A 72,089-nucleotide genomic window follows, 5' to 3' on the forward strand; every position below is an offset into this window, starting at 1 on the left:
TGTACGTGTGTTGCACTTTGATCAGTGTCCTGCTCCTCCCCTTCCTCCCCCTGCACATAGTGTGAAAAGGAGTGGCGTTCTCCCAGACACAGATCAACTTCAGAAATTGGGATTGTGGTACTTTCTGAAAGTGTACAGCATTTTAACCTCGAGTGTGTAAGTCTAAGTATTGTAAAACATGTTTTTATATTTTAAAATCTCTTAAAGGTAATTTTATTTTATTGAACATCAGAAACTATCTGCATATTCATAAAGAATGCTTGATTAAAAGATAGTATTTCCCAGAGCGCCTGAAATTTTAGTCTAGTCACACTCATTTGGAATCAGCCTATTAGATACCTCTCTGACACTAACGGTAACAATTACCATATTCATAATTACTAAGGAATTCTAAGGAAAGTGTATGTATGCACATACACATTGTATACATATTCAGAATGTATGTGTATATAAATTACATACCATAAATATATCTGTTTGTTACCTGTCATTTTTTTCCCTATAAAAAATAATTTTACTCATGCCTAGTATTAACTCCCAGGCAAAGCATGTATTTAAGGATTAGGCTAATGTTTAAAGGTTTTTGAGAAGGCTACAACCCTGAAATATTATCTGATTAGAAAATAAAATTGGTGGTTCTGCAGTTAGCCTTTGGCTTTATTTCAGTATTGGTTAGTGTTCTACTGCTTGCTGAGTTTGAAAACTTACCTGAAAGTACATCCCTTATTGATCAGTAAATTTATTTGTATGTTATTGTTACAGCTGGTAAATGAGAAATTTAATTTTCTCTCTTTAATTCAGTTTGGCTTTCTAACATGTTGCTGTTCTGTCCTTGAAGCAAGTGCTGTTTGCCCATTTTCCTTACTCCAGTGCCTGTCACATAAAAGGGCTTAGTACATGTTTCCTGAAGTAATGACTTACCAGATGCATGGTCAGTGTCCCTAAATCTTGCTTCTCAGTGTAGTTTGGAGCCTGAGAAAGAATGAGCTTTGGAAAAGTAAATTTAAAAGTCAGAAATCATTAAAAAGCACAAAAATATCCCAAAGTAAGGTTTTCATATGATTCTACCACAGGGCTTATTAATCTTATCTCATCTTTAGACTTTGTTTCTAGGTGCCCAACAGAAGCCACCACAACTTTAATGGTTGCTAACTCCCACTTTTTCATTATACTCTTGCTAAGTTGAGGAGTCCCCTCCTCTTAGGAACAGAAACGACTGTGCTATATATTGGAATTTCCAAAAGCCACTGAACACCAATGACATACCACAGATGGGTGTCCATGAGAGTGGAATTAGCACTACTCCCCTCAGTGTGGCTGCTGTGTCATCACTAGTGTACTGCAATCCCTGCCAAGGCAGGACAGGGGGACGATGAGTGCCAACTGGATTCCAGTCCAGACTGAATGATAAGGCTCTACCACAGGGAATGGATCATGTCTGTTTAAGGCCACAATGGACAGTGTCCTTTTCTGTCATTGCAGCTACATCATCCAAACTCCCCAGATCACTAAGGAAACTCAGAAGAACATGAGCAGAACATCACAACAATGGGTGTGCACAACTCTGATAAAACATGTACATTTAAGGCTCTCTATTCTCTCTAATAGGTTAATTCAGGTGGTATGATGACAAAACTGCCATCTACAGTTTGGGACAGGTAAGGATGAAAGAGGATGGTGGAATGGGATCTTTTCAAATTTATCCAGTGGGGTAAATGGAGGATCTTTTGTTTTGTAGTAGTTACATAAAGTAACTCTAGAAGATTATTTTCAGAGAAAAACAAAGCAAAACAAAAGCCACTACTAGGCATGCCTATTATGCCTAAAATGTCATTGTCTATTTATATACTTGCAAAGGCTATTATCTGCTGAATTTAAACAGCACAAACATTACAAAAACTAGATAATAGTCTATCTACTGGAAATATTTGGAACAGTTTCTTACAATCATAATATTAGAGCACAAACATATTCCCCTCTCTTTTTCTTTTTCTCTTTTGAATTTTCAGTAGAAGGGATGACAATAATAGGTATAACTTTTATTGGATTATACTTTAATTTAGATCACCGAATTATATATACCTATAGCACCCAAAATGCTACTAAAGTCAAGTCTCTACATTTAAATAATAAATAAATAATCCGGTTTTACTCACATCCATCTTCCATGATGGTCCAACTAGACACTCCCCCATTGTGACTGTTGATGGAAAATTCTTCCATGTTTGGAGAAGCCAGTTACTGATTAGTTTTAGCTCTAAGAGCTCTTTCCTCCTTCTCATCAAGCCTAGGCAAAGTTCCACAACAATAATTTTTCCTGTTTGTCTCCACTCAGAAGTTCTTAATCTCTTCAGAGAACAGGGAAAATGCAGGAGACCCCTTTGTACATCGCTTGAAATAAATAAAAAAATTATCCAAAACTCATGTCAGTACAGGAGTGACTGTTTTAAAGAGAAAGAAACAAATTGTGATGATTGGAAATGACAAGAACTTGGATTTTTTTCTCATTTTTCAGCATGAAATTCTGAGCTTACAACCTGCAAAATCTTATTATAAAAGTAAGATAACTGCCATATAAAAATTGAAAATCATGCAAATATTTATGTATGATCCCACTAGTTCACTCCATATTTTTTGGGGTGTATAAAAAACATTTATTATTTTAAAAATCACATCCAATTGAAAAAAAGAAACACAGAGTCATAAAATAAAAGAAGAGGAACACAGGCTCTGCACTTCACTGAAACATTTTGAAAAATAAAATGAGCAACCATTGCTTTACAGCAAAAATATTATGTCATCAACAGGGTAGGAAAATAAGCAATTGCCTTTTAAAAGGCCATAGACGTACTAGCACAGTGGTTGTGAGAATAGATGTTTGAGCCTAACTGTTTGGTTTCAAAAGCTGACTTTTCCACAGAGTTCTTCATGTAATATTGGTCAGGTTGCTTCATTTTCCTTATCTGTTAAATGGTGATACTCATGGTACCTACTTTATCTTGTTATTATGGCACTTTGAGGAGTTAATAATGAGAAGTACATAGAATAATGGTGTTTGATAAGATTAAGGTATTGTTACTATTCTTCAATTTCTAATATTTCAAAAGAAATACTGACTTGCACTGAAGAATAATTGACTTCATTCTTCAAAGTTTCATTAAATAATAATAAATAGTTGATTCCTTTTGCAGTTGAGAAACCAAATTCAGTCAATCTCTTAGAATATTACCATGAATTGTTTCTGAATTAAAACTCATCCCAAACAAATGAGGAGATACTTTTCTGTGATTTATGCTATAGTTTGGAAGAAGGATACTGTTGTACCAGGAGTTGAAAACTGCACTCAGAAAGTCTATTCATGCTGACTGCAAATACTACCAGTGGGAGGAAAATCGAGTGTGTCCAATTTCATCACTGATAAGTCTAGAATGATAACAGATCTGCTTTGAGGGCAAGGTCTAGGAATGCTCTTCTTATATGCAGAATGTTTTTGTTTAATTTCATGCTCTACAGTTTGAGAGTCATTTCTTATAAAATTTATAATAACTGATGAGGCAGCCAGTGTCCTGCCCTAGAAATTTCTATCTTATTTTATAAGGTAAAACTAAAGTTTCCTTTCAAGTTAAATAAGGATTATAATCTTCTTTGTGCAAGGAAAAAAAAAAGAGTGTTCCTACTAGATCACCTTTGGTAAGATTTGTGATTGTTTATCCCACAAAATATTTAAGTTTTGAAATGATTTCCTTTCTCCTGCAGGAGAGTATAAACTTTTCCCCTGTGACTATTTGTTTCTCTTCAAAATATATTAGCCCATATTTATCACAGTCATGGTCTCTATGTCAACGAGAGAAGATGCCATGTATCTCCTAATTTAGCAACACTTTTTGTTCAGGTTTCCAGATAAAGCACAATACAAGTTTTAAATATAAAGGGAACAGGCTGTTTCCCACAAAGCACACTGGTGTTCATAGGATGAGAAACTGGCCCCCCGTAGTGTTTGATAAGAAAGGAGTTCCTAGCATAAAGATATTTTTAGCACATCTAATAAAACATCAGTTCCATCTGCATTTCCTTAACATGTTGTGCTAAATTCTCCCTCCAACATTCCAGGATTAGTTTATTATTCAAAGGGACAGGGAAAAGTCACTTTAGATTTTTCTGTCACCATAGGAGAAAATGAAAATCTGTTATTATTATATTAACATATGTTTCTTTTTATTTATCAATACACAACAGCATTTGGGTCTCTACTAAAAATTATCACACACTTTAAATGATAAACTGAGCCTCTTGAAATTTTTTAGTTATTTTCAGACTATAACATCAATATGTTTAAATCAAATATTAATTTCTGTCTCTGTTTCAAACATGACTCCTAATAGCTGAAAAAATAGAAGTTTGTGTTTACTGTTCTACATCTCTTTTCCTAAGTAATTAACTAACAAATTAGCTGTCAACTTCTTTATTCACTGAGATCTTAGTTAAAAGAGTATGTGTGTGTGTATGTGTATGTGTGTATGTACATATACACGTACACACATATACATACTATTATATACTATATATAATAGTATATATATATACACACACACATACATGCACAGAGAGAGAACGTTAAAACATAATGAAAAGTGGTATTTCAAAAGATCTGTTAAGCAAAATCTTGATCAAAATATAAGCTGGTTGCCAACATACAGAAAGGTTTATTATACTATAATTGGTTTTGAACATGGTTTGTAATATCTCTCCCTCTTCCATGCGTGTAATTTTGATTTATTACCAGGTTGATAATCACCTGGCCAGAATTAGATTTCTTATTCATATAAAGGTAAATATCAAATTTACATATCAGTAATGCAAATGGGAAAAATTATTTGGAGTAATTTCTTTTCATTGGAACTATTTGTATCACTGCTCAATAAATCTATTATTTGATTTTATTTCTAGGGCATTATTAAAGAGATTTGTCAGAAAAAATACGTTTATATATGTGTTTACATATGTATACACACTATATAATAAAATAGAAATTGGAGATATATATGCATGTGTATATGAGTGTATGTGTGTGATGGTATATAGGACTACATTACAGAATATTTTTCTAAAGTTAGGAATTTAAAGGGTGAATATCATACTAGGCCACATTTCTGAGTTGTAAAAAAAAATCACTGAATTTTACAGATTTGAGGTTTTAAGCTTAAAATTTTAGTTGCATTTTTAAAAACTCGAAAGCAGTTGACAAACTTGTTTCAAAAAGAAGAGTTAATATTGCAAAAGTGAAATTACTCATAAAGCTAAATCTAGACAAGACAGAAATAAAATTTTAAAAATTTAAAATCCAAGTTTATTTTAAAAGCACATATGTTTTGCATTAGAAGGTGTAGCCCTACCAATCATCTTTTCCTCTAAAATATTCAGAGTACATTTTTAGAACATTGTAGAAACACTTAAATGCCAGTGGTTCATTATTTTAAAAGTATTGCCTCTTTTAACAAATGCAAGACTAATGTTGAAATATAGCTTTTATTCTGTTTTTCAGGCTTCAAACATAAAGTCAATTTTATGGTTTATAAACTAATAGGAGACATAGTGACTTCTTTTATTGCTAGCAAGATTTTAAATGTTCTTTTTGGGAGGTATAGTGACTATTATTATTATTTTTTTTCTGCTTGAGAAATGTTACCTTCTGAGAAAAAAGCAAGGCACTTTTTCTACTGTTGTGATTCCTTAAAATAGTTTTTTTCCCTTTTGTTTTGTTTATAATACCCTTCCCAGTTCCCTTGGTCATCTGAGCATGGCTGATAACTTCACGTCTCTTTTTTTGATTCATGAATAGAGAATTCTAACTTTACGTTAAAATGAAGAACATATTTAGTTCTCAAGAATAAGCTCATCCTGGGAATATATTGACACCTTGGCAGATGTATTAAACCAGAAAAAGAACATAGGAGGGACGTGGCCCTCCTTGTGAACAACACTCTCATGGTTGAGTCCTTGCTGAGGGTTAGGAAAACATCCTGGTATGTACATTTGAAGCTTATTGGTTTCCTGAGCTAAGATTAGGGATTAGGACAAGAGGTGTGGCTGGAATATCTTCCTGAAGATTGTGATTCTGGGACTCAGAGGAGTCAAGACCAAGGTTCCCACAGCAGAGCCAGAAAAATAAATAAATAATAATTAGTCCTACACCTCTGACATTTGACTACCCCCTTGGGTATTGTATCTTGGTCCTAATATATTTTGTTTTCCTAGTTTAGGCTGGAACTGTGTAGAGCATTGAGCAAATATTTTGTTCTTACCAAATACATATGTTTTTTTGGACTGTACAAATACTAAATAATAATAACCATATTCTTTATTTTTTGAGATGGAATTTCGCTCTTGTTGCCCAGGCTGGAGTGCAATGGCACCATCTCGGCTCACTATAACCTCCACCTCCCAGGTTCAAGCAACTCTCCTGCCTAATCCTCCCAAGTAGCTGGGATTACAGGCATGCGCCACCATGCCTGACTAATTTTGTAGTTTTAGCAGAGACAGAGTTTCTCCGTGTTGGTCAGGCTGGTCTCAAACTCCCGACCTCAGGTGATCCGCCTGCCTTGGCCTCCCAAAGTGCTGGGATTACAGGCATGAGTCACCATGCCCGGCATGTAGCCCACCAAAGAGGTGTTGAGCCTCTCTCTTGTTAGATAACCTATCAGGCAATATTTTCTTATAAATTACTTCAATAACGATTACTGTTGAATCATTAACTTTGTACATTTTTTCCAGATGAGGATTTGTGCTGAAGCTTCATTTAACTAAACCATTTTGGGTAGCTTGTTATCACAAAAGAGTCAGGACAGGCTTAAAATCAGTCAGAAGTTTACCTATTCAATTCTATAAAACAAAACAGGTACCTATGACATGCTAGGCTGGATAGCAGCTGCTGGAAGGTTTAGAAATGTATTGCAGTCTCTTATTTATTTCTGTCTTGAATTCCAACTTATTTCAAACACAAAAATAGCCACACTGTTGAAGACAGTATGATGGAGACTTTGAAATCAGATAGATCTGTCCCAAGTCCATGACTACCAGTCATGCAACCTCAGACCATCATCCAGTCAGAGTCTGGACTCCTGTAAATGAGCGTGGTCACCACTCACTCACAGGCTGCAGGGTTGTGACACATGCCAACACACAGCAGGGGACACGGGCTAAACATCCGGAAAATGGAAAATGCTCTTATTCTCAAGGCCAGGCCAATGTCTACATTCCAAAATACTAGCATGTTAACCTACCTATACATTTCAAATTGCAAAAGAATTCATTGCTTCTTAAAAATATAGTTGACATTCTAAGCAGAGCTGAGTGTTGACTAAAATAAACTAGGCTAGTAGTTATCATAGAAATGTTGATAAGATTACCTGGTATTCATTATACTTAAGAGCAAGACTGGTCCTAGGTAGAAATGAGAAACTACTTCAGTCTGTTTTTCCCACCTTCCTACCTCCCATTCATCTTCCTTTCATCATTCACACACTTACTGCCCAGAAGCTTCTTTCGCTGCCTTGACATTGTTAGGTGGCCTATTTCAGTAAAAAACAGTCTCTCTGAAGTGTTGGCTGGTACTGTTTGAACCTCTGTTAGCTCACTAGATGCTCTGCATTTTAATAGGGGTCTCTTGAATGCACAGGAGTTTTATGGTTTTTTCTTTCTTTCTTTTTTTTTTTTTTTTTTTTTTTTTTTTGAGACAGAGTCTCACTCTGTCACCAAGGCTGGAGTGCAGTGGGGCAATCTCACCTCACTGCAACCTCTGCCTCCCGGGTTCAAGCGATTCTCCTTCTCAGGGTCCCAAGTCGCTGGGATTACAGGCGCCCACCACCATGCCTGGCTAATTTTGTGTTTTGGGTAGAGATGGGATTTCACCATGTTGGCCAGGCTGGTCTTGAACTCCTGAACTCAGGTGATCCACCTACCTTGGCCTCTCAAAGTGCTGGGATTACAGGCGTGAGCCAACATGCCCAGCCCATACAGGAGTTTTAAACCCAGGAGAATTGTGCTGTCTTGTGAGGCAGACTGTCTTCTCTGTAGCTACTCTCTCTCAGAAAGTTCATCGATTCTTACAACATTAACTTTCATTTTTATTGTTACTGTCCTTAAAAATATAGGTCAAAGATGTCTGTCTCTTTCTCCCAAGTTTTGGTCCTACAATTTCTTAATGGACATTTCAGTTCAACAGATATTTGTGAGGCATCTCTTATTACATGTGAGACTAGGATCAATACTTTAAATGTATTTAAAATAGACACCATGTTTATATACCTGCCAAGAAATCTTTTTGTTCTCTTCTCCATAATCAATCTGTACTATGATTTGTCACCAAGTCCTATCAATTCTTCTTTTAAAGAATTGCCATCACCTTATACTTGGAAGATACATTAACTAGTTATCTTAAAAACAAGGATTATAAATCATTCCACTATGAAGACACATGCACACATCTTTACTGCAGCACTATTCACAATAGCAAAGACATGGAACCAACCCACATGCCCATCAATAATAGATTGGATAAAGAAAATGTGGAACATATACACCATGGAATACTATGCAGCCGTAAAAAAGAATGAGTTCATGTCTTTTGCAGGGACATGGATGAGCTGGAAACCATCATTCTCAGCAAACTAACCCAGGAGCAGAAAACCAAACACCACATGTTCTCGCTCATAAGTGGGAGTTGAACAATGAGGACCCTTGGACGCAGTGAGGGGAACATCCTATAGTGGGGCATGTAGGGGGTTGGGGGCAAAGGGAGAGAGAGCATTAGGACAAATACCTAATGCATGAGCGGCTTAAAACCTAGATGACGGGTTGATAGGTGCAGCAAACCACCATGGCACATGTATCCCAGAACATAAAGTATAATAAATAAAAACAAACAAACAAAAAAACAAGAATCTTCCAGCTCCCATGTGATCCCTGCGGCAAGTGCGAACTGATCCGCTTCCCTTCACCTCCTTACTTCACGTCAGCAGCACTGGGCTCTGCCACTTTATAGCTCTGTGACTTTGAACAACGCATTAACTTTAACCTTGGTTTATTTATCCACGAAAGATAATGAAAAATACCTACCCTGCCTTCCTTACAGGATTATTGTAATGATTAGTCAAAATGGTGCATAGGAAATCATTTTATGTATTAAATATTTATATCACACTGTTAGGCATAGTATTCTTGTTTTCTACCTCATCTTGACGTGGTGAGACAGACTTGAGTTCAAATCTTGAATCCTCCACATATTAGTCACGTGAATATTAGGTTACTTAACCTCTCAGAACCGCTACATTCTCATTTGTGAAATGGAGATGTGCACCTCCATGGAGCTTGGTGTATGGATTAGTTGGAGAAAACATTGGTGAAGTACCAAGGACTGTGCCTAGTGCCAACTTGCATGCCATAATGCTAGTTTTTTCTTTGTGTTCTAGTTGGTTCAATGTTTTTTTCTTTACCAGTCTTTCTTAGTCTTACCTGTATGATTTTATCTCTATTTTTCTGGACCAACTTTGTGTTTTCTAGGCAGATTGATGGGTGTGTGCATTTTCTGTGGCTGCTATAACAAATTACCACAAACTTAATGGCTTAAACCAATGCAAATATATTTTCTTACAGTTCTGAAAGTCAGAAGTTCAAAATCAGTAACACTAAGGTGTCTGTTTCTTCTAGAGGCTCGGGGAAACCCATTTCCTTGCCTTTTCTAGCTTCTAGGGGCTGCCCGCATTCCTCAGATATTGGCCCCTTCCTCACCATACTCCAATCTTAAGCTTTTGTCATCACATCTACTACTCACTCTGATCTCCTATTTCCTTTTAAATGATCCTTGTGATTATATTATTAGGATCATCTGGATAACCCAGGATACTGTACCCATCTCATGATCCTTAAGCACATCTATCAAGTCTATTTTGCTATATAAGGTAAAATTCACAGGTTGTGGAATTAGGATATGGGCATCTTTTGGGGACTGTTATTCAGTATACCATAGTCAGTTACCTGAAATTCCCACAGACTTATTATGGTCATGGTTACATTTTACCCTTTACCTACTTACATTCTCCTTCCTCAAATTTTTCCTTTTTTTTTTTTTTTTTTTTTTTTTTGTCTAAATTCTACTCAATCTCTTTGAGACATACTATTAAGTTTGTAGATCTCCATCTGTTGAAGTTGGAATATAGATCAATGCTTAGTTATGTGTTTTTCCCTAATGTTTACTATATCTTACTAAACTTCAATTTCTCTCATTCAGGAACATATCTTTTTGTTTATTTTTAAGTCACACAACATACTTTCATTTATACATTCGTTCACCAAGGTGCTCTCAAGCATCTACTAAAAGCCAGGCCTTATATTCAGTGCAGGAGATACAAAGCTCAGTGAGCATAGCACAGTCCTCATCTTTTGAGAACTCATCAAGTGGTGGAAGTGTGGTAGAGACAGTAAAGCTCATATTCCCCCAAAGTTCCCAGCTTCCTTACCAGTGGGGAGGCTAATATGATATGATCTGGTCATGAAATGGGGGCAATATTAATATTGTGCCTTCTCTGGGATGAAGCAGTGAAACACTTACATGTAGCTCTTTGGTTGCTCTTTGCCACTGGGAGCAGCTACAAGATGGTGGAACTTCCAACAGCCTGAGGTTCTGAGAGACCATGTGCAACAAAGCCTCTGCAAATTCATGTGGGACATGGAAACATGAAAGAAGAAAAGTTTTGCTGTGGCAAGTCACATGAAATTTAGGAGTTATTTACTACCCCCTGGTCAATCCTACTCAATACCGAAAAAGAAATCTGGGATCCTGTATCATAGGCATAGCATGATAGCATATACTAATGTTTTGAAGTAGAAAACTGTTCCAAACGAGAACAGAGGAAGTACTTGAGTTGATTCTTAAAGGACAACAAGAAGGTTTGAGGTGGATGAGGTGTGAGAACAAGCATTTTTCCAAATAGCGAATAGCACATACAAAGACTTGGAAGCCTAGAGAGAATTCAGATGGCAGGGAAGGAGTACAATTTCTGTGTGGGAAGTGGGGAAACTGAGGCCAGAGCTAGAGGTGAGAGGGCATTGGATGCCATTCTAAGACATTTTATTTTCATTCTATAAGCTAGAGTTTCTTAAAAATTTTTTTTTAAATTTTGTTCATTTGTTTTTGTTTAAAATAGTAATACAAGTATATTATGTAAAATTAGAAAGACATTGGAAAGCAAATGAAGAAAATAAAATAATCACTAATATTATCACATTGAGAAATAACTGTTAATGCTCCTTTCATTTTTTCTTCTAAATATGTGCATGTACAGATTTGATTGTTTCTCTTTAAAATTGAGATTATGTTTTATGAGAATTATTTTGTTTGTTTAACCTTTCCGATTAAAAGTCTTCAAAAAGAATTATCAGTTTGGGATGATAAAATTTCAATGACCAAAAGATAAATCGTAATTCATTTAGCTATTTGGCATTTAGGAAATATGCATTGTTATGGAGATTATCTGTTTAAGCAGACTTTAAAATAAGCAGTTTAATTGTGGAATAATGTATATGGAAGAAATGTTATCTACTTGAAGTGTAAATTTGAGGGGTTTTGACAAATGTGCTTGTCATGTAACTACCACCATCATCCAGATTAGAGCATTTCTGTCGCCACAAAAAAGCGTCCTTGTATCCCTCTGCAGTCAATTCCTTTTAGACCTCTCCAGCCTCTGGAAAGCCCTGACATGCATTCAGTCAGTAGAGCACTTCTTGGCTTCAATTTCAGATAAATGAATTCATCCTGTAGTCTTTTATGTTTGGGCTTTTTCACTTAGTATAATATTTTGAAAATTCATCCTTGTTGTTTATCTATTAATTATTTGAAGAAAGATCAACTTGCCTCTAGTTTTTGGCTAATAAATATATTATGAACATTCAGGTACAAGTTTTTTTGTGGCCGTATCTTTACATTTTTCTTGTGTACCCAGGCAGGATGATTCCTCAGTGTTTTAAGTGTATCTTTAACTCCATAAGAAACGTCCAGACTGTTCCAACCAACAGTGTGTGAGACTTCCTCATGTTTTATATCCTCACCAAATCTTGTTATTCCTGATCTTTTTAATTTTAGCCATTCTAGTGGTTATGGAGTGGTATCTTACTGCGGCTTTAATGGGCATTTGTAAAATGACTAATGAAACTAGAACATCTTTTTATGTGCTTATCTGTCTTGTGTATGCCTTCTTTCAAATTTTGATGATTGTTTATTGTGTTGTTTCTTCTCATTGACATGTTAAAGGTTTGCATATATTTGATACAAATACTTTATTATGTATATGTTTATACATAATTATTTTATATATGTTCACAATTATTTTATACTTTTATAATATTAATTTATATCTATATTTTATATATGTGTTTACCTATATATATCTTACATATACAAAATGTTATTATATACATATTTTATATATTACTAAGGCCAAGAACCAGGAGTGCTGATGTCCTATATAATTATATATAAACATATATGTAATAAGGCAGTACAGAATACTTGTTATATATATAGAACAATATATTTATATAAACATATGTATATTGCTCTGTGCACGTGCAGATTTGATTGTTTTTCCTAAAAATTGGGGTTATGTTGTATGAGAATTACTTAACTGCTTAGGAAAACCATTAACAAGCATAAATTCTAACTACTTGTCACCTAAAGCATATAACTTACATCACCTATTTGAGAAGCAGCTCATTGTCAAGTAAAATATCATGAGTTAATATGATTTCTATTCGATGACTTGTATGTGATCCATTATTTGCTGTCTCTTCCCAATGCAAATTAATTTTCGTGGCATATCTTTCCCAATCTGCAATTGTGTGGGCCTCTTTTACCTTCCTGTATTACAAGTGCTCTGGGGAATGAATGCCATACTCATGACATGCTTAATATGACACCTATACATTTAATTTTGTGAGTGCCATGTAATACACACTTCTTAATTTGATTAAACTCTGTCAAGCCATTTTTTGTATACTGGAGTAATAGATAACTACAAAGACAAAAAACACTATTTTATTCACTTAAATCTTCTTTTCTTCCTGTTTCCAAACTCATTGATAATTATCTTCCCCTACTTTGCCTTACTATCCCTTTTTTTTTTGTTTTGTGACTTCTTGCATTAAAACTTATTAACTTCTTCAGTTTTAATCATGAAAATATATAAAATTATACATGTAATTAGTTTTTAGTTTTATTTTGCATTGTGGTGAAAGAAGACATCATATTTTCTTGTTTGTGATATTAAAGTAGCAGTTTCTCACTGCATCAACCAATGTGCAAAATAACCAGCTAGCATCATGATGACTGGATCAAATTCATACATAACGATATTAACCTTAAATGTAAACAGGCTAAATGCCCCAATTAAAAGACACAGACTGGCAAATTGGATAAAGAGTCAAGACCCAACAGTGTACTGTCTTCAAGAGACCCATATCACGTGCAAAGACACACAAAGGCTCAAAATAAAGGGATGGAGGAATATTTAACAAGCAAATGAAAAGAAAAGAAAAGGGATGGCAATCCTAGTCTTTGATAAAACAGACTTTAAACCAACAAAGATCAAAAAAGACAAAGTAGGAGATTACATAATGGTAAAAGGATCAATGCAACAAGAAGAGCTAACTATCCTAAATATATATGCAATCAATACAGGAGCACTCAGATTCATAAACAAGTTCTTAGAGACATACAAAGAGACTTCGACTCCCACACAGTAATAGTGGGAGACTTTAACACCCCACTGTCAATATTAGATCAAGGGGACAAAATTAACAAGGACATTCAGAATTTCAACTCAGCTCTGGACCAAGCAGACCTGATAGACATCTACAGAACTCTCCACCACAAATTAACAGAACATACATTCTTCTCAGCACCACATAGCACTTATTCTAAAATTGACCACATAATTTGAAGTAAAACACTTCCCAGCAAATGCAAAAGAATGGAAATCATAACAAACAGTCTCTCAGACCACAATGTAATAAGATTAGAACTCAGGATTAAGAAACTCATTCAAAACTGCACAGATACAAAACCAATGAGAACAAAGAGAAAATGTACCAGAATCTCTGGGACACAACTGAAGCAATGTTAATAGGGAAATTTATATCACTAGATGTTCACATCACAAAGTGGGAAAGATCTGAAATGAACACCCTAACACCACAATTAAAAGAAATTGAGAAGCAAGAGCAAACAAATTCAAAAGCTAGCAGAAGACAAGAAATAACTAAGACCAGAGCAGAACTGAAGGAGATAGAGACACGAAAAACCCTTCAAAAGTTCAATGAATTCAGGAGCTGGTTTTTTGAAAAGATTAACAAAATAGGTAGACTACTAACCAGACTAATAAAGAAGAAAAGAGAGAAGAATCAAAACGACACAATAAAAAATGATAAAGGGAGATTACCACTGATCCCACAGAAACACAAATTGCCATCAAAGAATAATATAAACACCTCTATACAAATCAACTGGAAAATCTAGAAGAAATGGATACATTCCTGGACACATACACCCTTCCAAGACTAAACAAGTAAGAAGTCAAATACCTGAATAGACCAATAACAAGGTCTGAAATTGAGGCAGTAATCAATAGCCCACCAACCAAAAAATGCCCAGGACCAGACAAATTCACAGCCAAACAACGAAGAACTGCTACCATTCCTTATGAAACTATTCCAAACAATAGGAAAAGAGAGACTCCTCCCTAACTCATTTTATGAGGCCAGCATCACCCTGATTCCAAAACCTGGCAGAGACACAACAGAAAAAGCAAATTTCAGCCCAGTATTCCTGATGAATATCAATGTGAACATCTGCAATAAACTACTGGCAAACTGAATCCAGCAGCACATCAAAAAGTTTATCCACCATGATTAAGTCAGATTCATCCCTGGAATGCAAGTCTGGTTCAACATACACAAATCAATAAATGTAATCCACCACATAAACAGAACCAATGACAAAAACTACATAATTATCTCAGTAGATGCAGAAAAAGTCAACACCCCTTCATGCTAAAAACTCTCAATAAACTAAGTATTGATGGAACATATCTCAAAATAATAAGAGCTATTTATGACAAACCCATAGCCAATATCACTAAATGGGCAAAAGCTGGAAGCATTCCCTTTGAAAACTGGCACAAGACAAGGATGCCCTTTCTCACCACTCCTATTCAACATTGTACTGGAAGTTCTGGCCAGGGCAATAAGGCAAGAGAAAGAAATAAAGAGTATTCAAATAGGAAGAGAGGAAGTCAAATTGTCTCTGTTTGCAGATGATATAATTGTATATTTAGAAAACCCCATTATCTAAGCCCCAAAATGCTTAAGCTGATAAGCAACTTCAGCAAAGTCTCAGGATACAAAATCAATGTGCAAAAATCACAAGCATTCCTATACACCAACAATAGACAAGCAGAGATCCAAATCATGAATGAACTCCCATTCACAATTGCTACAAAAAGAATAAAATACCTAGGAATATAACTTACATGGGATGTGAAGGACCTGTTTAAGGAGAACTACAAACCACTGCTCAAGGGAATAAGAGAGGACACTAAAAAAATGGCAAAACATTCCATGCTCATGGATAGAAAGAAGGAATATTGTGAAAATGGCCATACTGCCCAAATTAATTCATAGATTCAATGCTATTCACATCAAGCTACCATCGACTTTCTTCACAGAATTAGAAAAAGCTACTTTCAATTTCATATGGAACCAAAAAAAGAGCCCATATAGCCAATACAATCTTAAGCAAAAAGAATGAAGCTGAAGTCATCCTGCTACCTGACTTCAAACTATACTACAAGGCTACAGTAACCAAAACAGCATGGTACTGGTACCAAAACAGATATATAGACCAATGGAACAGACAGAGGCCTCAGAAATAACACCACACATCTACAACCATCTGATCTTTGACAAACCTGACAAAAACAAGCAATGGGGAAAGGATTCTCTATTTAATAAATGGTGCTGGGAAAACTGGCTAGCCATATGCAGAAAACAGAAACTGCCCCCCTTCCCTACACCTTGTACAAAAATTAACTCAAGATAGATTAAAGACTTAAACATAAAACCTACAACCATAACAATGCTAGGAGAAAACCTAGGCAATACCATTCAAGACACAGGCATGGGCAAAGACTTCATGACTAAAACACCAAAAGCAATGGCAACAAAAGCCAAAATTGACAAATGGGATCTAATTAAACTAAAGAGCTTCTACACAGCAAAATAAACTATCATCAGAGAGAACAGGCAACCTACAGAATGGGAGAAAAATTTTTGCAATCTACTCATCTGACAAAGGGCTAGTATGCAGACTCTACAAGGAACTTAAGCAAATTTACAAGAAAAAAACAACCCCATCAAAAAGTGGGTGAAATATATGAACAGACACTTCTCAAACAACATATTTATGTGGCCAACAAACATATGAAAAAAAGCTCATCATCACTGGTTATTAGAGAAATGCAAATCAAAACCACAAGGAGATACCATCTCACGCCAGTTAGAATGGTGATCATTATAAAGTCAGGAAACAACAGATGCTGGCAAGGATGTGGAGAAAGAGGAATACTTTTACATTGTTGTTGGGAGTGCAAATTAGTTCAACCATTGTGGAAGACAGTGTGGCAATTCCTCAAGGATCTAGAACCAGAAATACCATTTGACACAGCAATCCCATTACTGAGTATATACCCAAAGGATTATAAACCATTCTATTATAAAGACACATGCACACATATGTTTACTGCAGTACTATTTACAATAGCAAAGACTTGGAACCAACCCTAATGCCCATCAATGATAGACTGGATAAAGAAAATGTGGAACATATACACCATGGAATACTATGTAGCCATAAAAAGTAATGAGTTCATGTCCTTTGCAGGGACATGGATGAAGCTGGAAATCAACATTCTCAGCAAACTAACACAGCAACAGAAAACCAAAAGCTGCATGTTCTCACTCATAAATGGGAGTTGAACAATGAGAACACATAGACGTAGGGAGGGGAATATCACACACCAGGGCCTGTTAGGGGGTGGAGGACAAGGGGAGGGAGAGCATTAGGACAAATACCTGATACATGTGGGGTTTAAAATCTAGATGATGTGTTGATAGGTGCAGCAACCACCATGGCACATGTGTACCTATGTAACAAACCTGCACTTTCTCCACATGTATCCCAGAACTTAAAGTAATACAAAAAATTTTTTAAAGAAGCAGTTTCTTGATGGTTTTATTGTGAACTTAATAAATATAATGTTTGACAATATTCAAATGGCACAAAAAATGGTGAATTTCTAAATATTTGTAAGATCCAAATTTCCACATAGATATGTCTAGTAGTCAGAGTTCTCAAGAAAAACAGAATCATTAGAATACATATAAATATATGTAGAAGAGGTTACTTATTGTAAGAATTGAGTATTGTGGTTATGAAAGCTTGGAGGTCCCACAGACTGCTGTCTGCAAGCGGTAGAACCAGGAAAGCCAGGCATGTGATTCAGTCATATTCTGAAGGTCTGAGAATGGAGGGTGAGGAGAAGGGAGGCAATGGTTGTGTAAACCTGTACTAAGTCCAAGAACCAGGAGTGCTGCTGTCGTAGAGCAGCAAAAGATAAATGTCTCAGCTCAGACAGAGAGTAAATTTGCCCTTTCTCCACTTTTTGTTCTACTCAGCCCCTCAAAAGATTTGGTGATGTCTGCACATATTGGGGAGGGTCATTTGTTTTACTGAGTTCACCAATTCAAATGCAGCTTCCTGTCATCATTCACACACTGCCAAGAAGCTTCTTTTCTCTGCCTTGACATTGTTAGGTGGCCTATTTCAGTAAAAAGCAAAGTCTCTCTGAGATGTTGGCTGGTACTGTTTAAGCCCCTGTTAGCTCACTAGATGCTCTGCATTTTGATAGGGGTCTCTTGAACACACAGTTTTATGGGTTTGTTTTGTTTTGTTTTGTTTTTAGAGATGGGATCTGGCTCTGTCACCCAGGCTGGAGTGCAGTGGTGCAATCTTGGCTCACTGCAACCTCTGCCTCCTGGATTCAAGTGATTCTCCTGCCTCAGCCTCCCGAGTAGCTGGAATTACAGGCACCTGCCACCATGCCTGGCTAATTTTGTATTCTGGGTAGAGATGGGGTTTCACCATGGTGGCCAGGTTGGTCTTGAACTCCTGACCTCAGGTGACCCACCCACCTTGGCCTCCCAAAGTGCTGGGATTACAGGTGTGAACCACCATGCCTGGCCCACAAAGGAGTTTTAAACTCAGGAGAATTGTGCTATCTTGTGAGGCAGCCCGTTGTCTTCTCTGTAGCTACTCTCAGAAAGTTCATCGATTCTTAATACATTAACTTCCATTTTTATTGTTATTATCCTTAAAAATGTAGCTCAAAGCTATCTGTCTCTTTCTCCCAAGTTTTGGTCCTACAATTTCTTTTTTTTTTTTAAGACGGAGTCTCGCTCTGTCGCCCAGGCTGGAGTGCAGTGGCGCCATCTCAGCTCACTACAAGCTCCGCCTCCCAGGTTCACGCCATTCTCCTGCCTCAGCCTCCCGAGTAGCTGGGACTACAGGTGCCCGACACCACGCCCGGCTAATGTTTTTGTATTTTTTAGTAGAGACGGGGTTTCACCGTGTTAGCCAGGATGGTCTCGATCTCCTGACCTTGTGATCCGCCCATCTCGGCCTCCCAAAGTGCTGGGATTACAGGCTTGAGCCACCACGCCCGGCCGGTCCTACAATTTCTTAGTGGACATTTCAGTTCGACAGATATTTGTGAGGCATCTCTTATTACACGTGAGACTAGGATCAATACTTTAAATATATTTAAAATAGACACCATGTTTATGTACCTGCCAAGAAATCTTTTTGTTCTCTTCTCCGTAATTTGTACTACAATTTGTCACCAAATCTTATCAATTCTTCTTTTAAAGAATTACCATCACCTTACACTTAGAATATACATTAACTAGTTATCTTAAAAACAAGGATTATAAATCATTCTACTATAAAGACATGCACACACATCTTTACTGCAGCACTATTCACAATAGCAAAGACATGGAACCAACCCACATGCCCATCAATAATAGACTAGATAAAGAAAATGTGGAACATATACACCATGGAATACTATGCAGCCATAAAAAAGAATGAGTTCATGTCTTTTGCAGGGACATGGATGAAGCTGGAAACCATCATTCTCAGCAAACTAACCCAGGAGCAGAAAACCAAACACCACATGTTCTTGCTCATAAGTGGGAGGTGAACAATGAGAACATATGGATACAGGGAGGGGAACATCACACACCAGGGTCTGTAAACGGTTAGGGGGCAAGGGGAGAGAGAGCATTAGGACAAATACCTGATGCATGAGTGGCTTAAAATCTAGATGATGTGTTGATAGGTGCAGCAACCACCATGGCACATGTGTACCTATGTAGCAAACCTGCACCTTCTCCACCTGTATCCCGAACTTAAAGTAATATTAAAAAAATTTAAAAAGAAGCAGTTTCTTGGTAGTTTTATTGTGAACTTAATAAATATAATGTTTGACAATATTCAAATGGCACAAAAAAATGGTGAATTTCTAAATATTTGTAAGATCCAAATTTCCACATAGATATGTCTATTAGAGTTCTCAAGAAAAACAGAATCATTAGAATACATATAAATATATGTAGAAGGGATGGCTTATTGTAAAAATTGAGTATTGTGGTTATGAAAACTGGGAGGTCCCACAGACTGCTGTCTGCAAGCGGTAGAACCAGGAAAGCCAGGCATGTGATTCAGTCATATTCTGAAGGTCTGAGATCGGGGGTGAGGAGAAGGGAGGCAATGGTTGTGTAAACTTGTACTAAGTCCAAGAACCAGGAGTGCTGATGTCGTAGAGCAGCAGAAGATAAATGTCTTAGCTCAGACAGAGAGTAAATTTGCCCTTTCTCCACTTTTTGTTCTACTCAGGCCCTCAAAATATTTAGTGATGCCTGCCCATATTGTGATTACCCTCACAGATACAGCAGGAAATAATGTTTTGCCAGCTATCTGGGCATCTCTTAGCACAGTCAAGTTGATGCAGAAAACTAGCCATCACAGGATGTTTCTATTAACAGAATTGAATATTAAATTAGAACATAAAAACTAAAATAAATACCAATTTAAATTCTTATTTGGTTATTTAAGCACTCTATTCAATTTAAGTATTTTAATAACTTTAATTGAAACTTAAAATATGTAGAAAAAAGTATGTAAATAGTACACATTTTAAGAATGATCACAAATAGAACACAACAATGTAAACTTTTCCAGGTCAATAAATTGCCCCCTATGTCTTTTCTATCCACTTGACATGTTGGACACTAAGCATTGTATGCAACTGTTGTTCCTAAATCGTTGTTCAAAATGGGGATTCCCAACTCCCTTCCAGGAGTTACTAATCAGAATCTTGGTGGTAGGTTCCAGCATCTGGGAAATTCTGGAACATCTTATCAAGTGATAGAATTTGGGAACAGATGTTTTTCTTCTTGAATTTTAACTGTTTTGAGTTATCTTAATTATGCATTTTTTATACTGAAGTTACATTTCTTCAAAGGATTTATGGTACTGCTATTGCTCTCTCCTAGTTTGAGACTTATGTTTTGCTACCACTAGAATGCAAATTCATCACACTGTCTCCAAAGTTACCCTCCAAAAAGAGAGTTAAGTTCAATTAATTCCCTCCCCAAATATTGAATGCCAACTGGTGCCTTTAGATAAACCCTAAGTTCCTCAAGCTGGCACTCAAAGCATGTCATTATTTGGGCCCCTTCTGCTTTCATGTATTCCTCCTTTCACCCCTTATTTACCTGTCATTCCTCAAACGCAACCTCCTGAAACCCTCACTTACCACCACCAGGGCCCATCCTATTTCTGATCACCCTTTGCTCAACCACATAATAAAATTTGTCATTTCTCAACAGCAACTCCTTATCCCTTTGCTTATGTTAGTCATTCCACCTGGAATGCCCTTTCCCACTTTTCTTTGTTTATCTCAATTCCACCCATCCTTAAAAGCTTCCCATGCAATACCATCTTTTCCATTCTCCAGTAAGAAATATAATTTCATGTGTATTTGATTTTCTGCTGCCAGAGACTGTCCAGCTTTGAACATTACATCTGCCTTTTACCACAGCTGGGGCTACCTAATCATCCCTTGCAGCCTCAACTCCATCCAAGCTTCTAAGACCTATCTTAGCCTCGTTGAGAAAGAATTTCAGAGTCTGATCTATACTTGTGGAACTCAGGCACTGGTGTTGTAATCCAACATCAGTGTTTGACCCAGCACTGGAAACTAGGTTTTAGCCTTATTCTGGGAAAGTTCATTTCTGTTTATGGAAATTAGACTTCAGACTTGTTAGGAATTTACAGAGTCTTATTGTCTCTCTCTCCCTATAGGATGACCCCTGCTGTTGTCAGGCTCACTCCACCTAAAATGTCCTAGAGGCTCATGCCTAAATCCCACCGCATAGGCTGGGACTCTCATTTGTAAATACCTCGCTATGGCTGATGATTGGTTTCCTGGTACTGGCTTCTTGAAGATTGGATCCCTCAACTATAGCTAGCTGTTGCCAGTCCTGTACCTTCACCCTGGGTTGCTTCTCTGGCTTAAAGCAATGTCCCAGAGCCATATTGAGCATTGTGATATATTTTACAGCATCCCACATATTTTTATAACTTAAGGAAATGCAATTAATGTGACATTAAATGGAAATTATGTGAAAGCTTAAATTTTTTCTGAAGAGTTAAAGCAGTGAGCTGTCTGAAGGCATGTATTCATGCCACAGTTCGGTCAGCAGTTTTTAAAAAGAATACTGTCCTTATTTTACACATTTCTTTCCAAGAGAAAATGTTGAGTACATAAAGAGTTTACAAGAACAAAGCATTTAAAGTTTAATGACTTTTAAATAAATTTTTTATCCCAAAACATTACTAGTCATAAGCACACTTTCAGATTTATATTCTTTTTTTTAAAAAAAATCTGTATTTAACATAGATGAGGCAGGGTATTAGAAAGTTCTACAAATATATTAGGGTTCTGTATTTTTCCATAAGCAGAACCCTTGAAAGAGCATGTGTGGGGTTATGGATTTTGTTTTTTTTTTTTTAATCTGGTTATATTAAATAAATTAGAAAGGCAAATTAAAGATAATACTGTAATATATTGCTAAGTTACCAATTACATGACCATTATTAAGATACTATAACTGAAAAGAGATAATACATGTGATTTTCTCTCTCCCTTTTTTAGTGCCTCACAAGCAAAACTATTCACAATAAAATAAACTTAATATATGCCATGTAATAGTTGGAACCTCTCCTACTCCAGCCAATCCCCAATTATTGCATATACCAAGTACATCCTGTTTTCACACACCTCCCACTAGAGGCAAAAGGAATGTTTTATAGGTAGTAAGCAAAAAGGAGATTTTTCTTCCTCTCCTTTTCTCCCGTCTCCTATTGTTTTATAGTCTGAGTAACCCATGTGATGTAGTCAGTTCCATCTTCACCAGCACAGAGAACCAACGAAGCCCTCAGGGTGATCTGAGCAGCACCCCTTTCCTAGGAAAAGCTTTCTCATTGCCTGCCATGTACTAGATTTCCACCATAAGAGATGGGTTCCTTTAGATAGGGTTACATTTCCAAGAACGACCTATACTAATTACATTTTCAAAATTTTGTTGGTCAGAGTAGACCTTGAGGTCCCAAAATGTGTGTGAGAGAGAAACTTTACATAGGCAGAGAAACAGAACTGAAGCATTAAGGAAAAGATCTAGCTAATATGCCATTGAGAAGGGGTACAGACAGCCAGAAAGAACATACAGAGACTCAGTAGGACAAAAAAAAGTCTTCATTCTTTTCCTTTCCTGTTTTTTTTTTTTTCAGTCTGGCTGAGTGCGTTGCCCTTGGGACCATCCCATCCCTGCAGCACATTCACACTTTTCTTGGCCATGTAGTAGCAACTCAACTCAATTATCTTGCTTTACTCTTTGTCTTTAAACAAATGTCTAGAGAATACAAAGAAAGTCAATTTTATTAATTATGTTACATGGCTTGACATTTTAAATTGTATTTACATAAAAAGAAGTTGGAATTCATAGCTATTCGGGAAAAAAAAAAGTGTGGAGAGGAGGAGAGATCTTAACCAAGCTCACATCAAGATATAACTTGTTTTAAAATTTATAAAAATAGAAAATTACAGTGCATGGCACATATCTTCATATCATCATAATAGCTGATCCTTTTCAGAATATGCTTTCTAAACTTTCATTTGTTTTTAAACACTTTTAGTTTAAAGTATTATCTATTTAAAAATGTAAAAGTCATCCTTGGCTTGTGGGCCATACATAAACAGGCAATGAATCACATATGGCCTGTGGTCTGTTGTTCGCTGACCTTGGTCTTACATAAATGAATTAACTCGATGCCTGGAACATCATGAGTAGTGGCTTATATGACTACCATTATTCCTTAAGGAACTTATGCTCAGGGGAGCAAATCTTAAAAGCTAATTTAGAAGTTGGATAAATTGTGTGTGAAAAAATTATAAAAAGAATTTTTTAAAAATTAGCAATGAAATCTTCTTCCATTCCCCTATTCCCTAAATACTATAAAGAAAAAAATTTTTTTTGTATGAAGACTTTGATGAGGTCTGAGACAGAAACCCCCAACAGTCAGTCTTAAGAAACAATGGATGGCATGCCTTTTAAGGTGGAAAGGAACATCTTACTTTATTTAATTTTTTCACTTGAGGTTTGCAAGCTGCAAGTCAAAGACAAATTGCTCAGGATGATAGAACAAAGCTGAGAGTTGAAGCTAAATTGCTTAGGACAAGAAAAGAGATTACAGAGATTATCTGTTTACTGGACAGATCACTGCAGTTAAGGAGGACAGAAATTTGGTTTAAAATGGGCCTTGCAAAAGAGCAAATATAGTTTAAAGGAAATTAAAAATACATCACAGAGAAAAAATTTTCATTTTTCCACAAACTATATTATTTGTTCGTATTTAGTTAAGCTGGATCTCTTTTAGAACGAAGTTTAGGGAATGTGAGAAGGGTCTGTTTATGGACTTTGGCTAAGCCAAAACCAATCATGGAGGATGGACACCTGTCTGGAATTCATGCAGTTTAGTGAACTGATTGAGAACACAGTTTAAGAGTCAAACAGAGCTGGTTCTAATCTAAAGCTCGGGTTTTTCAAATTAGCAGTATAAGATGGGAAAACGACTTAACTTCTATCGGTGTTGATAGGTTTGTTTGTAAAATAAATAAAAAGTATTGTTTTGCTCTAGGAAGAAAGGAAATTGTACCTTTAAAGCACTTAGACAAAATATGGCAAGGAATACATGCCCTGGAAGGCCTAATTATAGTTGTATGTCTTAATGGAGCCCACTTAAGCCATATTACCTGTGGGAACTACAGATACTGGGCAAGCAGCTCCTCTGGAGGCAAAGGCTAAGGACATGTGGAGGCATCAGAGGTATGAAACCCAGTGTGGCATAAGCCATCAGTGACACACACTCAAGAGCAGACGACAGGAGGCCTGTAGCCCCAGGGTCTGGGGAATAGCTCCAAATAGCCCCATGGATGGAATACCAGGTAAGAGGTCCTGCGTTTAGACTTGCCCAACATTCTAGAAGTAACTGTGATGGCCCACAGCACTTGACTATTGATGTTTTGGGCCAGATACTTCTTTGAGGTAGCAGTTGTCCTACATACTAAAGAATATTTAGCAGCATCCCTGGCTTCTACCCAAACATGTTTTCTCATCAACATAGCCCAATGTCCCCTGGGAAGCAAAACATCCCTGGTTGAGAACCAGTAATATATGAGGACAGTTTTAATTCCCTCTGGTGATCTACAGAAGTAATGGCACAAGGTCAAGGGAGTAGACTTTGTGGAAAACAAAAGGTGCTTTAGTAGCCAGTGAGGAGACAAGCTGGTGAAACATGATTTATTTACATAAGGATGAAAACAACAATGGGTATGTACCCATGTTTAGGGCTCCTTACGGATGTGTGATTTCTGTTCTCAGACATAAAATAGAATAGAATATTTTGAAGTACACACTGGTAGGTGTCAGCTTCTGAATCTAAGAAGTCTAGAGGTCACGCAGAGCCATCTTTGGCTCGTAGCACCATTACACTTCATGTTCCTTTGCTTGAAACTTCCTCCCTGAGGGCCAGTACCCCTACAGCTACCTACAGCTCACTCACCTCATTCCTCTTTCCTTGACCAATTTTCCTGAATCTTTCCTTTCTCAGAACCTATTAGTTCTGGGTCTCCTTCCCTGAAGCTCTAGACTGACTGGATATCACTTCCCTGGGCCCCAGCCTGCTTAGTGGTCTATTGCTTCTTTTGGACTAACATTTCCTGAGGACAAAAGCAATATCTTATTATCTCATGTATTCCTAGGATCTAACATGGTGTCTGGCACGTAGTTGGCAATCACAGGGTATTTGTTGAATAAATCGGTAGTTGTTTTGCAGGAAATAAGCACATCTGGGGTAATCATATTTATATTTTGTTTAAATCTCTATATCTCAACTCAAAAACAAAAAGTCAAATTCCACATGTTCTCAGTTACGCATGGGAACTAAGTCATGTGTACCCATGGATACAGGGTGTATAAAAATGGACATTGGAGACTTGGAATTGTGTGTGTGTTGGGGGGTGAAGGATGAGAAAGGGGGGTGAAGGATGAGAAATTACAACACACACTCCTTGGATGATGGTTACACTAAAAGTCCAGACTTCATTACTGTGCAATATACTCATGAATCAAAACGGCATTTGTACCCTCTAAATGTATACCAAAAAACTCTCTATTTCAGGTGCTACTTAGGAATGAGCACCATTTTATGAATAAAGCACCATTGAAGTCTTTGCTATTCCTTGAAGCCAAAAAAGGTTATATTAGATTTAGAGGTAACCTGGTTAGTGCTAAAGTGCTTCATTCAAGTAATGAAACTAAAACCCACTGTATAATGTGAAAGCTGAGGAGGCCTTACTCCACTTTGAGTAGGAGATTTTTCTGTTCTGTAATTTTCAAAGGCTGTGTTTAGAAACTTTTTTCTCATTTTATTCCATGTTACTTATTGTTCTGCTCTGTGGATTTTTTCATTAGAGGTCTATTTGTGCCTGGTTTACCCTGAGGGAAAGGATGATACAGAACTCTCATCTGTCTCTGTTACTATGTATTATTACTTGGGCAACATCAAGGCAAATGCCATATAAATAAATAAAACACTCTTGAAGCTTCAGTTCTCACTGCTAGGCAGCAAAAAGAGCAAATGTTTAAGTTTTAAGAGATAGACTTAATAAAAAGCTGACATTTTCCCATAGTATGAGAGAAAAAGGATATTTTTCTCAAGCATTTATAATTTGGCGTTGAGGATTAATAAAATGTTATTGAGTCTGGTTTTGTCATCTGTAACAATGGTTATTTGGTTTTATCACAGCCTGGAAGTCTTAGTTCTAGGGCTTAGTGTATATACCCAGCTATTGCATAATAAAATTAATCTGTTGAAAGGAACAGAATATTTTATTAGGTGAGGGTGGCCAAAAGAGATTCATTTTTCATTGCTCTGAAGGCTCATTTCTGGTTAATCTCTTTTTGGTTTCCCCAGTCATATGGAGTGTCAGTAAAACCCAGTCAGAATTACTGTCTTCTGAACTCCATGCGAGAAAACTCCATTACTCCCAGACTCTGTTGGATCTTCCACCAGGTACTCTTCTTGGGGTAGGGTGTGGGAAGTTTCAATTGATGTATATCTTCTGTGCAGCAGATAGCTAACATGTAAATGTAGAGATTGTCAGCACAAAGAGGACAGTGCAATTATTTTAATACCAGTAGAGTAAATCTTCTCTATTTTTTTTCCCAAAAGTAAAAGAATGCTTCCAGTATTCCTTCTGTGAATACTTTGACTTCTTTCCCGGAAGGGTTGATAAATTGAGTGTTCTAGTAAAATAAACATCCTTGATAAGAGAGATTCACTACATTGTCCCTAATGTGATACACAGACTGTCATAGCACTTGCCACATATGGATTGCAAATTTTCACATAATTAAAGTCCTAGAGCTCTAAGGACCCTATTGCGGTCAGATACTATGTGATAGCTGTTTGCCAAAGATGGCCTCTAGTATCCATGCCTTCGCATTGTCCCTCTCATTTTGAAGCTGAGCTGATCTTGTGACTTGCTGTTGCAAGAGAAGGTGGTAGGAGTGATGATATATTTGAATTTCTGAGAGCCAGAGTTTCCACATAAGAAGTTCTGTTGCCCTGAAGGAGAGACCACATGGAGAGACAACATGAAAATACTCTATAGAGAGGTCATATGAAAAGGGGACACCCCGAGGCTATAGGGAGAGAGAAGGAAGCCCAGTTTTCCTAGGATCCCAGCTGATCCCAGCTATCCCTGCTAAGGTGCTAGCTACATGAGTGCATCCATCTTGGACATTCCATCTTGGATATTGAATATGAAGCTCCCATCTGACTGCAGTTGTGTAAGGATTTATGAGCAAGACCAGCAGAAGATGATACAGCTGAGACACAGTCAACCCACAGAATCATCGAAAATAACAGAATAATTGTTGGTTTAGCCACAGGTTTTGTGGATTATTTGTTATGCACTCATAGATAACAAAGGTAGGCACCCTAAAATATGAATAATTTAGTCTAACCTTCTTATATTGTAGGTGAGGAAACTGAAGACCAGATCAATGAACTCATTTGACCAATGTTACAAAGTAATTTAGAAAAAAGTGCTGGAATTTGAACTCTCATATCTGGAGTTTTAATTACATTGTCTGTTAACCTTACTATGCTGCTTAATATATAACTGTGGCCCAGCAATTCCACTTTTGAGAATATATCATTAGGAAATAATGAGAACAAATTGTGTCTCAATATGTTCACCACAGTATGATTTATAATAAACAATTGGAAACAAACTGTAAGTAAAAGTATAGAGGAACAGTGCATTAGTTCATTTTCAAGCTGCAGATAAAGAAAGACTGGGCAATTTACAAAAGAAAGAGGTTTAATTGGACTTACAAAGAAGCCTCACAATCATGGTGCAAGGCAAGAAGGAGCAAGTCCCATCTTACATAGCTGGCAGCAAGCAAAGAGAGAAGGAGGAAGATGCAAAAGCAGAAATTCCTGATAAAACCATCAGATCTCCTGAGACTTATTCACTGCCATGAAAACAGTATGGGGGAATCACCCCCGTGATTCAATTATCTCCCCCAGGGTCCCTCCCACAACTTGTGGAAATTATGAGAGTACAGTTGCAGATAAGATTTGGGTGGGTACACAGAGCCAACCCGTATCAAACAGTAGAGGGATTTCTTGTCTTTACACTTAAAGAATAACATAGCCATTAAAATAATGCTTACAAATATCATGAAAAACACATGCCGTTATGGTAAGTGAAATAAGCGTAACACTTGAAAGCAGGATATGGAATGCTTTATGTAAGACCCCCAAGTTATTTTTTTTTTCTTCTTCTAAAGACTTGGTAGAAAAAGCAGATTGAAAAGATATCAAAAAACATTAACCATAATTATTGACAAGTAGTGATATTAAACAATGCATTTTTCTTTTTCCCATTTTTTCATGTTATTTCCATATTTTGATATTAGACACATATTTTACACTGAAAAATGTGTAAAGAAAAGTCAGACTATACTGACTTTAAGGCCTTTATTATTATTTTTTTTATTTCCATAGGTTTTTGGGGAACAGGTGTTATTTGGTTACATGAGTAAGTTCTTTAGTGATGATTTGTGAGATTTTGGTGCACTGATCACCCAAGTAGTATACAGTATACACTGAACCCGATTTGTAGTCTTTTATCCCTCACCTCCCTCCCACTTCCAGTACTATGTTGAACAGACATGATGAGAGTGAGCACCCCTAAGTCCCCAAAGTCCATTGTATCATTCTCACACCTTTACATCTTCATAAATTAGCTTCCACTCATGAGTGAGAACACACACACACACATATATACACACACAGTGAAATTGTATATATATACATTTAATTCCATAATTATCCACTCATTGATTGATGGGCATTTGGGCTGGTTTCGTATTTTTGCAATTTCAAATTTTGCGGCTATAATCGTGTGTGCAAGTATCTTTTTCACATAATGACTTCTTTTCCTACAGGTAGAAACCCAGCAGTGGGATTGCTGAATCAAATGGCAGTTCCATTTTTAGATCTTTAAGGAATCTCCACACTGTGTTGCATAGCGGTTGTACTAGTTCTAGTTTACATTCCCATCAGCGGTGTAGAAGTGTTTCCTTTCTGTCGCATCCACACTAGCATCTATTATTTTTTGATTGTTTGATTATGGCCATTATTGCAGGAGTAAGGTGGTGGTGTCACATTGTGGTTTTGATTTGCATTTCCCTGAACATTAGTGATGTTGAGCATTTTTTCATATGTTTGTTGGCCATTTGTATATCTTCTTTTGAGAATTGTCTATTCATGTCCTTAGCCCACTTTTTGATGGGATTGTTTTTTTCTTGTTAATTTGCTTGACTTCCTTGTAGATATTAGTCCTTTGTCAGATGCATAGGTGATGAAGACTTTCTCCCACTCTGTGGGTTGTCTTTTACTCTAATGGCTGACTTTTCCTTTTTTTGTGCAGAAGCTCTTTAGTTTAATTTAGTTTAATTAAGTCTCACCTGTTTATCTTTGTTTTTGTTGCATTTGCTTTTGGGTTCTTGGTCATGAAGTCTTTGCCCAAGCCAAATGTCTAGAAGGGTTTTTCCAATGTTATCTTCTAGAATTTTTATAGTTTCGTGTCTTAGATTTAAGTTCTTGATCCATCTTGCTTGATTTTTGTATAAGGTGAGAGATGAGGATCCAGTTTTATTTTCCTGCACGTGGCTTGCCAATTATCCCAGCATTGTTTGTTGAGTAGGGGATCCTTTCCCCACTTTTATGTTTTTGTTTGCTTTGTTGAAGATCAGTTCACTGTACACATTTGAGTTTATTTATGGGTTCACTGTTATATTTCATTGGTCTATGTGCCAATTTTTATATCAGTACCATGCTGTTTTGGTGACTATGGTCTTACAGTATAGTTTGAAGCCAGTTAATGTGATGCCTCCAGATTTGTTCTTTTTGCTTAGTCTTACTTTGGCTATGCAGGCTCTTTCTCGGTCCCATATACGTTTTAGAATTGTTTTTTTTTTAGTTCTGTGAAGAATGATGGTGACATTTTGATGTGAATTGCATTGAATTTGTAGATTCCTTTTGGCAGTATGGTCATTTTCACAATATCGATTCTACCCATCCGTGAGCATGGAATGTTTTTCTATTTGTTTATGTCGTCTATGATTTCTTTCAGCAGTGTTTTGTAGTTTTCCTTCTAGAAGTCTTTCACCTCCTTGGTTAGGTATATTCCTAAGTATTTTATTTTATTTTTTGCAGCTATTGTAAAAGGAGTTGAATTCGTGATTTGATTCACAGCTTGGTTTGTGTTGGTGTATAGCAGACCTACTGATTTGTATGCATTTATCTTGCATCCTGAAATTTTGTTGAATTCATTTATCAGTTCTAGGAGATTTTTGGAGGAGTCTTTAGGGTTTTCTAGGTATACAAACATATCCTATGCAAACAGTGAGTTTGGCATCCTCTTTACTGATTTGGATGCCGTTTATTTCTTTCTCTTGCCTGATGGCTCTGACAAGGACTGCCAGTACTATGTTGAACAGACATGGTGAGAGTGAGCATCCTTGTCTTTTTCCAATTCTGAAAGGGAATACTTTTCCCTTTTCCCTTTTCAGTGTTATGCTGGCTGTGGGTTTGTTACAGATGACTTTTACTACATTGAGGTATGTCCCTTGCATATCAATTTTGCTGAGGGTTTTAATCATAAAACAATGCTAGATTTTTTTCTACATCTGTTGAGATGATCATGTGATTTTTGTTTTTAATTCTTTTTATGTGGTGGATCACATTTATTGACTTGTGTATGTTAAACCATCCTTACATCCCTAGTATGAAACTCACTTGATCATGGTGGATTATCTTTTCGATATGCCATTGGATTCTGTTAGCTAGTATTTTGTCAAGGAGTTTTGCATCTATGTTCACAAGGGATATTGGTCTGCAGTTTTCTTTTTTTCTTTTCTTTCTTTCTTTTTTTTTTTTTTTTTTTTTGTTATGTCCTTTCCCAGTTTTGGTATTAAGGTTATACTGGCTTCATATAATGATTTAGGGAAGATACCCTCTTTCTCTATCTTGTGGAATAGTGTCAATAGGGTTGGTACCTATCCTTCTTTGAATGTCTGATAGAATTCAGCTGTGAATCCATCTGGTCCTGGACATTTTATTGTTGGCAATTTTCTTTATTTTTTATTTTACTTATTTGTTTATTTATTTATTTTGAGATGGACTCTTGCTCTGTCACCCAGGCTAGAGTGCAGTGGTGCGATCTTGGCTTGCTGCAACCTCTGCCTCCTGGGTTCAAGAGATTTTCCTGCCTCAGCCTCCCAAGTAGCTGGGATTGCAGGCACCTGCCACTGCACCTGGCTAATTTTTGTACTTTTAGTAGAGACGGGGTTTCACCATCTAGGTTAGGCTGCTCTTGAACTCCTGACCTCTTAATCCACCTGCCTTGGCCTCCCAAAGTGCAGGGATTACAGGTGTTAGCCACTGTGCCCAGCCAGCTTTTCTTTCTCCTAGAGTGAGACGTTATTATCTTCCATAAAGTATTCAGTCAGTTACAACCAGAATTGAAGGTTCTGCAACATTACTGCCCCCACCACCATTTTTCCTGGTTGAATAAATCATGCTCATGACAATTCATCTGGCTTTACTTTGAGCTCCATCTTTATTCAATCATGCTATACTGTTTTCCTGATTTTTTTTTTTTGCAATATGGGGAGGAAATAGTGGCCATGAGGAAGGGGTGGGAGGTAGATACGGTCAGGGTGGAAAGGTAGTAAAGGTAGACTTTACTTTTTGAAATGTAAAAAAAAAAAAAAAATCACTAGAGAAGAGCAATGGAGATTAATGGAGGAATGCTTTGCGATTAAGAATTCAATTTTCTCCCTTTTCTTCTACGCATCTATCTTTATACATTTGTATGTTTTGATAAGTAGGCCGAAAAGGATGCACTAACATTGACATACCAGTCTTGGACACGGTGAAAATGTCTTCTAACTTGTGCTCAATCAGCTCTGAGTCATTTTGTCCATGGAAGTCACAAAATCAAAGATAAAAATTTAGAACTGGAAGAAATGGCAGTAATTACATAATAGTTATGAATTTTGTCATTAATATGAATTTTTTTTTCAATTCTGTTTTGTCCAAACATTTTATTTCGTTTAATTTATGAGAAATATGAGTCTTCAAGGTGAAAATCCATTGAACGATGGTGGCTAAACCCAGATCTTCTGTCAGTGGACTCCTTGGTGCATAACACTAAAATTTGCTTAGATATTTTGAGGTTTGTTGGCAGATGATGAGTATATACAATATATTTTTATGTTTACCTAAATTTGTAACATTAATTATTCTCAAGTCTTGGGACTTGCTCCATTGGGGATTAACTCATTGCACTGAAATCAATTCATGAATTAAGACATTTGCCAGAAGTTGTGGAGATTGTACACAATACTCAATCTCACTGAAATCAGTCCATGAATTAATTCTTCCAGTCAGCATATTTACCCATGTTGGATACCTACTCTGGTTTGTAGAAGAAGAAATCTGATTGAAATATAATTTTGTGGTGGATTCTGAAAATAATTTTATGAGAAGTTGTATAGTAGATGATTATAAAATGCTGAATATACTCTTTGTTTCATCTCATTAAAGTAAGTTTTAAGAAGATTTTTGGTTAAAGAACTATATATGGGAATGAATATTTAGAAAACAACTTGAACTAATTTACACTTTTTGTAAGGATATTTATTTCAAACACGAACTTAATATTCATCTCAGTGGGCATTTAAAGGACTATACATATTTAAAGCAAAATTACCAAGCTATCACATGGATTCCCAAAGACATTTGGAAGAAGTCACATTAAGCTACACTCTTGTTCATCTTTTATGGGCTTACCTGACTAAAAGATCAGGAATGTATAGCAGATATATGACAAATGTTTAGGGACATTAACAAGGCATTTGACAAGTTTTCATATGAGATTTTAATGAATGAGATTGAAAAATATGAGCTAGATATAAAACAAATATATTTAAAAGGAGTTGAATGATTTTACTCAAGGAATGTTTATATAATAATAATCTAGTAGCTACCCTTTATTGAGCACTTACTATGTGCCAGCATTGTACTAAATGTACACATTATTTCACTTAATATAATATATGAGAGATATATTGTCATTTTACAGACAAAGAAAAGGCAGATTAGAGATTAAAGTTTTCAAGGTCACTAAGCAAGTAAAAGGAGATGCCAGTATACGAAAAAATGGTTGACTCCAAAGCCATATGCCCCAACACTGGGTTAATATCATGTTAGCAGATGTCTAGTGTTGACTTTGGCTCTGATTAGTTCATTTAACTACTTCCTTGAATGAAATATAGAAGGCAGTCCCAATGACTTATTGTATAATCATATAATTTTTATCTAACCTCTGGTACAAAAGTATAGATCATTTGTATTACTGACAGTTTTGCTTAATTTATTCTATTAATAGCGTTCGATTGGTACTTATACTTTCAATGGCAGAATCATGGTCTAGGATGATAGTGAAAGTTGGTATTATTAGGTTGATGTAAACAATATGAAATTTAATGAAGATAAATGTAAGAACTGGCTCTTGGGTCCAAGAAAGCAAAGTAAAAACAGGTGAGAGAAGGTATACATTTGGTTTAGCATATAGACAAAACGCTCTGAGGCTTTGGCTTATAGTAAACTTAAAGAAAGGCAACACTTTGGTGTGGGTGCTCAGAGAATCTCTGTGATCCCAGGCTTATTAACAGAACAATAGAAAAATGGTGCAAACAGTGCCAGACTGTTTGCCCTGATCAGATCACTTCTGGAATATTGTTTTAAGTTCTAGGTGCCTTAAAGCATATGGATATATATTCATATTAGACTGCTAAAAGAGTTGAAGTCATGTCATAGAGAAAACAAACAGAGAATGTTTGCTGGGGTGAGGGTGGGATAGTATTATAGCTATCTTTAAATATTAAATGATTTTCCAAGTGGAATGTGACCAAGGACTGGTATACAAAATATAGGGTTAGGGTGAATGAATGATAACTAAACCAGAACATTTTCTTTTAACTTGAGGAAGATATTTTTAACAAACAGAACTATTTCAAGATGGCATGGGCTGCCTCATTAGGAGGTCAGTGTTTAGCTCTAAAGGCATTCAAGAAGATGCTGGAAAAGCAAATGTCAGAAAAGAAATGTCAGAAACAAATACAAGCTATCTCATTCCTGAGAAAACTATAACTTACTTGGTAGATCCACAACTTTGGATAGTGAGGGTGAAAAGTGCCAAAAATTTTGCAGATGGTCTCAAAGGCAGCAAAGGCAGACCTATTTTTATGGGTGTTTTTAAGCCGTTCAGGGTACTTAATTTGCTACTGTAAATGTTTTGCATATTTAAAAATAAGGCTTAATTTTTTTTTAGAATAACTTTGACTCGCTCTAATGAATAACTCCCAGAATTAAAGTAGTTGATATGGTAAAACATATTGAAAAATATGACTGCATGTCCTGTCTCTCATAAGTCCTATATAGCTCCATTTTTCCTTTTCTTTCCAGTTAAAATAGATTAGTCAGTAAACAGCATCTGCAGAGAACTGCAGAGAACCACAGTTGTGGGATCCACGGTTGTCCTTGCTTTTATTTGGTGTATCACACCTACTAAAGTCCATGAAAGTAATGTTTTTATGGTATTTTGAATAAAAGTGGTTGCTCTCCGGTGTGGTTTGATTCTTTCTCCTCTTTGAGGAGTCCACAGTACAGCCACACTTTGGAGAAAAGTATCAAAAAGTGGGTTTGTCTTTTGACTTTTTGACTTCTCCTTGTCCCCTTCCAGCCTCAATCATCTCCCTCCTACCAGACTCTGGGACGTGAATGTGTAATTACAGCCTATTGTCTGTGCAGCAATTATAGCCTAATTCGGCTTGTTGCACAGAAAGATCACAAAAGTGCTGGCTGTCAGGCAGGGTCGGAGGTCAGCCATTACCCCATGGACTACAGGCAGCAGCCTCATCAGGATTCTGTGGAAGGCTCTTCTCTGGGCAGAACAGGTCTGCAGCTGTCTGTGCGTCTTTGCAGATGACTCTTTGGGTGAAAACATGGACTGTTTTCAAGATAGACTATCCCAGCATGCAGTTTGGCTTCTTGCTTTCTTATCAAGGATGTCAAAATTGTTCTGCAGTGAATGAAACTATTTCTTGAGCCTTCTATATAAATTTTGAGTGGGACATGTACATAATCCAACTTTAAGATATTTTATCAACTTTTTAGAAATAAACTTAAGATTATGAAATGGTATTTAAAAGGAATGTTAAATCAGTATGCTACATTAGTATGAAAACTCCTGTGTATTAAATAGGAGAATAACCTGGATGCAATTAAATGAATTGCATTCAGATAGAAAGTCCTAGAGATGCTATAAATAAGAATCATAAAATCACAAAGTAAAACTAAAAAAGCATATCCTATATCAGTTAACCTAGTCCTTGTAGATAATAAACAAATATTCCTTAAATAATTTTTCTTATGTTTTATCTATTCTACATTTAAGTCTCTGGTGGTAGGCAAATTCAGATATGTTTCAAGAGAGAGAACATTTTACTGTTACTGAAAGATTCTTTAATTCCATTTTCAAATATTTGAAGTATTTAACATAATTGATCTTCTCTAAATTTAGACAGACATACTGCTCAAACGCATAGTAATTTCAACGAATGAAAGTAATAGAAATTATACTTGAGAGAAAATATTACCCTAAGTGACAGTGCCAATATTCTAGAAATCAGAAACAAAATACAAAATGACCTTGAGAAAATTGGTTCATTTAAAAAAAAAGGTATTAGTAAGGGCCAATCTAAGGTGGATGGGGGCAAAAAAAGTTTAAACATAAATCTAGTTAGGTACAATAAAAAGTAAATTTTGATGCCAATGCACTTAATAGGCAGTATAAATAAAATGCTTTTATGAAATGCAGCAATGTGATATTGTAATCCAACCAAATATGTTAGGTACTAGGAAGCATTCCTTACTATTTTATTCTGTAAAAGAAGAGGATTGTGTTTGTTTCTACCACTCTGTTTCATTATTTTATTCTTGTCAGAAAGCTGCCATGGACTTAGAGGTTAAGGCAGGATTTTAAGCCCTAGAAAGCCAGGTAGTAATCAAAGAAAAGTCAGTTTTAGGTTCCCAGGCTGAGGTAAAAATATAGAAGTCAGGAAATGGTTTAATAATGAGTAAGCAAACAGGAAGTGAGAGCAGTAAGCCACACAGGCCAGCTGACTTAGATGATCATGGCAGACTCAGAGACAAAGGAAATGAGAATTCAGCTGTCAAACCAGGAGTGTTGGCATCAGAGATTACAGTGGGTGTGTGGGAAACCTATCATCTAATTCTTTGCCTGCAACGGGGGCAATTGAGATACATGATCATTTCAGAGATCTAGTTGTATGGCCTCAGTCACCAGATCCTTTGGGTTAATGGTAAGAGAACTGCCACCATTTCCATTATAACAAAAGTACCCTTTATTGAGGAATTGTTATATATTGGGCATAGTATAGGTATCCACTTACTCACTTATTCCCGTATTCTATATATGAGTACTGAGCTTAGAATGTGCCAATTACTGTGATACTTACTAGGATACAACTGCAAGTGAAAACAAATATGGTCCTTGCTCTCACAGCAAGGATTAGTTAGATATTAATTATATAATGTATATAACTTAAATATAAATTCACATGTAGTTTAAAATGTGTTAAGTACTACTGACAATAGAAAGGGGTACTTGGAATATAGATAGATGAAGGATAAAATTCTATTTAATGTTCATAACCTAGCAGAAGCCCCCTTTTACAGAGAAATAGGCAGAAGTGTGGAGAAGCTAATTCCCAAAGTCACAGGCCTACAAGATGAAAGCTAAACTCTTCTGTATAGTCTTCCTGGTCACATGCTCACTAAAACAAGACTCATACAAATGTAGAACTGAAACAGAAACTTAGATCTTGTATAAATTAATTCATTGATTTATTCAAATAGTATTTGCTGAGTGGCAGCTCTAGGTACAGGGGATATCATAGAAAAAGGTCCTCTTTTTGGTGCAAATAAGGCTTATATTTTAGAGGGTAAAAATAGATGAGCAAACTGGCTACCTAAATATCAGTGATAAAATAATAGCAAAGAAACAGACTTGTGTGATGGACAACGACAGAATGGCTCCTTTTGCTTGACGGTACCAGGAAAGACCTCCCTGAAACCAGAACAGGAAGAAGCAGGCCCCTCAGAGGGCTCAGGGAAGAGTCTTTCAGGTAGAGGGAATTGCCGGGACAAAGGCCCGAGGAGGAAATAGCTTGCATGTTTGAGAGACAGAAAGAACCTCCGGGTGACCAGAGGATCAGGAAGAGACATGTAGGATGAGTTTGAAGAGACGTTCAGGGTCCAGATTACAAAGGACCTTGTGAGTCTGGTGTTTAGATTTTATTTTAGTTGAATGAGAAGTTTGGGGAAGGTCATTAAAGGAGACAAGGTGAAGAAGATGGGATATGATTGCTGTTGTTGTTTTTGACAGAGTTTCTCTCTTGTTGTCCAGGCTGGAGTGCAGTGGTGCAATCTTGGCTCACTGCAACCTCCACCTCCTGAGTTCGAGCGATTCTCCTGCCTTAGTCTCCCAGATAGCTGGGATTACAGGCATGTGCCAGCATACCCGGCTAATTTTTGTATTCTTAGTAGAGACAGGGTTTCACCATGTTGGCCAGGCTGGTCTTGAAATCGTGGTGTCAGGTGATCCACCCACCTCGGCCTCCCAAAATGCTGGGATTATAGGCATAAGCCACCACACCTGGCTGATTTGAGTTTTAAATGATCACTCTGACTATGAAGAGGCTGGATTAAAGGAGGCTACCATGGATAAAGGGAGTACCCAGGTAGGCACTCCCATATGCCTCACAGGTAAGAAAGGATGGCGGCACTGATGAGGTGGCAATAGTGGAGCTGGCAAGAAGTGATGGTCTTAAAGGCCTTTTTATTAAGGAAAATGTCAAATGTATACAAATTTAGAAAAAAATCATAAAATAAACTCTGAAACATCCATCACTCACATTTGACCATTATCAACTTGTTGCCAGTTGTGTTTCTTTTATAGCTCACCAAATTTTCCAGATTATTTTGCAGCAAATATAAAATGTTATATCATTTCACCCATAAATATTACAATGTAAATGTTTAATAGACAAGGATTTATATTTTGAATACTATACTAATTTATGCCTAAAGATGGACAATAATCCTTACCTTTTTTTCAGTTCTTCTGTTAGATTTTAATCGGTAACAACTTTTATCAAGTACAACTTTACTGCTAATATGTCTAATTTTATGTATGTATGTATGTATTTTTTATTAATACATAATAGATGTACATATTTTAAGGGTAAATGTGATATTTTAATACATTCATATAATGTGTAAAGGTCAAATCACGGTAATTGGAATGCCCCTCACCTTAAATATTTATCTTTTATTTATGCTAGTAACTTATGAATTGTTCTATCCTCTCTTCATTCTCTATTCCCCTCTACCCTAATGTTATCAAATATCCTGTCACTGTTCAAATTTCTTTGTCTTATGACTTTTTAATGATTTATTTGAGTCAAGGTTCTTATGTTCATATATTGCATTTGGTTGATGTCACATTTATGTCTCTCTTGTTATTTTCTTTTCCTTGTAACTTATTCATTAAAGAATTTGTGTGGCTTCATTAAGAGTGTTTGTCAATTTGGACTTACCTAATTGCATCATAAGGGTGTTATTTTATGTGTTCCTCTAACCCCTGTGTTTTCTGTAAGAAGTTAGAGCTAAAAGTTTAATTGGATTCAGTTTTAATTTTTTTTTCTTTTCTTTGCCAAATGTCCTTCCATCAGGAGGCACACAATATCTGAGTGTCTCTTTCCGGGATGTTAACAATTGTTGATAATCATCACTCAGATCTCTAAATTAGCAGTTGCAAAATAGTGATAATGTAATTCAATTATTTAGAAATAGATGGCTTTGAAACATATTTTTGACATAGCATGGATAAGACTTGCTGATGGAATTCTGATGAGAGGAAGAGAAAGAGAGAAATTGAGAATGACTCATGCTTTTGGCTTAAAAAGTTAGGTTGATGGTATTGCCAATTACTGGTTTGGAGAAGGCTCAGAGCAGTTTTAGGGTATGTGGAAAATAAGAGTGAAGGATTATATATCTTATAAATATCCAGGTGGACATCTCAAGAAGGTGGAATAGATTTCAGAAAAGGAATCAGAACTATATAGTATAGTCACAGTATATACTTGTATTTAAAACTGGGGGTCAGGTTGAGATTACCTAGAAGGAGGTGTTTAGACAGAGAAGAAAAGAAGTTTTGAAGACTTATAAGGAATTTTGACCAATTGATCCCTAAGTAGAAACATGCTAGGAATTGAACAGAAAGGTCAACTTGTCTCAGGAAGCTTCTCCAGGTACAACAGTATAAATCCGAGAGTAGGAGGTTCCCTGTATGATGCAGAGGAGAAATATTATGCTTGCTTTGGGACAGTAGTGCTAATCTACATAAGGCATACCCCTGTACCTTGGACATCAGGAAGAATTTCTTCCTTGTCCACAAGGTGATATCCACTACAAAGCACTACAGTGGGAGGAGTTACAAACCCTACCTCTACTGTGCTAAGTGGAATTCTATCATGACTCCCATGCCCCTTGTTACGTGGTGTTACTCCTTTGATTAAGTTATGCTATGTGGCAAAAGGTGTTTTGCAGATATAAGGTTACTGATCTGTTGACATTAAAATAGAGAGTACTGGGTGTGCCTAAACTAATCACACGGGTTCTTTAAAAGCAGAGAGTTCCCCTTCCCGAGTCCAAGTGATCTCATTGTTCAGTTCCCACCTATGAGTGAGAACATGCGGTGTTTGGTTTTCTGTTCTTGTGATAGTTTGCTAAGAATGATGGTTTCCAGCTGCATCCATGTCCCTACAAAGGACACATCACACACCGGGGCCTATCATGGGGAGGGGGGAGGGGGGAGGGATTGCATTGGGAGTTATACCTGATGTAAATGACGAGTTGATGGGTGCTGACGAGTTGATGGGTGCAGCACAGCAACATGGCACAAGTATACATATGTAACAAACCTGCACGTTATGCACATGTACCCTAGAACTTAAAGTATAATAATAATAAAAAATAAAAAATTATAAAAAATAAAAAAATAAAAATAAAAGCAGAGAGTTTTCTCCTGGTGGCAGAGGAGGAAGTCAGAGAGATTGCAAACGTGAAGATTTGATGCACTACTGCTGGCTTGAAGATGGAGGGAGCCACATGGCAAAGAAAACAGGTCAGCAAGGAAATGGGGATGTTAGTCCTACAAGCACAAGGGACTGAATTTGGCCCACACCCTGAATGAGTTTGGAGGTGTGTTGTTCTCCAGAGCTTCCAGATAACAGGACAGCTTGCCTGATACCTTAATTCTGGTCATGTGAGTCTCTAACAAGAGAACCCAGTTGAATCTCTCCCTCCTTCTGACCTACAGAACTATGAGATAATGAGTGGGTAGTGGTGTGAGCCAATAAGTTGTGGTAAGTTGTAACTCATTGTTAGAAAACTAATGTGCGTATGACATCCCAGGCACTGTGACCGGAGGTATACAAAGATAACTATGCAAAAACCCGGCTTTCAGTTATTCATTCATGTAAAGAGAAGAGGTGGAACTGGGTCCTGTCTGGAGAGTTAAACCAGATCTTTTCTTCTGCGTGAAAACAAGCATCTTCAGCCCTAGTTCCTACTGCTTCTCTTCCCTGTAATAAGACAGCACACACCTGGAAGCTACATGACTAACTGACATAGAGCACATAAATTTGTTGTCTGTATCAATATAGAATCATTGACGACTTAAGCTGGAACGTTGTATAATGAATAATATCTAATATTTGCTCAAATTCATTCTTATAAAAAAGTATCCCAAATCTCCAATTAACACAAAATAAATACAGTATCATGCAATTATGAGATATTGGTGTCCTCCTCCTAATGCACAAATACAAGTGTGAGCTGAGAAGATATACCTGCCTGGGTTATAATTAGTATTTAACTGATCATGTGCACCTGGTTTGTGGTAATGTTCTTGTGAGCACTGTTTTAAGTCAGTGAATGTGAATGTGTGTGGTGGTAAATTATTTTTAAAAGAGCCAGTGCAGAACTAGCAACATTCTAATCAATGACATCATTTTGATACGGAATATATACTATATAGTAGTTGGAAAAACTTCTAGGGAATAAATGTTCCAAAACAAGCCGACTTGGCAGTGCATGTTCACTCACTGGGTGTCTCTAATACGTTAGAATTTGGTGTGTGACACATTTGTTTGGGGAGTTTACATTAAGTACTTTCAACATCATTTTCTGGAGGATTTTTTGAGAACTAAGTTATTTGTGGTGTACTATCAGATCATCAAGAAGTGACACAAACTTGTTACTAGTAAAGACACATCCTTTAACTATACATCAAAAATATATACATGCTTATGGTCTTTCTCCCTCTCTCTCTCTCTCTCTTTCTCTTTCTCTCTCTTTCTCTCTTTGCAGTAGACATGGCAACTGTCTACCAAATATTTGTGTGTCTTCTTTCAAACGTGTCACTGAGAGGCAGCTACCTAGGCCAGGACTGCATTTCCCAGCACCCCTTACAGTCAAGTGTGGCTGTGTAACTTGTTCTCACTTATAGACAATGTACGTTGTCTGGTTTCTTTTCTTCATCTGCTAGCCATAGGCAGAGGATTCTTAGGCTCTAGTCTGAGTCCCCAAATAACCACATGGAAGACGGCAGGCTGACTAGGAACACATACATTGGACTATAACAAAGGTCAAGTAAATTTCATTGTGTTAAAGTAACAGATGTGCATGCGTGTGTGCGTGTGTGTGTGTATAAAGTATAAAATATAATCATTCTGAACAGTTGCTTATAATGATCTTTATAATCTGAAAATTTCATGCATCTAATCAAAATCCTCTTATCAGGCATCAAGATGTCACTAGTATTTTAAACTCATGTTACAAACAGAAAGTGTAATGAAAGTCATTTTCAATTTTGGTTTTTATTTTGAGAAAAATGAAGCAGATCTTTACTTGCAATGTGTAGACCATTGCTTGTATTCTTTTATCATTAAAAAACATAACCAGATAATTATTTTAGCTCTAGTAAACAATTTCTGCTTCCATAATTTATCTGTTGTTGATGTCATAACACATAAATTTCAATCTTCTTTAATAAATATCTATCCCTCAAACAAAAATGATATAACCAAAAAATTCAACAAAAATGTGTAGTCAACAAGTAATGCTTTCTTCTTAACTAATTTTTAAAAAATCAATAAGCATGCATCACTTAAACAGAAAAAGTCCAGAATTTTCTTTAACCGTGTTGAAAGGTCCAAAAGTTATAAAATAAACCCTATAATGAATATTTATTAATGAATTAATATAAAACAAAATAGTTTGTGTTTTCTTTACTAAAGGCCACTTCTTTACCATATGCCACTCAGAAATATGAAATGATGCAAGAAACTTTTCAGAGAACTCATAAGACTACATATTATTGTGAAAGAAGTTTAAGAATCAGAAAAATTGAAGTGGGATAATCTGATAAATTCAAATATATTTTCTTATATAAGAATGTCAATGGATAAAAGTTGATAATAGCAATGTTTTACTATTACTTAATTTGCCTTTGAGTTTTATGTCCTGATTCATTATAGCCTTCTCTGGAAGGGGAGGTATTGCTTTCAAATAGTTTGAAAACTAAATTCTTTGCGGTGTAGTGGGTAGAACAGGCAAGTAACAAGTAAAGTAGCAATTATAATGCAGTATGATGTAGCGCACTACAGAGAGCACAAACAATGATAAGGAAGCATGTAATGGAAGAAGCAGGTAACCCAGACTGAGAGGTCAGAAATCTCCTTGAAGAAATTATGTTTGTATTAAAGCCCAGGTGCTGATGAAAAGGTGGCCAGGTGCAGAGTCAAGGAAGGAGGTTTCTTAGGAGAGAGTACAGCAGGGGTTGAGGCCAACGTGGAACATCCAGGCTACAGTGCGTGAAGACTAAAGCAACTCCATCTTGGATGCAAATCTGCCATGTTGACTTCTAATTAACATTGATTCTGAGAATGCCTCTGAGATTTCTACTTCATCTACTGTCACTGTAAATTCTGCCCTGAGGTCACAACAACCTTGACCATACATCCTGCCGTTAGGCAGATTAACATAGCATTCTTGCCTTTCATTGAGGGGTCCAGTTCAATTATCCTACACATTCCTTCTCTATGGTTTATAAACCCTGAGTATACGAGGTAACAGTGAGAAGATCCAACATCTTGTCTCATGGTCAACCGAGATGCAGACGTGGCTTCTGTTCATATGTCCCTATTAAATATTTATTTCTAAGAAACTGTATTTGTCAGTCTCTTTCTTCAGTGTCTCAGCTTCCTGGGCTGTTGGAGGTAGGTTTGTGTAGACCTTCTCACTGCTGGAACAAGGTGTGAACAGGAGTTAGTACACACAGCCTTATAAGTCACGTGGAGGGTTTTGGTCTTCATCCTAGGAGCACTGGAAAGCTAATAAAGGGTTTTAAGCAGGATAGAGACACAGTTTTGTGCTGCAGGATGTTTATTCATGTAAGAGAGTAGGGAAAGAAGAGATGGGCTGTCAGGTTACCAGTGATGGAATGAATCCAGGGAAGAGATTATGGTGGCCAAACTAGAGTAGTGGCTGTGAGTATGAAAGAAGCAAACAGATTCAAGAGACACATTAGGGTGTCCATTGGATTTAGTGACTTTAGAGAGGAGAGGCAGGAGCTGAGGTCTTCTTGTACTTTCTAACCACTTTTTGAGTGGGTTTCTACTTAATTCTTGGGATCAGGTTACTAGCCCCTTGTCTGATCTCAAACTGAGGATTTTAGTCCTATCTCAGACCCAAATGAGAAGAGAAAAGCCATCAAAGTCTCTCAATGTGATCTAACATCTAACCTCTCCCCTTCAACCCAGGAGCCAGGAGACCATCCCAAGTTTGTATTTCAAATAGTTTTATTTTTTATAGTCGATGCTTGTTCCTCATTCCTGCTATGTACCAGAAACTTAAGAGTTACTCATAATTTGAGATGGTGTGTTTTGATGTATTCTGACACATGAAGGTTTTGTATTATTTTTTCCTTGCTCCTTTCAGATTTACTCTGTCGCTCTCTGAGACTCCATGTAACAGCAACTGCATTTTAATGTAATGGCAACTACGAAAACCACAAAACTATCAGTCATTGTCAAATACTTCATAAATGGAGACAGAGAAGGGGTTCAGTTCTCTGTGTAACAAGGACAGAGGAGAAAGGTCAGTGGTCAGTGATATATCATGTGGTACAGGATTTTCCCTTTAGCAATCTTCCGCTAAGACTTGCTCACAGTGTGAAAGCCTTTGTCTGCCCAGAGACTGAATGCTAAAACCACTCCTCAACTTAAAGCTCCAAATATTCAAGTCTCTGCTCTGTATAGCATTGGAGAAAATGAAGAAGGCACTGCAAATACATTTAGGGAAAAAATTAATTTTTGCCATTCATGAAGGCCAGGAACTAATATTAACTGTTGTTTAACTTATGAAAAATTAATTAGACGACTTATAAATTATGTATGTGGGAAAAAGAAAATCTGTCAATGGGTGGTTTGAGGATTCAGAAGAGCACTTAAGTTGATAACAAAAGGTATTTTGTGCAGCAGGTCACATTGGGGTAGGCTTTTATTCTGCTTTTGTGCCTGAAAATGGTGAATACAGAATTGTTCTTATGTAATTCCCTGGTAGAGAGGGAACTAGTCATTCCCATAACACATTTATCATTATGTGTGTGTCTGCTATTTAGAAGTATAGAAGACAGTAGACAAAAATTTAATGAGAAAGTCAGAGAACTGAAAAGTCGCTAGAACAGCTAGAATATCTGAATGCTGAACCCGTCTGCCTAGCAACATGGCACAACCTCATAATGATCCCTTTTCCCAGATCTCTTGAGAAAAGAATAAACACAGCAACCCCGGTAGTCAAACTCATTCATACATGTGATGTAGAAATTAAACAACAGATTTAATTCTGAAACAAGTTTAGGTTTATCTGTATTTTAAAAAATATTGTAGAGCAATGAAATATATTTTCTTACTTAATCTGACTTTTAAAGGAATATTTAATTTATGGTACTTTTTCTGGTTAATTTTATCTTTTCCATACCAAGTAATATAGGCAGTTGCAACATCCATGAACAGTTGCTAATTGGAGCACAATGTATTAGAAATGTTCAATCTCACTTTGAAAGACACATTACAAATATGAATATCAATTAATATGTCTTTAAAAAAGTTACCTACATCTATTTTTGGGACAATGTTTATTTTGAATAATTAAAAATAAATAAAGGTGATTTAAACTCAAAATAAATTATTCTAGTTTAAATTTTATAATGAAAAGAGAAATAACAATGATTTAGGAAACAGCTCTTCTGAGTTAACGGTATATTTATCTTCACTTTTAACCTTTGTAGGCATAATTGGAATCTTTAGTGTAAATCAAATAACAATCTTCAATTAGCATATCATAGATGACTAAACGTTGTATGAAAGAAATCAAATTCTGATAGTCTCTGATTTTCTACAACTGTTTCCCTTTTACTCTTTTCCTTAAGCTTCTTAAAGAAAAGATATATTGTTTTGTGTATTCAAAGAAGATACTGCAATTAACACTAAGCAGCAGTGTCTCAAATAAATAGGAAGACATTGATAAACTTGGCCAGAATTACAAAGACTTCTAAAAGAAAAGTATTAATATACCTAAAGGGTGGTCTAAAATCCAGAGAATACTTTTCTTCACATACTTAATAATCAGGTAGTCATTTATAATTCCAGGTGGGTGTGGCTTCCTTCATTTTAGGGAAGTCTGACTAAGGGCTTCACTGTAGTATTGTAGTATTCTACTGGCTTTCAAGGTAATATTACCCTTGAGATTTTATCCTATACTTAGGATTCTACAGAAAAAAAATTATGCATGAAAATATTAACTGCAACTTTATGGTCAACTCTAAGGTCCTCTTTTAATCCACAGATGCCCAAATACGAACTTAAAACTGAGTGACTGAAACATGTCTCATTATATTCTAGGCATCTGCAGTGTCAAATCTACAGAGACAAGTGCACCTGGAGACAAATGACCAGACTACCATAAAACAGAAGCTTAATTATGTTCACTTACATTTCAAATTATTCCCAACAAATTACCCTGGTAGGTGACACATCCATCAAGCCAAGACTCTAATTTCATATTCACAGTAATGTGTTTCTGTAAACTACTGTAATAAGGTTTTAACTAAATTTTCCCCTTGACCTTACTGTGCTGAAATATTGCAGGCTATGTGTTTTGCAGTTTCTCCAATTAATTTCTGACCTTGGTGCTGCCTGGGCACAATGAGGCAAGTGAAGGGTGGAGATCAGATTTAATTTTGAATTTCCTGACTGCTGCTGCTCTGTATCTCAACTTGAACATTACTTAAACATGTTATTTTTGGTCAATGACTTTTTTATGCAGCACACTGGGCAGATATAATTAAGCAGGCTAAGTTTTGTTCTCAGTTGTCCTCTAAGTTCTTGCATGGGAACTTGGAGTCTCAACAGGAAACACCTGTATGGTGGTTGTATACCAAGCATTCCCAGAGAATTAATATATAACATTGTTCCCGAGCTTCACAAGCTATTCCCCAAATAGAAATGCCCAGCTGTATTTGAAGGCTGTATTTTCAATTACTAGTGAGAACGCAAGCTCTCAGCTTAAAAGTAAACTTTATTCTAAGGATCTATTTGGCTTAGCTATATGATGGGTCAGCCACATCGTTCGTTTATTTCATCATTCAATATTAGATTTTTTAAAAGTCAAACAACCTTTATTGAATGCCTACTCTGTGTAAGGACTGCAAAGGTTTAAGAGAAATCAGACTTAGATCAGGCACGGTGGCTCATGCCTGTAATCCCAGCACTTTGGGAGGCCAAGGCAGGTGGATCACCTGAGGTCAGGAGTTCCAGACCAACCTGGCCAACATGGTGAAACCCCATCCCTACTAAAAATACAAGATTTAGCCGGGCATGGTGGTGGGTGCCTGTAATCCCAGCTACTTGGGAGACTGAGGCAGGAGAATCACTTGAACACGGGAGGCAGAGAGTGCAGTGAGCTGAGATTGTATCATTGCACTCCAGCCTGGGCGACGGAGCGAGACTTTGTCTCAAAAAAAAAAAAAAAAAAAGGAAAAAATATTTTTAAAAAATTTTTTAAAAAAAATATATATATGTATTGTTGTTGCTGTTGTTGTTGTGGGTTCTGTCTCTCTGGTAGGCCCTGTCTAATACATTGGGGCCTTTGTCAGTTTCAGCCCCCGCTAAGGATGGGAAAATAGGTTCCTCCCAAAAAAACTTGCAGTTACAATCTTTTCTCATTCAGCTATAGAATTTGAATTTACTACAACAGAGATGTGTAGATGATATCTAGTTAAGAAACTGAATTTATCAGGGATCTGTTCTGCCCCACGGAGTAGAACAGAAGCAAGCACAATTCTAGTCAATGATACCACATGTTCGCCCTAGACCTCACAGTATACCTACAGATAAAGCATCAACTCATAATAAAAAATTAGGATTTGTATCCCAAATGCACAAGTAACTATTAAAATTCAACAATTTCTTTTAGAAAACTATATAAGTTGAAAAATTGGCAAAAAAATCTGAATAGACACCTCGCCAAAGAAGATATACCAATGGCAAAGAAGCTATGAAGATATGATGAACATTGTCATTAAGGAATTGCAAAGTAAAACAATGATGCAACACTACTGCATGCATATTATAATGGTGAAAATCCAAACACTGCTAACATCAAACGCTGATGAAGATGTGGAACAGGAGAAACTGTCATTCATTGCTGGTGGGAATACAAAATGGTACAGCCACTTTGGAAGACGGCTTGGTGTTTACTTACAAAGCTAAATATAGTCTTACTGTAGGATCCAGCAATCACATTTCTAGGTATTTAACCAAATAAGTTGAAAACTTATATTCATACAAAAATATGCACATAAGTATTTACAGAAGCTTTATTCATAATTGCCAAAACTTGGAAGGAAGCAAGATATCCTGCAATAAGTGAATAAACAAACTGCAGTATATCCAGATAATTACCCAGTGATCTTACTGAGTAATTACCACTCATGGGTTTCAAGTTACTTAGTGATAAAAAGATGTGATCTGGCTGGGTACCATGGCTCACACATGTAATCCCAGAACTTTGGGAGGCCAAGGCAGAAGGGTCGCCTGAGCCCCCAAAAAACTTGTAGATAAATGTGCATTGTAGCTTTATTTAAAATATTTAAAAACTAGAAACAATCTAAGTATCCATCAACAGCTGAATGGAAGAACAAATTATGTTACAACGAAATACTACTCACCAACAAAATGAATAAACAATTAATACATGATACAGTATGAGTGAATCTAAAAATAATTATGCCAAGTAGGGGAAGCCAGCCAAAAAAGAATATACACTGTATGATTTTATTAATATAGACATATTGGTTAACATGAGGGCTCATTTACGTCATCACAGGCTTATGGAAAAAAACATTAACAGCAAGAAAAGTAATTATAGAATGTCAATATTGGAGAGTAAGAAATAAGATGGAATAAAAATACTATAAATAAAAGAAATGAATATAAATTAAGATCAGCATGGTTGAGTACTTTTCTCCAGTAATGTTTAGGGCATTGTTATACATAGAGTAGGCAAAGAGTTGGATCCAACTAAGTTTGGAGTTTGGTGAGGAGAGTGTGTCTAAGAGCACAGCGGCAGGTGACTGAGGATATATAATAGGAAGTTATACACAGAGTTCAAGGAATATAAGCTTAAAGCAGGAAAGTAAAAATTTGAATGGAATTAGGGTCAAAGACAAAGTAGAAAATTCCAGTATAACCAAGGAATTATTGGAATTTGAGTACTAGAGACAGTGAGCTAGAAAAATAGGAAGTATTATCATTAGTCAAAAAGTAGGATGATTGCACCTGAGATAATAGAAGGGGTACAGTTATTGGAAGCATCAATATTAGGATATTAGCATGAGAGTGGGTAGCTAGTGTGGGATAGAGGGCAAGATCTTTGGAGCAGAGAAGTCAAGGAACTGAGAGGCCAAGATGTTGGAAAAACAGTCCACATAGATACTGAAATTGCTAAGAACAATGACAATCACATAGGATAGAGTGACAGTCCTCTGCTAAAAGAAACTTTTAACAAATGACAGGAATAGCCCAGGGAAATGCACTGTGGCAAATCTTATAATAGGACAGAAAGAGCTTCAAAAATGAGGTTTTTTAGGGAGTAAGGAAGGCAAGCATTTGGAAATGGTAATTATCAGTAATAACTTCTCCGGTGATCTTTAGATCGCTGGATCTAAAGACGAGATGGTTGTGGGAGGAAATAATGCTCCATTTGAGAGAGCTGCCGGGGAAAGAATTTCAGGGGAGATCCAGGTTTCCCTCAGATAAGGAAAGTGAAGGGAACACTCAGAAGACAGTTTGAGCATGTAGAAAATTTTGTTGGTGACAGATGTGAGTGCCAAGAAATATTGACAAAGTTGTTTAGGAAGAAATCTTGTTTACGTGAGGACTATGAATAGATTTTGTTCTGTAAACTGTGTACTTGGGCAGATGTTTATACATAGATGGTGGTTGTGGTCGGCTTCCTATTCAATAAAGACAGCCTCTTTATGGTCAATATTATCATTTACACATCAAAGATCTTGTTTTTTTCCTCCCATTATAATGTCTGTATGTGCATATGTATGGCTAATATAATTAACCTGGCTACAATTAACTCAATTAAGACCCAAATATAAACCACATAGAGAACAGAAGTGTCAACATAGGCACAACATAATTGGCATATCTCAGATGGGGAACAGGCATTAACCAGGACTTGTAAGAACGCTTAGTTCCATAGTTTTCTGTTTGCCTGGTTAAACAACAAGCATCTTCATACAGCTCTGATATTTCTCAATACGTTGAATAGGATATGTTCATTCTCATTGACTAGAAGGTGCAATTCTTGTTTTAGTAAATCCTTATTCTCCATTACCTTATTTTACACAAAGCGATGTGCATTGCAAGTGCAGAGGAAGTTTGAGGGATGGGGTTGGGATTGAGTTTCACTCTGCCAGGACACCACTGGCTTCACTTTTCCTGAGATTTAAGGAAGGCAAAGGGAGCTGCCAGTGCTGCCAGTTAACTCCCACATGAGTAGCCCACCTCTCAAACTTCCAGTGGTCTGAAGAAGGGAAAGTTAATTGCTCTATAACTACAGCGTTGGCTGGGTAAACTCATTTTCAGGCAGGCCATGGAGACAAAGAACTTGTGTTTTGTCTTTCCATGCAGCGACATTCATAGTGGGATGATTTTGTATGCTTTGAGGATCAAGAATCCCACTATCCTATCCCATGTGTGGTCAAAAAATTCTTAATATTTTTGCATTACATAACTTAAACACTAGATATTATTTTTCTATTGAACCTTGTTATTTGGCCTTTGCACAGTTAAAGGATCTAAAAATTGCAGTCATCATATGCCCAAAGTTTTAACGTGACTAGCTCTAGCTGGCATATTAAAAATTTTAATGAACTACTATTCAAGATATGCATCATTTTAGGAAACTTTAAAATTTACCATCAAAACAGTTAAAATGAAATTTATTTTCTTCAAGTTATTTTATAATGTCTTAAAAAAAAAAACCCCAAAAAACAGGTGACTCCTGAATCTCACTACTCTTTAGAGAGAAAAAAAATACTGTTTTAAAAGATCAATGCTACTTTTAGTTTCATAATATCTCTGGGGACTATAAATTGGTGCTTTCTACAGAACAGTATATCAAGCTTGTTCTTTAAAGTCTAAATAGCTGCTAAAACTAATATTTAAAAAAGAATAGAATAGCTGTATCATTTAATTGTGTCTATTATTCTGTCATTTAATCAATTTATCCTTTATTTTTATGATTCTCATCAAAACGATAGCAATGTTCAAGAATTTATAGTCAACTTCGGCTTGAGCAATGTTTAAACATGCCTAATATGCAAATTATTTCTCAACATTGTTAGAGAACATATCTGTGTTGTTATTGCTTTATAATTTCTATCAGTTTAGATAGCAGAGGTGTTAACGAAACTCAACACATCTTTAAAATTGTTCTGAGATCTAATAGCTGTTCATAAGATAAATTTCTCTTTAGGAAAAAACTTCACTGATGTTTGAAGCCTAAATTCATTCCATAGACAATAATCAGGAGTGTAGTATATGTCTGGCAGTCTACCAGACAATGAGACTGTGGATATGGGAAACATAGAGTCCTCTAGAGAGACAGAGAGAGGTTCCAATAATTCAGGGAACTCTCCTCAATGAGAAAGTATGTTTAAGTTAAATTTGTAATGTTAGTTTTGCCGTGTAGAAGAAGCAGAGTGGAGAGAGGACATTCCAAATAAAATGAATGGTATGTACAAAGGTAGTATGTATGAAGTGATAGGGTACAAGTATAGTAATTCAGTGTGGCTGACATGTGCTTAATAGGGAAAACAATGATGGAAGAGGCTCAAAGGGAAGATACCTGTCAATCACAAGGGACTCTACCTGCCATGGGATTTGTTATTTGTCTCTTGGTGATGGAAAGCCATTGAAGGATTTTTTTTTTTTTTAAGCAAAGGAGGGCTGGACTGAATTTATATTTTAAAAAATTGTTTTGGCAATCATGATCATCAAGTTATCAGTTGAATGCTTGCTTATATGCATTATCATAGTTAATCTTTAAAAACACACTGTGAATGAAATACTACCATTATTCACATTTTATAAATAAAGGAGTTAAGGAATGTGTCCAACATCATCCATCTATTTAGTGACAGCGTGTTGGGATTTTAAACTAGGGCTGTTTAAACAAAGCCTGCTCTCTTAACTTCTACATGTCACTGCCTGGGTACATTCTACTGTAGTGCAGAGGATCGGGGATGGGTGAAGGGACTATTGAAATAGAATAGGTAAAAGAGTGGTTGATGAGAAACAAATAAACTTAAGAATTATTTAAGAGTAGAGTGTCCAAATACCTGGTTTTGAATTGGATCCATCAGCATTTGAACTGTCTGAGAAATATATTCAGAAATATTTTATATTTTTAATTAAAAAGTATGATTACTACATTATGATACAATTTGTGTGCAGTCTCCTCGCTCATTCTCTGGGGCTACATTGTGAGTAATTCAGCTTACTTGCTGTCTGGTTAGCTGAAGCCTTATTATACAATCAATGCACATCACTACGGCCAGCTGCATGGATAAAATTTATATGAGCTTGTCCAATAGGAGACAATATACAGATACACTACATTGCTCAAATTTTATTTTCATAAATATAATATTCCTGATTTTTGCTCAGCTTTTTTTTTTGGTGAGAGAATACATTTCTGTTATTTTATTTTATTATTTTATTTTTTATTATACTTTAAGTTCTAGGGTACGTGTGCATAACGTGCAGGTTTGTTACATATGTATACATGTGCCACGTTGGTGTGCTGCACCTATCAACTCGTCAGCACCCATCAACTCGTCATTTACATCAGTTATAACTCCCAATGCCATCCCTCCCCCCTCCCCATAATAGGCCCCGGTGTGTGATGTTCACCTTCCCATGTCCGAGTAATCTCATTGTTCAGTTCCCACCTATAAATAAGAACATGCGGTGTTTGGTTTTCTGTTCTTGTGAAAGTTTGCTGAGAGTGATGGTTTCCAGCTGCACCCATGTCCCTACAAAGGACACGAACTCATCCTTTTTTATGGCTGCATAGTATTCCATGGTGTATATGTGCCACATTTTCTTAATCCAGTCTGTCACTGATGGACATTTGGGTTGATTCCAAGTCTTTGCTATTGTGAATAGTGCCACAATAAACATACGTGTGCATGTATCTTTATAGCAGCATGATTTATAATCGCTATACTGTTTTCCACAATGGTTGAACTAGTTTACAATCCCACCAATAGTGTAGGAGTGTTCCTATTTCTCCACATCCTCTCCAGCACCTGTTGCTTCCTGACTTTTCAATGATTGCCATTCTAACTGGTGTGAGATGGTATCTCATTGTGGTTTTGATTTGTATTTCTCTGATGACCAGTGATGACGAGCATTTTTTCATGTGTCTGTTGGCTGTATGAATGTCTTCTTTTGAGAAATGTATGTTCATATCCTTTGCCCACTTTTTGATGGGGTTGTTTGTTTTTTTTCTTGTAAATTTGTTTGAGATCTTTGTAGGTTCTGGATATTAGCCAGATGAGTAGATTGCAAAAATTTTCTCCCATTCTGTAGGTTGCCTGTTCACTCTCATGGTAGTTTCTTTTGCTGTGCACAAGTTCTTTAGTTTAATTAGGTCCCATTTGTCAATTTTGGCTTTTGTTGCCGTTGCTTTTGGTGTTTTAGACATGAAGTCCTTACCCATGCCTATGTCCTGAATGGTATTACCTAGGTTTTCTTCTAGGGTTTTTATGGTATTAGGTCTAACATTTAAGTTTCTAATCCATCTTGAATTAATTTTCGTGTTAGGAGTAAGGAAAGGATCCAGTTTCAGCTTTCTGCTTATGGCTAGCCAATTTTCCCAGCACCATTTATGAAATAGGTAATCCTTTCCCCATTTCTTGTTTTTCTCAGGTTTGTCAAAGATCAGATGGCTGTAGATGTGTGGTATTATTTCTGAGGGCTCTGTTCTGTTCCATTGATCTATATCTCTGTTTTGGCACCAGTACCGTGCTGTTTGGGTTACTGTAGCCTTGTAGTATAGTTTGAAGTCAGGTAGCGTGATGCCTCCAGCTTTGTTCTTTTGACTTAGGATTGTCTTGGCAATGTGGACTCTTTTTTGGTTCCATATGAACTTTAAAGCAATTTTTTCCAATTCTGTGAAGAAACTCATTGGTAGCTTGATGGGCATGGCATTGAATCTATAAATTACCTTGGGCAGTATGGCCATTTTCACGATATTGATTCTTCCTATCCATGAGCATGGTATGTTCTTCCATTTGTTTGTGTCCTCTTTTATTTCACTGTTGCTCAGCTTTTATCTTTGTTATATCTCTATGTGCTTTTTTCAGGAAGGAAATATTTGGTGGGTTTAATAGGCTGATTATTCTAGATCAAAACCTTTTTTCAACACTGTCTTATGATAATTAAAAGAAAAATACCGGTTTGTTGTAAAGAAAGCTATATTTGTATTGTCGAAAGACTTTTTTTCTAGTTGGTATAGTCAATAAACATACTTGTACATTTACATCTAAAATACTAAATACATATCCAAGAGTGTTCAAATATCTCCTGATCTGGTTTCTTTCTGATAATTCATTCTAGTATGCCCTAAATAATTGTATCTGGATTATCAATAGATTCCCATCTAACTCAGTAAAAAAGGCAACACTCTAACCGTGGTCTGTCAGGTCTTTCATGATTGATCCAGCTGTTTCAGTCCCCCATCACCCATTATCTACCCAACATCATTTTCCATCCCCCTCCCCCATATCTTACTCTTATTGGCCACATGGACTGATTTCCTTTTCTTCAAATGTGCCAAGCACCCAAGGCCTTTGCAATTGCTACCCTCATGATTGGGATACTTTTCTTTCAGTCATCCGGATGGCTGGCTGCCTCATTTTCTTTGAGCTTTTGCTTAAAATATCCCTTGATCAGAAAGGCCTCCTAAACCACCCTACGTATACTACTTCTTCCAAAACTCTTTCTCTCTCACCCTGTTTCATTTCCCTTCATTGCACTATCCCCATAAAATATAGTATACATGTATTTGTGTATTTGTTTGTCTCATAGGACTAAGATGCAATCTCCATTAAGTCAATACCTAGGATATAATATTCACTGACTTTGAATGGAAAAATACATTAATAAATGAACAACAGGAAATTTTTTCCACCTAAATGCACCGCTCCTCCAAATTTGTTTAAAGTGGTTTAATGTATTTTTCAATTGCTTTATCTTGGCAACATGGAAGGAATATTTAGCATTGTGAGTAATCTATAAAGGGATAATTGCAAATATTTAAGGTTAAGTCAGTGAGGCGTAGATTTAATTTTGTTTAGTTTTTAATATACCATTCACTTCTTTGAAAGCAAAATGTCTTTTTAAAGAGCAAAAACTACATTAAATCCACACTATCTAAATAAAACATAAGGATATTATAGGTTGTCATCAAAAAATTTTTCATATTGTCAGTATATATTTTGTACACTGCAGTTTATTAAGTATTGAGAAACTTTTTTTTTGTAAAAGCTAATTAAAGAATCCAAAGAACCAAATTACCAAATTGATGAAGTCAGCGTGAGAGGAGTTAATTAAGGTTTTATCTATTGGTGTGGGTAAACAGGTGGTCATCTCATTAACCCAGACTGAAACCCAGATTGAAAATTCAAGAAATAATTAGGGGAAAGGAGAGTAGAGATGGAAAAATACGTTGGTTTTGAGATACTGTTTTACGTTCAATTTTAGTTGTCCAATAAGTAGTAATCGGAACTGTAGATCCAAATCTTAGAAGTATGTTCTGGATGTAAATATTTTATAACTTTTAGAATATATACAGTCATTGAAATTATGTGGATAAGGAAGATTACTTAGGGAGGGTGTATATGTCAAGGTGAGAAGGTGCAAAATGTTATTTCATAAATGCTTAGCTCACCAATTATTTTTACCCCCATTACAGTTACTCATTTTTCTTTACTGTATCTGCATTTATATTCCTCCGTTCTTTGCTGTGTTTTTAATTAATTTCTTTTTTCTCCATAGGTGATGCTAGATGTATTTTATCACTTTATTCAAACAATCAACTTTTAGTTTTTATTGACATTTTAACAGCTTTTTTGTTTTCTTTTTTTGGGGGAGTTTACTCTTAGTTTATAATTTCCTTCCTTCTACTTTTTTGAGGTTTACTTCGTGGTTCTTTCTCTAGTTTCTTGAGTTAAATGCTATGGAAAGAGAAAATTTTAAGTGTCATTTTCTTTAATGTAGTTATTATATACTCTGTATTCTGTGATTCAGTTCTTGATTTTTAAAAATTCTGTTTGGCTATTAGGTCACGGTTGAAGCCAAATTCTAAGCCTCTAATTTGCACTTGTCAGTGAAAATCTTTGGCAGAATAAAAGATTGTTGAATATAGTGCAGTGCGTGTCGGTTAACTATTGCTACCACAGTTGAATATAGTGCAGTGTGTGTCAGTTAGCTATTGATACTTCATTGTCTGCCAAAGATGCTGCATAACCAGCTACTCACAAATGCCAGGGACTGAAGACAGCCATAATTAATCTTATAGATTTGTGGGCTCACTGATGGGCTCAGCTGTATGGCTCTGTTGATCTCAAGTGGGCTTGGTCTTTGTCTAGGGTTCAGCTGGAGGTGAGTTCTCATAGGTTTTATGTGGCTGGGATGGCTGAATTCTTCTGCCCAAACAAGCATGTTTTTCTTGTGGCAATGGCAAAGGCGAATGAGAGCTAGCTCAAGAATGCAAGCACTTTTCATGTTGTTGCTCATGTGACATCCAATAACACTCCATTGCAAGTCAAGTCACAAGACAGAAACCAAAGTCTAGGGAGTGGGGATACATAATCCTCTTTAGTCAGACTGCAAACATCTCTTGTCACAGGGAATGAGTACAGGGGTAGATGGAGAACAAGAGCTTTTACTGAAATTAATTGAAAACACAACACAATTACAGATAGTTTGACTCAGTATTATTTTTAAAAACTTGATGACACCAGGAGAAGAAAGCTAACCAATGCTCAGATTAAGAACATTTTGTATCAAATTTTAAAATGCTTTGAATGCTGTATTTTAAAATATGCTTGTCATCATAAGTGCCCTTTGCTCCTTCCTTTCTCAGAAACCCCCTGAAACACACACACACAAAGCTGAACCTTATTTCTTGTGAAATTAACTGTTCATTTCAAAGCCGTACTTGTGAATTGGTGATGAAGCAAACACCATGAAATCAGTCTCTATACTTGGATATAGACAAATGGTATTCCACTGTTAGAAATATCTTAGATTCTGCCTCCAACAATAATATTGATCATTCAATTTTTGTTTCTTGTTATTTATGTGGCGTGTTGTTTTCCTTCTCTTTTTTTATTAACTTTTTGAGTCATTTCATTTTAGAAGTGTATTTACTTTTTAACAGTGTCATCCAATAATTGACCTTTTAATCAGAAAATTTAATCCACCAAGTTTTATTGTGCTTACTCATTTATTTGAAATTCTACCTACTAATTTTTCTGTTTTCTCTTTGTTTCTGATTTGCTTAATTTTGATGGTTTTTTAAAAATTTTTCTTCTCTTCTATCTTGCTTCCTGTTGAATTGGTAATATTTTTCTCCTTTATTCCCTTTACCAGTTTGGAAACCATACATTGTATTTATATTTTATTATCACATACATATTTGACTCTAACTTTCTATAACTCAGAAGCTATTCTATATCTCTAGCTGATTTATTTATTTATTTATGTATTTTGACAGAGTCTCACTCTGTCGCCCAGGCTGGATTCCAGTGGCATGATCTCAGTTCGCTGCAACCTCCACCTCCTGGGTTCAAGCGATTCTCCAGTCTCAGCCTCCCAAGTAGCTGGGACTACAGGCACACGCCGCCACGTCTGGCTAATTTGTATATTTTTAATAGAGACAGAATTTCATCATGTTGGCCAGACTGGTCTCAAACTCCTGACCTCAGGTAATCTCCCAGCCTCGGCCTCCCAAAATGCTGGGATTACAGTCTGAGCCACTGCACCCAGCCTCCTGCTGATTCTTAAACAAGACAAGGTACTACATTAAACCTTCCTCCTATTCTGCACCCCTATCTCCATGTATCTCTGAATATGATGTCTGTATCACTTTAGAAGAGTTTTCTCTTTACCCTTAATAACTTTTATTTTTTGCCGTGGTATATTTAAACACAGGCTTATTTTTATTTAACCCTCTTGGTACTTGATGTTCATGGTCTGAGTTTGTATCTTTCTTCAAATCTAAAAGTTCTTAGCTATTCACTTTCTAAATATCATTTTTCTGCCATTCCCTCTATTTTCTTTCTTTCTTTCCTTTTTTTCTTTTTTGAGTGCCAATTAGAATGTGTTGAGTCTTCTCAAACTCTTTTCCATCTCCATTAACCACTTTGTAATATTTTTAGTCTCTTTATACTTCTGCAATATTCTGGCAGAATGCCTCAGGATTTTCTCATGTTCACTAGCTGTTTCTATTACTAGAACTAATTGAGAGGTTTTCTGTTTTAATTTTTATTTCATTTACTATATGATTTGTTAGATTTTTACTTCCCTATTTTTTTCTGTTCTTTTTTGCTATTTTATATTTTCTTTTTTCCCCCCAGTGGTCTTGTACTTTTTGTATCTCTTTGAAGATCCTTAACATATATGCTTCAAACTGATTTTCATATTTCTCTGTTACATTTTCATATTTTATCTAGACTGAAAGCTGCTGCTCCTAAATTGGTATTCTTCATGAATTTTGGAAAACCAGTTTCCAGATCCATCTTGACTGGAAGCCTGTCATGTTCTGTAGTGTGGCTAGGGGGCCTCTAGAGCACATCGATATTGTAAATAGAGCAATCCAGATGCCAAGCTATTGGGTGGTGTAGTCTTCGCCTCATTTCTTGGCATTATCTACTTCCTCTTTTCCTCCTGGTGATGCAAATTTATAATAGCTCTAACCATTGACTCACATACATGGTGGGCACCACTGTTCTGAGCTTCCATCATGGTGGGGAGAGCCCCACCGAAGCACCTCATTTCAGGTTGTGAGTCTTACTTAGTCCCATCTCCAGTGGGGCACTTTCAGTTTTTATCATGCACTGGAACCCAAACTGCCAGCAGGCTCTATTTGCTTGCATTTCTGGAACCAGCAAGCCCCATCTACTTTGTGTTTCGTTTCTATTTCTGATCCAGAACATGGATATTTTGTCTTTGAAAGTGGTTTTATCTTTCTGATTTCCTGTATTTTGCTTCAATTAAAATTCTGATGGGAAATGGGTGTGAATTTATAACACAGGAACTGGATACTGTTCATTTTTTGATAAAGTGGAAATGGCAGATATATTTCATTAAACTAATTAGTATTGTGGATATCACAGTTGCTAGTAGTGATGCTCATGCTACTCTTACTTAGGCAAGTGGTTCAGTGACCCTTGGATGGAGAATGAAATAAGAGTTTGGTGCAATTTCCTCTGTATAATGAAAGTAAGACTGCTAAGTTATTTTTTTGAAATACATACTTTGTTACATATACCTTGTTGATTCCAAATATTTGTTTGCTGAATTTAATGACATTTTATTTAATTTTATTTGTTGGAAACCTGGACTTGATACCTCATTGTCTGCCAAAGATCAGATGTTCTCAATGTGACATTCAGCGAGCAGGACCAAAATATACTTTAAATATACTTTGAAACCTTGTTATAAAAGATTAATGATCTTTCATTCAATGGGTACTTTTTTTTCTTCCTTCAAATTTTCACGTGACTGATAACTTATCAATGTGTATTGTATGTTACAAATGAACTTGTCAGAAAAGGAATTATAGATGTCCGGGAACCAGAGATAACTTAACCTTGAGACTCATTTCCCATGCCCCACCCTGGATAATGTACAGAATGTTCTTTTCTTAGGGAAAAAAAAGTTCCTTATTGTCAGAAAATGATTATTATAATACATTAGTCTCAGAGTTATTGGAGTTTTGCATATTGTAAGGTTTATTGTGCATTTATAGTATACAAAGATATACAGGAATACATGGGATATAACCACAATAAGTACAACATGAGAAGTTGCCATTTTGCTCTTGATGTTATGAGAATATCATGTTTGACAATATGCTTGTAATGGAAATGTAAGGGTCATGATTCAGATAATCTTCAAAGGGGCTTGAAAGGTAAAATGTTTGATAAATTATTATTGCACTTGGCAAAAACAAACATCTTCCACGCAGAGCAATTTCATATATACCATTTAAAAACATCTCCTGTTTTTCTGAAGTTGACAGTTAACATTTTATGTAGCATGTGAACCAACTTTTCTTCAAACAAGAATTCAAGTTGTTAAACAGTTATCGTTGTTGTAAGGAATTTTTACCAACAAAATCTTTGGTAGAAGTAATTTATGGGGATGAAGTAAGGGAGAAAAAATTTACCAAAATTGAGACTAAGTTAAATTAGGAGACTTTCATCTTATTCAATGAGTCCAATCTTGAGATGCTTATAAAAAGAAAAAAAAAAAAGGAGGACAGCCTCAAAGCATCCATAACACTGGACGTGTAATGTTAAAGGGAGAATTGTGAGACCAAGGCATAAAAGAACAAGTAAAAGAAAGCCTGGGATTTCAGATCTAAACGCCATGGCTGCTGCACGATTTCTGAAGAAATAGGGGCTCAAAGCTAACTTTTACGTTAGTATTAAAAGCATTTTTTTTTTTAGAAGGAGTATCACTCTTCATACTGGAGTGCAGTGGCACGATCTCAGCTCATTGCATTCTCTGCCTCTTGGATTCAAGTGATTCTCCTGCCTCAGCCTCCTGAGTAGCTGGGATTACAGGCACCTGCCACCATGCCCAGCTAATATTTGTATTTTTAGTAGAGATGGGGTTTCACCGTGTTGGCCAGGCTGGTCTCAAACTCCTGACCTCAGGCGATCCGCACATCTAGGCCTCCCAAAGTGCTGGGATTACAGGCATGAGCCACCTCACCCAGCCAAAAGACTTTATTTTTAATATTTTTAAAATAATTTCAACTTTTATTGTAGATTCAGGGATGCATGTGCAGGTTCGTTACATAGATATATTGCATGCTGCTGACGTTTGGCGTATCATTGATCACATCACCCAGGTAGTTAGCATAGTACCCAACGGTTTCTCAACCTTTGACCTCCTCCCTCCTTCTCTGCTCTAGTAGTTCCCAGTGTCTATTGATTGCCATCTTTATGTTCATGTTATACTGAATGTTTAGCTCCCACTTATAATTGAGAATATGCAGTATTTGGTTTTCTGTTCCTACATTAATTTGTTTAGAATAATGACCTCCAGCTGCATTCATGTTGCTGCAAAGGACATGATTTTCTTCTTTTTGATTGCTGCATAGTATTCCATGGTGCATATGTACCATGTTTTCTTTATTCAATCCACCACTGATGGGTACCTGGGTTGATTCCATAACTTTGCTATTATGAATAGTGCTGCAGTGAACATATGTGTGCAGCTGTCTCTTTGGGAGAATGATTTATTCTCTTTTAGGTATACATACAGTATTGGAATTGCTGGATCAAATGGTAGTTCTGTTTTAAGATCTTTAAGAAATCTCCAAACTTCTTTCCACAGCAACTGAACTAATTTGCATTCCAACCAACAGTGTATAAGTGTTCCCTTTGCTCCATAGCCTTGCTGGAATTTGTTGTTTTAATAATAACCATTCTGACTCATGTGAGATGGTATCTCATTTTGGTTGCAATTTGCATTTCTCTGATGACGAGTGATATTGAACATTTTTTCATGTTTGTTGGCAAATTTTGTGTGGTTTTGAGAAGTGTCTGTTCATATCCTTTGCCCACTTTTTAATGAAATTGTTTGTTTTTTGCTTATTGAGGTGTATAAATTCCTTACAGATTCTGAATATTATACTTTTATCAGATGCATAGTTTGTGAATATTTTCTCCCATTCTGTAGGCTGCTGTTTATTCTTTGATGTATTTCTTTTGCTATGCAAAAGCTCTTTGGTTTAATTAGGTCCTGCTTGTCAATTTTGTTTTTGTTGCAATTGCTTTTGAGGACTTAATCATAAATTATTTCCCAAGGTTGATGTCCGGAATGGTGCTTCCTACATTTTTTTCTAGGATTCTTATAGCTTGAGGTTTTATACTTAAACTTTTAACAATCTTGAATTAATTTTTCGATATGGTGAAAGGTGAGAGTCCTATTTCATTCTTCTGTATATGACTAGTTAGCTATTCTAGCACCATTAACTGAATAGGGAGTCCTTTCCACATAGCTTATTTTTGTCAACTCTCAAAGCTACTTTTGTATAATACTTTTCATATGATATAGGAAAACATCAATTATATATCTCAAAAATTATGGGGAGAGAAGAAGTTGGAGATTATAGCCAGACCAATTCCTTACTCTTTTCCCCTGTCTAATGCCACCAGGTGCTCCTAGATCCACATGTCCCAAAAACGCCTATGTACTTTGTGCCCTATAAACTGCCCTTCCATTTTACATATTGATTAATACGAAAATGCAAAAATCCTGCATTGACAAGTTCAGTGCTTCAGGACCATTCTATGAAATAAAACAAGAGAAAAATTTACAACTTAGGGCATTGGAAATAGGTTCTTGAGAAGGCTAAAATAGACCAAGTCAAGTCACAGGCTATGTGGGTCGCCTCTAGTAAAAACCGAGCACAGGTGAGGATGTCCTAGTCTTAAGTGGCTGTAATTGATGATATTTGCCTAGAAATCAATAGGTCCATTTTATGCATATTCACCTGTACCAACCGCAACCAAAAATGTGGAAGGAAAAATAGCTAATAGACTTTTCTTGGAGGGGGTGGTGAGAAGGAATTACAGTGTTTAAATTGAAATGAGATGAAAATCAAAGTGCTCTCTTGCCTGAATGAGAAAAGTTTTCAAATAAATTTGATGACTCAAAAAATAACCTCTCTGTGCCTCAGTTTCTTCATCTGTAAAATGAGCATAACAGTACCTACTTAAAGAGTTGTTGTTAATATTCTAAGTGTTAATGTACTTAAAAGTAGACTTAAAAATAGCTGTAAGAGGACTGGCACATATAAGCTTTAAATAACTAAGTGCTACAAAGGATACAGTAATTGCATTTTTTCTTCATATATGGTTTTTTAGTTTTTAATGAATGTTTTCATGTATACTATTAATTATAAAATTCCTGTGAAATATGCATTGTTTACCCTATTTTTCGCATATGGGAACTGAGCAAAAGAGGTTGTTCAAGGCCACCCACCAACAAGAGCCAAATTTGGAAAGAGAGTGCAGGTCTCACAGCTGCTGCTCCAGGATGCAACCCATTGTGTTGCACTGTCCCTTGATAATTGGATTTTAATCAGGTCTGTGGATAAGTCACACACACACACACACACACACACATGCACGCACACACGAAACAGAGCTTTGGATAGGATACAAGAAAAATAATCTCACCAAGAATGTACTTTAGCGACAGGAAGCAGTTACTTCAACATAGACCAAGGCAAACAGCAGACAAGCAGGAAGCAATTAAACAGAAGGAGTCCCCCAGTTTGTTTCATTTTATTTATCATTATATTGAGCATAGTGTCATTCAGAGGCTAAGAGAAAGACGCCCACCTTTGAGCCTATGCTAAGGGGATCCTGGAAGCTTTCGCCAGGGTAGCTGAGGCAGTGCTGTGAGGTGAACAGAACCTCAGACCCTGACACCCTTAGAGGGAAACCAAGGGAGTGACTGTCAATAATTAAACCATCTGTAACCCTTTATATTGTTTTGGTTCTCAGAAGCAAATCAAGGACACCACACATAGAATGTAAATTGGCCTTTGTAGTCTTGCCCCCTGGTATAATTAGCAGATGCTCTTTCTTAATGCAGGCCAGTTCAGGGGAAATCTATTTCCATAATGAAACATGCTATTTCCATGTGTGCTGAAACTCAGCTTCTCCAAGTTTCTATGTTCCTGTCATTGGGATGACTTGGAAAAGAAGTATTTTATTATTGTCCATCTCCAGAATAGAAGTTCTAGACCTGGGAGTCCCCAAAATATAGTACGGATAAAGAACCATTTTTAAAAATATCAACAAATGAAAGAGAAATGTATTAAGTGTTGTAAGCAATCCTAAAGGATACCTAAGAATCTTAAAAGATTCTTTGCTTTGATATGCAGTCATGAAACACTGATAGCATGAGTGAAAAAATTGTAACTTTAATAAATATGATGTCTTTGGAAGAACAAATGTTTCAAAATGAGGCATATAGAGGAGAGGAGAAGAGAGAGAGACAGAGGAAGAGAAAGAGAGAGGAAATGTTGAAAATATTTTCTTAGTAGATAAAGGGAGGTCAGAGAAGTGATTTTCAGGTTGGAGAGCTAAAAAGGGATGAAGGCTCAGGGAACTATAAAGGAGGAAATGGTACAAGAATAAACTCTGAGGGCATTGTCACAAAGACTTATCAAGGTCTGGAAAATGTTTTCGGCGTAACTATAGAAGAGAGAGACATTAAATGTTGCTTGACTACCTAAGTCTTCTCTTGCTTCATCTGCCAAAGTACGCTTCACTGGAAAAGATGGGAGACCTTTCCAGCCAGTCTTCTACATGATTTCTCTGCAATAAAAATGTGCAGAAGTAGCACACATGTCCACCTGTAAGCTGGCAACTCCCCGATTAGTAGAAAGTCTATAAGTAAATTTAGCTAAATATAAAAGAGTACAACTTAAAGTACAATATATTCAAGTTAAGAACATATAACAAATAATTTTTTAAAATAGTAGTTATGATGAGATTATCATAGCCCAGGTGGTACTATTAAAATATTGAGAGTAAGACGTGTGTCCATGTTTAATGTTGTTTACAGTATGATTTTTATTAAAAACAAAAACAAGCAAAAAAACCTGTAGGCAACTTAAATTTTAAAACCTAGATAAAAGAGATAATTTTATAGAAAAATACTCCTTACTCAAATTGGACCCAGTAGAGAGAATATCTAAAGAGAACAATTGCCATAGAAGAAAATGGGAAGCAACTAACAGGCTCCCTCATAATAAAAGATTTAGACCTTGATGGCTTCACAAACTTCTTGCTTCATTCTCCAAAGTGCACTGTAAGCATCATATAATCTCAATGCACCTTAAGTCTTTCCAGTCCAGGAAAAAAGAGGTTAAACTTTTAAGTTTATTTTTATAAAATGAGCAAAATATTTTCTTCTATAACCTGACAGCTTCAACCAAAAAAGAAAACTGCAGACTGATCCCATTCATAAATATCTGCATAAAAATCTTAGATCAATTACTAGCAAATAGAATTTATTTAAAAAAACACTACACATTATAACCAAGTAAGCTTTATTCTAGGAATTGAAGAGTGGTTAAATATCAGGAAGTCCCATTAATAAAATCTAACACATTAGAGTTAAGATAAAATACCTTATGCTTATATCTGCTTATATAGACACAGAAAAGGCATTTGACGAAATTCAAAATCAATCATGTTTTTAAAAAGTAAAAAGATCGAATAAGGTTGGAATTGATGGATTAAGTCCTTAATTCAGCACTATATGTTATATAACTTCCATTCTAATAATCATCACTTTATTTCACAGGAGAATATTTCTTGCAAAATTTATAACAAGATCAGATATGTGTTTACTTATAGAAAAAAAGTCAAGGTCTTTTTATATAAAAAGCTTCTAAAATACAGAAGAGGCCAATAATCCTATAGAAAATGACTAGAATTTTCTGTAATTCTAAGCCAGTTTGTCATTAAATAATAATAGATTAAAATAAAACGATTTTCTATAATTCTAAAATGAGCTATAGAATATAAGCAGAGTGAATTGATAAGTTAAAATATCTGCGAATAATGTGAAAAAATGCTTAGTCTCACTCACAATAAGCGAAATACAGATTAAGAACAAGATTATGCCAGTCTGGCCAACATGGTGAAACCCTGTCTCTACTAAAAATTAGCTGGGCATGCGGGCATGTGCCTGTAATCCCAGCTACTCGGGAGGCTGAGGCAGGGAAATTGCTGGAACCAGGGAGGTGGAGGTTGTAGTGAGCCGAGATTGCGCCACTGCACTCAAGATTATGATCCAATTTCTGATTTATCAATTTGAAAAATTTCCCTAAATTTGACAAGTAGTCTGTTTGAGAGATTATGAGTGAACATGCAATTATATTTGTGACTGAAGAGAATGCAAAAATATAAAACCCAATGGAAGGGAATTTAGCAATATCTAGAATAATTGCATATAAATTTATTCTCTGACCAAGTAATACCAATTCTAGGAATCAATAAAAAATAAAATAAAAAGGCTTATGCTCAAAGCTATTTGATACAGAACTATTTCAAAAGGAAAAAGCTAAAGAAAAAAAAAATCTATATGTAGGGGACTACTGGAATAAAATATGGTAGACCCAAGCAATGAAATACCATACAGCTATAAAAAGAAATGAGGGTCAGGTGCCATGGCTCATGTCACTAATCTGAACACTTTAGGAGGCTGATGTGGGAAGATCACTTGAGGATAGGAGTTCAAGATCAGCCTGGGCAACAAAGTGAGGCTCTATGTCTACAATAAAATTTAAAAAAAAGTATTAAAATGAAAAAAAATGGGCGTGGTTGCATGCACCTGTAGATCTAGCTACTTGGGAAGCTGAAGTGGGAGGACTGCTGGAACCCAGAAGTTCAAGGTTACAGAGAACTATGTTCATGCCACTGCACTCCAACCTGGGAGACAGGGCGAGACTCCATCGTTAACTGAAAAAAATTAAAAAGTAAAATAAAGGAATGAGGAATATCTCTACACACTGCCATGAAGTTTCTTGAGAATATAATAAGTATCTGTCACACACAGACAGGTTTAGAGATTTGCCAGTTTGGTTTGGAGCAGGAGGGTAAACAGAAAGGAAGATTCACAGAATAAAAGAGCACTTGATGTGGTAGATGGACAATTTGGAACTAACAGTATTTGATTAGCATATACGGCAAGAGCAAGAAAAAGTCTGAACCACAAAAGCAAATAGAATCATAGTAACTTTCTGACTATTTAATCAATGATTATATTTACATAGACTTATTAATGTAAGGCTTAACTGTTAAATGAAATATGATGCTATATCTAAAATGGGAAGGCAGGATATAGTGCAAGGAGGGTAAGTCCTTTACTCATCTAATGGTAAGTCAATACATGATGTCTGAAACTAACCAATTGAGAAATAGCTACGTAAGCATGTACTGTGGAAACGTAGAGGCAACTACGAAAACAGAAGCCTTTGCTTCTGTTGATTTGGGCTGAGTTACATATGCTTTTCAGCACCATGTAAATTTTTCCAAAAAATCAAGTGAAAGTATTACATAGATTACAAAAATAGAAAAACAGTATTTTTTTTTAAAGATGTTCAGATACATTTCCCTAAGTTCATTTAAAACAAAGTGCACCAGGCTACAGTGGTATCTGACTGGGCAGAAAATAGAGAAAGAGACAGACTCTGAAAAGACCTGAAGTAACATCAGTTAAGCCTGGAGACCATCACCAGAGCTAGTCTTAAGGGTGAGTCCACAATGAGTGAAAGGGAGAGGGGGTGCTTTCTGTCCATTTAAACTACAGCAACAGCATGGAGATTCTCCATTAGTCATTTTTTTTCTCGCTCTCTTCAAGACTTGCCACCTTTCTTTAGTGGGCAATGGGAGCTCCTACCTCCGAGTTTCTGCTGTGACCACTGTAGACGTGAAGTCCTGGCCACACATCCTACCTCAGGGAATTGCAGGGAACCTATATGGCTCAGGTTGTCCAGGACGTTTTCTCTGTCTCTGACAAGCTTCCTGGCTCAGTGTTCTCATGCATGCAAGGGGCATAATACCTGCCTACATTTGTTTACCGAGAGCCTAAAATTCATTCTTTTTAGTGTGCAGTTCTAGGAGTTTTGACACATGTGCACTGACCTCTAACCCCCATGACAGTCAAGATAGAGAAGTTTCATCACCCCTCAAATTCCCACATGCCCACTGTAGTCAACCCTGACCCACGTGTAATCTGTGGCAACCACTGGAGAAGTCATACTCAAAAGGCTGCATTCCATGTGATTCCATTCACAGGGCACTCTGGAAAAGGTACAACTATAGAGGCAGAGAACAAGGCAGTGGCCCCTAGGCTATGAACCCAGGGAGTCTTGTCCCTGGTGTCCCTCCCAATTTAGGCATACAGCAGTCGAAAGGGCCGTTATGTGAGACCCGTTCCCCACCACCCTTGCCAGGGCCTTACAACTGATAACCCAGTACTTTAACAACTGGAACTGGGTCTACAACAACATAGTAGGTCAGGATGAAAACGAATTGAGTAAATTAAAGTGAGGTACATATTCCTATGGTGGCAAATGGAGGCAATGAGCGAACGTCCTTCCACTGTGTTTCCAAAATCCATCTACAAAGACAGAGGAGAGAGAGAGAGACAGAGAGGAGAGAGAAGCAGAGAGGAGAGAGAGAGAGACAGAGACAGAGAGGAGAGAGAAGAAGAGAGAGAGAGAGACAAGAGGGGAAAGAGAAGCAGAGAGAGAGGGGAAGGAGGCAGAGAGACAAAGAAGGAGTCAAAGAGAGAAAGAAAGAGAAAGATAGAAGTAGTAAAGAAAAAAGTGTGCCCTATTCCTTTAAATTCCAGGGTAAATTTAAAACCTATTATTGATAATTGAAGGTCTTCTCCATGAGTCTGTAACACTCCAATACTACCTTGTTGTCAGTGTAAACAAGGGAGTAGCCTGAAAACACTGAGACCACTGACAATCTGTAGCCTTCTTATCAAAAATTTTTAACCCAGTAACCCACAGATGGGCCAAATGCATTCAGTTGGTATCAGCAACTGCTTTGCTAAAAGTAGAAAAATAACCTTTAGGGAAACTTCATTGTGAGCACACCTCACCAGTTCAGATACAGTTCAGATAGTTCAGAACTATCCTAAGCCAAAAAGCAAAAATGTGGATTACTAACTCAAAAATCTTAAAGAATGGGGTTATTCTGTTAGAAAATGGTGATTTAACACTAACAGATATAACACTAACTGCTGAAAATTCCCTTAACCCAGTAGATTTCCTAACATTTGATTTAAATCTTAATTATCATACAAAGGTCCGACCAGACCTAGCAGGAACCCCCTTCAGGACAGGATGATAGATTGCTCCTTCCAGATGGTTGAGGGAAAAATCACAATGGATATTCAGCAATTTATAGGGAAACTCTTGCAGAAGCAGAGTTAGGAAAATTGCCTAATAACTGGTCTGCTCAAACGTTTGAGCTGTTTGAGCTCAGCCAAGACTTAAGGTACTTACAGAATCAAAAAAACTATCTCAATCCTGACTCAAAAGGTTACCTACACCCTCTCTGAAACGAATTTACATAAGAACTGTTGGTTATGGGAATGCATCTTGATGGGGCAGCTGGGTTGTTATGAAATACTCAGGAACCCAGCCCAGCTCTAGAACTCACCCCTGAGGGCAAAGGCAATGTTAGGCAAACTGGTAAAGGACCACTAGAATCCAGCAGCCCAGAATCTTTTCTTTGTGGTCAACAAAGGCAGGAAAACAGGTGCAGGACTGCTACATTGGTGAGCATAACTAATTTGATAAGCAGAGGTCCATGGGTGGTTAGGCACCCTGGAAAGGAATAAGCATTATTAGGACCATAGAGGATGCTCTAGGACTAATACTTACCAGAAAATGACTAGGGGTGCTGGCATCCCTATGTTCTTTTTCCAGATGGGAAACGTTCTCCTCAAGGCAAAAACACTCTTAAGATGTATTCTGCAGAATTTGGCCCAGTCAGAGTGCATGTACCTTTTCCCTCTCAGCCTTGAAGCAAATTAAAATAGACATAGGTAAATTCTCAGATAACCCTTATGGCTATATTGATGTTTTACAAGGGTTAGGACAATCCTTTGATCTGACATGGAGAGATGTAATGTTACTGCAAGATCAGACACCAAACCCAAACGAGAGAAGTGCCGCCATATTTGCAGCCCGAGAGTTTGGCAATCTCTGGGTATCTCAGTCAGGCCGATGATAGGATGAAAACAGAGGAAGGAAAACAATTCCCCACAGGCCTGCAGGCAGTTGCCAGTGTAGACCCTCAGTGGGACACAGAGTCAGAATATGGAGATTGGTGCTGCAGACATTTGCTAATTTGCGTGCTGGAAGGACAAAGGAAAACTAGGAAGAAGCCTACAGATTATTCAATGATGTCCACTATAACACAGGGAAAGGAAGAAAATCTTACTGCCTTTCTGGAGAAACTAAGGGAGGCATTGAGGAAGCGTATCTCTGTGTCACCTTTCTCTATTGAAGACCAACTAATCTCAAAGGATAAGTTTATCACTCAGTCAGCTGCAGACATTAGAAAAAAACTTCAAAAGTCCACCTTAGGCCCAGAGCAAAACTTAGAAACTCTATTGAACTTGGCAACCTTGGTTTTTTTATAATAGAGATCAAGAGGAGTTGGCAGAACAGGACAAACGGGATTAAAAAAAAGGGCCATCTCTTTTGTCATGGCCCTCAGGCAAGTGGACTTTGGAGGCTCTGGAAAAGGGAAAGGCTGAGCAAAGCTTCCAGTGCGGTCTACAAGGGCACTTTAAAAAAGATTGTCTGAATAGAAATAAGCCACCCCCTCATCCATGCCCCTTATGTCAAGGGAATCACTGGAAGGCCCACTGCCCCAGGGCATGAAGATCCTCTGTGTCAGAAGCCGCTAACCAGGTGATCCAGCAGCAGGACCGAGGGTGCCCGGGACAAGCGCCAGCCCATGCCATCACCCTCACAAAGCCCTGGGTATGTTTGACCATTGAGGGCCAGGAGGTTAACTGTCTCCTGGACACTGGCCCGGCCTTCTCAGTCTTACTCTCCTGTCCTGGACAACTGTTCTCCAGATCTGTCACTATCCGAGGAGTCCTAGGACAGGCAGTCACTAGATACTTCTCCCAGCCATTAAGTTGTGACTGGGAACTTGACTCTTTCCACATGCCTTTATAATTATGCCTGAAAGCCCCACTCCTTTGTTAGGGAGAGACATTCTAGCAAAAGCAGGGGCCATTATACACCTGAACGTAGGAGAAGGAACACAGGTTTCTTGTCCCCTACTTGAGGAAGGAATTAATCCTGAAGTCTGGGCAACAGAAGGACAATATGGACAAGCGAAGAATGCCCATCCTGTTCAAGTTAAACTAAAGGATTCGGCCTCCTTTCACTATCAGAGGCAGTACCCCCTTAGACCCGAGGCCCAACAAGGACTCCAAAAGATTGTTAAGGACTTAAAAGCCCAAGGCCTAGTAAAACCATGCAATAGCACCTGCAATACTCCAATTTTAGAAGTACAGAAACCCAACGGACAGTGGAGGTTAGTGCAAGATCTCAGGATTATCAAGGAATATCAATGAGGCTGTTGTCCCTCTATACCCAGCTGTACCTAACCGTTACACTCTGCTTTTCCAATTACCACAGAAAACAGAGTGGTTTACAGTCCTGGAACTTAAGGATGCCTTCTCTGCATCCCTGTACTTCCTGGCTCTCAATTTTTGTTTGCCTTTGAAGATTGTTCGAACCCAACGTCTCAACTCACCTGGACTATTTTGCCCCAAGGATTCAGGGATAGTCCTTATCTATTTGGCCAGGCATTAGCCCAAGACTTGAGCCAGTTCTCATACTTGGACGCTCTTGTCCTTCAGTACATGGATGATTTACTTCTAGCTGCCTGTTCAGAAACTTTGTGCCATCAAGCCATTCAAGCACTTTAAAACTTCCTCACCATTTGTGGCTACAAGGTTTCCAAACCAATGGCTCAGCTCTGCTTACA

The 72,089-nt window shown here is 36.7% G+C and overlaps 2 long non-coding RNA genes across 2 annotated transcripts in view; one reads left to right on the forward strand and one right to left on the reverse strand.

Moving 5' to 3' along the window:
• Positions 1 to 7,565, reverse strand: part of LOC140711462 (uncharacterized) — a 14,969-nt gene extending 7,404 nt beyond the window's left edge. Inside the window, exons 1-2 of the long non-coding RNA XR_012092676.1 lie at positions 7,407 to 7,565; positions 2,157 to 2,391 (exon numbers count right to left, since the gene is read on the reverse strand). This is a non-coding gene — a long non-coding RNA (uncharacterized lncRNA). The remainder of the gene's footprint in view (positions 1 to 2,156; positions 2,392 to 7,406) is intronic.
• Positions 7,566 to 25,985: 18,420 nt separating this feature from the next.
• Positions 25,986 to 51,955, forward strand: LOC119627528 (uncharacterized). Its single transcript, XR_005243704.1, has 5 exons — positions 25,986 to 26,045; positions 26,775 to 26,863; positions 44,585 to 44,743; positions 46,549 to 46,669; positions 51,901 to 51,955. It is a non-coding gene; the product is annotated as an uncharacterized lncRNA (long non-coding RNA).
• Positions 51,956 to 72,089: the final 20,134 nt, after the last annotated feature.

This window comes from Chlorocebus sabaeus, chromosome 3 (assembly GCF_047675955.1).
Source record: "Chlorocebus sabaeus isolate Y175 chromosome 3, mChlSab1.0.hap1, whole genome shotgun sequence".
Classification (NCBI taxonomy): domain Eukaryota; kingdom Metazoa; phylum Chordata; class Mammalia; order Primates; family Cercopithecidae; genus Chlorocebus; species Chlorocebus sabaeus.